Source organism: Eulemur rufifrons, chromosome 10 (assembly GCF_041146395.1).
Source record: "Eulemur rufifrons isolate Redbay chromosome 10, OSU_ERuf_1, whole genome shotgun sequence".
NCBI classification, from domain to species: domain Eukaryota; kingdom Metazoa; phylum Chordata; class Mammalia; order Primates; family Lemuridae; genus Eulemur; species Eulemur rufifrons.
The window spans coordinates 6323150-6392511 of NC_090992.1; the positions used below are offsets into that span (position 1 = coordinate 6323150).

At 57.9% G+C, this 69362-nt stretch overlaps 1 protein-coding gene across 5 annotated transcripts; it reads left to right on the plus strand.

Moving 5' to 3' along the window:
• The first annotated feature begins 384 nt into the window (after positions 1-384).
• On the plus strand, positions 385-33635 carry CXXC5 (CXXC finger protein 5). Of its 5 annotated transcripts, XM_069483729.1 has the most exons (4): positions 997-1056; positions 17198-17430; positions 30103-31177; positions 32605-33635. In XM_069483729.1, the coding sequence occupies exons 3-4, from the start codon at positions 30263-30265 to the stop codon at positions 32647-32649; spliced, it is 960 nt and encodes a 319-aa protein (XP_069339830.1). In that variant the 5' UTR covers positions 997-1056; positions 17198-17430; positions 30103-30262; the 3' UTR covers positions 32650-33635. The 5 variants fall into 5 exon arrangements, with proteins under 5 accessions (XP_069339828.1, XP_069339829.1, XP_069339830.1 ...); XM_069483727.1 differs by lacking the exons at positions 997-1056; positions 17198-17430 and adding an exon at positions 385-892; XM_069483728.1 differs by lacking the exon at positions 17198-17430 and having other exon boundaries at positions 994-1056.
• Positions 33636-69362: the final 35727 nt, after the last annotated feature.

A 69362-nucleotide genomic window follows, 5' to 3' on the forward strand; every position in this document is an offset into this window, starting at 1 on the left:
CCCTCCCTGGAAGCTGCTTGCCCCGGTGAAAAGGGGCAGATTTCCCCCGGAAGGTGCGTCTTCAAGCCCAGTCAGCCCTCAAAGGGGGGAGGTCCTCCTCTTTTTGTAAAGTTGTGGAAAAAAGGTAAAGACTGGGCGCGCGAGGGAGCTGAGCCTGGGCGGATCTCGTCAGGGCGCGGGGAGCTGGAGGCGCAGCGGCTGCGGCTCCGGCCTCAGAGCCTGCGGCGTCCAAGTGGCCAGAGCTGCGCTGGGAGGGAGGCGGCGGGAGGAGGGAGGGGAGCCGAGGTGAAGGTGGGGGGGGAGGAGGGAGCGGCGAGTCCGGTCCGGGTTTTGCCGGCAGCCCCCGGGCAGCGTTCATAGCTCCTGCCCGGGCGGGCGCGCGGTGGCGGCGGCAGAGGCGGCGGAGCCTGAGCGGGGATGTAGAGGCGGCGGCTTTGGCGGCAGCAGAGGCGGCGGTGGCGGCAAGAGCAGGCGGCCGAGCCGAGCGAGCAGAGCGGCTGAGCCTCATCCGCCGAAGCCGGGCCCTGCGTCCCAACCCTGCCCAGCCCGCGCCCAGCCATGCGCGCCGCCCGCTGAGTCCGGGCGCCGCACGCGGAGCCCTCCGCCCGCCGCGCCGCACTCCGCTCGGGGGTGATTAGTTGCTTTTTGTTGTTTTTTAATTTGGGCTGCGGGGAGGGGGAGGAGGGGCAGGTGCTGCAGGCTCCCCCCCCCCTCCCCGCCTCGGGCCAGCCGCGGCGGCGCGACTCCGGCTCCGGACCGGGCACGGCTGGCGGCTGGAGCGGAGCGCACCGCGGCGGCGGTGCCCAGAGCGGAGCGCAGCTCCCCGCCCCGCCCCTCCCCCTCGGCCTCGCGGCGACGGCGGCGGTGGCGGCTTGGACGACTTGGAGAGCCGGTAGGTGTCGGGCCACGGCCCTCCCTCGACCCCCCCCGGAGGCCGGCCCCCTCCCCTTCCCCGCCTACCTCCCTCTCCTCCCCCGGGGTTCGGTGCGCGGCCAGGGCCGGAGTTCGGTGCGAGTCGGCTGAAAGTTTGGCGGCGCGGGTTCCCCCGAAGTTCAGGTGCGGAGAGCCAGGGACTGGGTAGGAGGGGTCCGTGTTTGGGAGGGGCAGGGGGCGCCCGCAGCCTCAGCTGCGGAGCCCCGGAGCCCGGGAGACCTAGCGCCAGTGATCGCTCGGTGGCCGCTGCTATACCCAAGCCTCCCCAAGCCGCAGTATGCTCGGTCGCAGATCACTGAGTTCAGACAAAAAGAGGGGTTTTAGGGTCGGGTTAGGCGCCGCGGCGTGGGGCTGAGGCTCTCCCTGCGGGGTACCGCCCCCCGTTACTGGAGCTCGCGGGCGCTGGGGCGGCGGACTCCTGGGGTCCTCACCTCTCGGCGCTGGGCGGGCGCTCCGCCTGCGGGGGCGGCTGCTTGGAGATCTCTGGCGCGCACTGCCCCCCCCCCCCCCGTCAGACCCCGCTCGCAGCCCTGTGTTCGGGGCGACGGTAACTGCTCAGAGCCTCCCCCACCTCTTGGAACAGGCGGCGGCCACTTCTGCATTTCCCCTCCGGCTCCTCGCCCCCGCTGCCCGCGGGGTGCCTGGCGGGCAGATCAAGTTTGACCTTTTTTTTTTTCCGTCAAAGTATCACCCCCACCACCACCGTGCCCCGCGGCCTCTCTCCTTCCCTCCCCAGCCTCTGGGAGTCTTTGGGGCTGTCTCTCGAGCCCCGCGTGGGCCAAGCGGCGTGCGAAGCCAGGGAGGGAGAATGGGGGTGTTGCTCTAGCTGCGGAACTGTGGGAGGCGGGCGTCCCAGGCGCCTGCCACGCTGCTCCGGCCCCAAATTTAACCCTGAAGTTCTGCCCGACCCCCTCGCCCCCAGCCCTGCACTTCCCGGGAGCAATGTGAGGGCCCGAGCCGCTGCGAGAGGAATGTGTTAATTTTCTGACTAGGGGAAGTTGTCCTCGCCCGGAATGGGCTGCTTTCCGGCGGGGAGAGCGGGGTGCGCCTGGCTTTGTTTATTTGTAGGATCGACAGAAGTGAGTGACCCCAGGTTTTAAATGGGGGGCCACCTCCAGGACCTCCAGAAGAGTTGAAGCAGCCACTGAGGGAGCAAGATCTCTTTTTGTTCTTTTTTTTTCCCCCGGGAACATGAAGGGGCGCGCGGAGTTGGGCTCGTGCCACGGGCTACAACGAGGCACCAGTAAATTTGGGGGGTTCTGTAGTGACTTATTCGGTAAGACCCGCTACCTCAAGTCAACTGTGACAGGGGTCTGAAGGTTTGGCGGGCGCACCCCACTTTGCCCCCAGAACCTGGGTGGTCTGAGAGTCGCGTCTTCGGATGGGGGTGCTGAAGGGGTGGCGGGCGGACCAGCCTCCTGATCCCCGCCTCTCCCTGCGCCCGCGGGCGCTGTTTGGAGCCCTTGGATTTGTGGTGGGCTCCCACCCCCCCCGCGTTTGCTCAGGAAGCGCTGGGGAGGGGGGCGTGTGTGATCGCTCGGCCCTCGCCCCCGCCGGAGCCGCCCCAGGGCCGCCGGCAAACAGAGTCCCTTTCAAGTTTTCCGCTGGGGCCGCCTGGCGGGGGCTGCGAGCGCGGTTGCTGCGGACTTGTTTGGAGCGCGATTTGAACGCCCGGCGCCACCTCAGCTGCCCCAGCCCGCGGGGGTGGGGGGTGTCCGTCCCTTGCAATTGGGAGCATTTAAATTAGATGTTTTTGGGGGCCTACTGGCCTAAGCTTGACCTGATTCCTCTCCCGAAAAACGCCCGTACCCTGCGTTCTAACCGCCACTGGAAACTCAGGAACTGGGGCCCGAAGCCCCCTCCAAACCCCGTTTTGAGAGCCGTGCAGAGAGACTCAGGCTGGCGCTACCTACCCATAACTGCGTAGTGTTGATTTAGCAGTTTCCCTAGATGAGAGTCAAGCTGGAGCTTGGGGGGTGGGGGTGGGGAGTGGCCCGCTCTGCAGCTGTCACCCCCCTCCCAGAACGGAAATTGTCCTCTCTCCTTGGGGAGGAGGGAGAGGGGGTGACGGTTTGATTTTTGCCCTGGGAAGAGGTGGGAACAGCTGAGGGAGGTTGGCCTCTGAGTTCTCAGTCAACCTGGGGAGCCTGGTAGAACCCCCAGCACCACCAATCCTGGCAGGAGCTGAGTCTCTCCCAGGGAAGCCGTAGCCAGCCTTGGCCTCCCTCTCCATGCCACTTCCCTTTCCAAGGTGAACCTCTGCAGAAGACAGACCCTTGGCTGGCTGGCTGTCGGTTGGTGCCTTATTTATGTGTGTATTTGGGCCGGCTGTTTTCCCGGCTCAGCAGGTGACCCTGGCCCGGGCCTCCTATCTCTCCCGCGACTGAGCCTGTTGACTTACCCGAGGGCCAGTGGCCTCGTCTTTATCACGTGAGGCCTGGAATGTCCACCCGGCTGGGCTGGGCTGGGCTGGACTGGGTGGGGGAAGGGGAGGGTAGGATTCTGCATTCAAGGCTCAGGCCAGCACAGGCCTATGTTCCATGGGCTCCCACCGTGACCCGCAACTCCTGCTACCTCTTTCCAGCTCTTTGCCTGCCTGCCTTCTCATTTGGCAAGCTTGAAACGGGCCTATAGGAGCGTGGGGGCGGGGTTGCATCTGGATAAAGAACCAAGTCTGGGAATTAAATATCCTACTTTCATTAGGATCCCACCTAGTTATTTTATGGGAGGGTGGAATGGAGATGGGGGTCTCCTTAGGAGAGAGAGAGGGGTGTGGGCTGGGTTGAGGTCATCTGCCTTTCCAGGGTGTAGGGTGGGGTGGAGGAATGGGATACAGGTGAGCCAGACCCAGGCCTGCTTTCCGAAAGCCCCCTGTCGGGTAGGTTGATCATTTAGTGGGAATTAACTCCCCACACATGGTGCTCTGGAGCATGCCGTAATTGATCAAGATGGGGGGGCTCGCTTATTGTTATTAGTTTTTGTTATTGCCCACTCTTTATATGTAATACATTTATTCATTGAGCACCTGCTGTGTATCAAACCCCACCCTTCTGGGGGTGCAGAAATGAATCACTCTGCCTGGCCTCTAAAGACAGGCCCCGGTGGAAGCCCCGCCCCCTTTCCCGCCCCCCTGGGGCCCTGTTTGGGGCTTTCCCTTTTTTTTTTTTTTCTGGGGCGCGCTCTCTCTTTCCCCACACCACCTGGTCCCACCCTGGCCCTGTGTGTGTGGTTGTGTATGTGTGTGTGAAGTGTCCTTGATTAAGTGTATTAATAGTTAAACTCTCACTCATAGCTGGAACTCACCAGACCACAAAAAGCCTCCCCTGTTACTCACGCGCTACTGCCCAACAAGAATATCCCACTAAAGTTTTTTTCTGCTTTCTCTTCCTTCCCCCCGCTGCCCCCCCCCATGCTGAGACCACCCTCCCAGGCTTCGGGCAATGAGAAAGGACTGCCCCCTCAAAGACCCAGGAATCTCCAACAGTCCACCTGCCCCCCAAAGCCAGAGGCAGTGTCAGCTGACAGAGATGAGGCTGTGTGGGCACTAGTCTGTTGGTCTAGGATGTGGGAATCTGGGTGATGTGTGTGCTTATGACTCAGGACATGTGTGTCTGTAAGTTGTGTATCTATATCTGTGAATCTCTGTTAAATGTCTGTCTGTCTCAGGGTGTAGGAGTCTGAGCATACATGGGTTTATGAATCAGGGTATGCATCTGTGGATCTAGAAGTGTATGGATCTGCATTGTATGTGTACATGTGTGGTTGTGTGTCTGAAAGTTGGATAGGTCCCTGTGAATCTGGGAATGTATATATTCGATGAGTTATGTGTGCTTAGAATTTTGGAGTTTGTGTTTGTGATTTTTGTGTATCTGTGTGTTTTGTATATGCCTATAAATCTGGGAGTGTCTGGCTCCCTAGTGGTGTGTATCTGAATTGTGAATGTGTGTGTGAATGTGGGAGTGTGCCTGTCTGAGCTGTGTGGGCAGTGGTCTCTGTCTTTGCTGTCTGGTGGCTATGCGTTCCATTTTCTTTCTGGATCCCTGTCTGCCAGTCTGTCTGTCTGAGTCTCTTCTCTGGTTGTTTGAGCCCCGGAGTGTGTGTAGCATGTTTGTGTAGAATTGAACCTTTCCCACCCGATCCTCCCCCACCAAGCAGTAACTGGGCAGCCTCCCCGTCTGCCTGCCTGCTGGGAGTTTTGGAAGCCGCAGAGGGAGACAGGCTGGGGCCAGGGTGACAGCGCGTATCCACGGCGATGGCAGCCTGTGATTACAGGAATAAAAGGATTTTAAGGTCATGAGTGGTTTTGGGGGGGGTCGTGTCCCCCCCACCCTTTGGTGGAGCTGGTGACAGCAAAGGGCCAGAGCTGTGTGTCTGCAATTTGGGAAGTCTGCCCAAGTGCAGGTGAACATGGATATACAGGGCTTACCTGGGAGTGTGAACACATGCATGTACATGCATGAGCAGAGCCTGTGAGAGCATGTGTCACTGTCTGCTTAGTCCCCATATGACAGTCCATAGGGCTGTTCCCTGGGGGAGAATTCCCAGGAAAACTTCTTGCTTCTGGGTCTCATGTGGAGCTGGAACCCTGCAGTCGTCTGTATGTCTCAGCCGTTGCCTCTACCCATCTTCCCCACCCCATCCCAAGTCAGGTGTCTCTGGCCAGAGACTGGCTGGGCCCAGTCACCTGGGCCAGGCCACATCTCGGGGTGTCAGTGCCCCTGGCCCAGCTCCAGCCCCTGTAATTGCATTCTGCTGCCTAATCCCCTGCCAGCTCAATTAGATCGCAAATTCTTCTTCATTTCCTGCCTCTGATGCTGGCCTCCCTCTGGGCTCACAGGGCCTGGGAGGGAGGGAAGGGATCCTGCCCCCCTTCCACAGCACCGGGGGCTCTGTAGGGGTGACTAGTTCCTGGCACACTGGCCCTGGAGCACAGGTTTGAACCCTGGGGACCAATAAGACAGGGCTCCACTGGCCCTTTTGGGACCAGCCTCAGTATCCTTGTGCTGGGGGAGGGGGCTTGTGTTACCTGGTACAGGGGCTCTGGGTAGACCAGGCAGATCACTCTTGCTAGGCTGCCATAGGCTCTGCCCACCTCCTGCTCCCAGAGCAGTTGCTGGCCACCCCCCAGCACAGCAGTTATGACCTTGTTTTTGACCTTTTCATGGTATCCATCCTAGCAGCCAGTTGAGCCACCTAGCTCCATGCCTACTGGGTCCTCCTAACCCCCTCCCTTGACCTCACCCAGACAAGTATGTATGAGCAGTGGCTCTGGAGGCCATCAGACCTGGCTCCAAATCCTGGCCATGTCACCGCCTAGCTGAATGTATGACATTTTATCGAGTTGTGTTATCTCTACAAACCTCAGTTTCCTTATCTCTGAAATGGGACAATAAGAATGCCTGCCTTATAAGACCATTTTCAGATGGACACAGGAATGGTTGCACAGTGTCCAGCATAGGGCCTAACCCATGGTCAGCATTCGATAAAAGTTGGCTTTTATGATGACAATGACTCCATATCCCCCAGTGAAGAAACGAACACATGACTCACACTTAGCATTTCTGACTCCATTCTGCTAATGACCAGGTATGTGACCCTGGGCACATCACTTTGCCTCCCTGAATTTCTCTTCCCCATCTGCAAAATGGGCCTGATACTAGGACTGACCTCATAGGGCACATGAGGGGATGATCTGGGATAATGTATGCAGATGCTTGGCCCCAGCAGGTTTGCAGCGTGTTATTTGCTGGGGTGGGGTGGGGCTGGTGAAGACACAGGCTCAGGGACAAGGGGCCTGGCCACGGTCATGAGGCTGATAATGGGGCCTGGGTGGGGTGGGAGGGCCAAGGGATGACCTGCTGGCTCAGCTGCGTTGTGAGGCCAGCCTTCCCTCCTGCGGGTCTCTGTGGAAAGTGGCTGATTTTTTCCTGGGAAGGGGAAGCTGGACGTCTCCCCCTCCTTGCCCAGGAGGTGTCGTAGCATCAGCTGTGCTGACAGGCCTCCTGGCTTTCTTGCTGGGGTGGCTGGCAGCTCTGGAAGGCCGGCTGTGCCCAGATCAGCCCGAGGGAAGTGGGAGCCGCATAGGTCTCCCTGCCATGCTAATCCCCGCGGCCCCTCCCACCCTCAGCCTGTCCTCGGTTGCTGGAAAGACAGAAAGGAGCCAGGAGGAGGGGAGCTGGGGAGACGGGCCAGAGGTGGGGCGGCCCTCGCCTCAGGGCTCCCCATCGCTCCCTGGCTAGTCTCCTGCTTCTTGTGACCTCTGTCACTCACTGGCCGAGCTCTTTAATATTTCATGGCCCTTCAAGCTGCCCCCCTGCCCCAGCCCACAAGCCCCCTTTGTCTGCCTGCCACCCCCCCTGGGGCATCCTTGTCACAGAATTACTGACCCAGAGGCTGCCTCTGCTGACTCCCAACCGTGCCTGTCCCGACACTTTCCCTGTCCCTCCTGACCTGCCTCCCCCACACCTCCACTTGTGACACCCTTAGTCTCTTATAGGGATCTTCTCCCCCCTCTGACATCTCTGACCATCTCCCTGCCCTTTTCCTCCATTTTCCTCTTTTGTTGGCTGCCTCCTTCCCAGTGGAACAGAAAAGCCGCAACTGGTCCGCCTGCCTGTCTGCCCCCTCCCCCGGGTCCAACCCTTCCTGCCCCCTCCCCCAGCCAAGTCGGCGTGAGAGCTGGTTTTATTTATTTTTCTGTTTGTTTGGGAAGAGGGCAGTGGCGGCTCAGGGCCCTGGCTGCGCACTGCTCTGAGCAGCGGGCAGGCGGGCTTTGCTGGCCTCCCAGGAATGTGGCCGGGACGCCCCGCGCTATATTTACTCCCCTCCAGCTGCTGGCCCCAGCAGGGCAGAGCCAGGCCTGCCTGGTGGCCCCGGGGGAGCCCTGTACCCGCCCTCCCCTGTCTGGCAGACCCCACGTGGCCCTTGGGCCCACCGCTCTCCCTTGCCTGTGACCTCCTCTGACCTCCTCAGACTTGTCCAGCCTGCCAGCGGGAACGCATGGGTGCTGTGCCGGTACGGGCATAAGGGGTGGGCATGGGGGGCCTGGCTGGTGTGGGCAACACCTAGCAGTCCTCACACTCCTACCCAGGGGCCCAGCGTAGGCCTGTAATCTGGTGGCCGTGACTATGCAAAACATCTTTCCAGGCTTCTCTCCACGGGTGTGGCCCCCACTCTTGCCACAGTCCCCTCAGCTCTGCTGTGATCACTGGCAGGGTGGGGTTGGGGCAGTGGGGGCGTGGGGGGCTGCTGAACGGCTTGAGCAGCTGTGCTCCCTGCATCACAGGACACCCCCAGGTCCCTCACTTAGGCACGCATGTGTACACACCTAAGTGCTGGCCCACGTGTGCGGAAAGACTTCCTTACCCACGAAGCACACTGGATTGCACCTTCCTTGGAGGCAGGGCCGTGCCTCCTGTCATTGGTTCCCTCATTCATTAGACGCTTGTAGGGGCTTTTTGAGTCTGCTCCTCGCCAGCTTTGCAAGGGGATGTGGCAGTGATTCTTCCTGCACCCCCAGTGCCTGGCACCAAGTAAGTGTTTGAAGAGCTTTAGCTGCTGCTGTGATCATTGCTGCCCCCAATTATTATTACTAACAGTGGCAATAATAACCGGTAGCCCATCCTAAGCCCTGACTAGGGCAGGCACTGTATCAACAGCTTTCTAGCTTTTGCCTCCTTTAATCCCCACAGTAGCCCATTGAGTTGGGTCTTAGCATCCTCATACACAGATGAGGAAACTGAGGCCGGGGGAGTTTGTGACTCGCCACTGACAAGTGGGATTGGGTCCTGGCAGAGCCCTTGACAGGCTGTGAACACTATGAGGACAGCCAGGGTTGGTCTGTATATGGCGTTTCCTGCACCTTCCACTCTGCCTGGCCCACAGACGGGACTCCCTCCACGCCTGCTGAACACAGGCCTTGCTCTTCCCTCCTTGAGGCCCCGGGAACCCTGGCTCTGGGCCCGACACGCGGTGGGGGATGGGCTGATAGGCTCATTGGGTGGACAGAAGAGTGAACGAATGAATGACTGGATGACTGGCTGTGGGAATGAGCACTCTTCAGGGATGTGCTGGTGGACAGACCAGTATGTGGAGACCCACTGGCCCTACAGAGGATTCTGGGAAGTGAGGAGGGTGGGCAGGGCTGAGAAGTGTGGCCAGAGACCAGTAAGTTACTGGGCTGAGCCAGCAGGGCAAGTCATATCTTCCTTCTAGACCTGTGGTCCCCGACCCCCCCCCCCCCCCCCCCCCGTACCCTGCCACACACATCACTGGCTACGCCTCCCCTCCAGTCCATCCGTGGAAAAATTGTCTTCCATGAAACTGGTCCCTGGTGCCAAAAAGGTTGGGGACCACTGCTCTAGACCACAGTTTTTCCATCTATCAAATGGGTTGGGGAGCCTTTGCCCTGGCTGGCTGTCAGCTGGCCTGGGCTGGGGCTGGCCTGGGAGGTGAGGGGACTGCGGTGGGAAGGAGGAAGCAGTGGGTGGTAAAGACAGGAAGATGAAGCGTGGAGCTTGGCTTGGAACCTGAGAAGCAGGGAGACCAGCCCTGACCTGACTCGTGCCCGCCCTCTGAGCCGCAGGGTGGGGGTGCAGGCACACAAACCCCCAGCCACCCAGTCTTGTTGTGGTGCGGGTTGACTTCCTGACATCTGCAGTGTTAGTGGCTGTGTGTGCCAGGAAGAGGTGGCCTGTCCCCTGGGACTAGACCAGCTCTTCCCCAGGCCCGTGGGTCCCCCCCCAGTTTCTTGTCAGTTTCTGTTGACCCTGGTGGGAGAGGCCCAGCCCTCTCCTGCGGCCTGCCTCCCCCAGAGCTACATGGGAAATTGCAGCAGGCAGGGGTGCGTATGACCCTTTCTGCCGGGGGTGTCAGATCTTGGTGGCCTAGAATTTTTAGTCACAGGAGTCTACAATCATAGAATGGTTAGAACAGAGAAATTCTCAAGTCAGGGTTCTTGTGTTGGGATTTTAGAGTCATCATAGAACCACAGGTTTTACTGCTAGAAGGAAGCACAAATGGTCATGTTTCAGTCTCCTTGTTTGATGCTAGGGGACATTGGCATTCTAGGGGAGGGTCTTCCGTGAGGTCACGCGCCTGGTGCTCTCAGGTGACATGAGTCCATACGTGGGACAGAAACGCCACTTCTGCCTCTAGTCTGCTCCTCTCTGGCGATCTGGCCAGTGTGGAGAGTGGGCTGTGGGCCCAGTCAGGCAGCAAGGGGATGCGGCTGGCCTGCAGGCACAGGAGGGGTCCTCGCGGCGGTGCCCGCCCGCCCGCTGCCCACGCTTCCCGAGGCACCAGCGTGAGGAGGAAATGCAGGCTGTTGCTTCCAGCGACAGCCGGCAGGGCCGGGCGGCTTCCCAGCTCCCCCTCTGACTCATGGCCGCCTGCAGCTCCCCCTCCCCTGGAGGCCTCAGCAGCCCCATCTGTGCAATGGGGAGAGGAGGCTTACCACAGTCTAGCGCAGAGACGGTACAGTCGGGATTCTTTTCGAGACCACTGTTAGGCTGGGGGAGAGCGGGGAGAGTAGTCCAGAGCAGGCAGCTGGGCATTTGAACCCACAGCACTGGGAGGTTCTGTTTGGAGTCACCCTCGTGCCTCCACAAGCCTGGGAGGGCTGGATTGGTTCTTGACGCAGAACAAGGGATGGAAGCACGGGACGGGAGGCCTAGCTTTTTTCTGACCTCAGTATACCCATCTGCAAAATGAGGGCGTTAGCTATCCCGTGAGGTCATTCATTCGCTGTCTGTGCTGTGCCTGGATACATGCTGGATGCTGGGGCTGGTGGCAGATCAGCCAGGGAGGGGAAGAATCCTTGGCTGCAGACATGGGGTGGGGGTGTGATTTGGTCGAAGGGCTGACTCTGGGAGAAGGAATGAGGTGGGGAGAGGTAAGGAGCTGGCCAGCAAGGCACACTGGCCAGCGGAAAATCCCAGCTGTTTTCAGGAAGTGTTTCCTGCACCGATCTCCTGGGAGGGAGACAAGGCAAGCAGGAAGAAGGGCAGTGCGGGGAGCAAATAAGGCCCCCAGACAATCCAAGTGGAGACATCCCAGGCCTGGCAGCTGGGCGGGTGTGCCCTTCACATGGTGGGAGGGCTGGAGTGCACCCCCCATACTCCGAGGCTGGGTTCATGGTGGGGGACTGGGGCTGCCAGGAGGAGCTGGGCCATCATCCAGATTTCAGAGCTTTCCCCAGGGGCCTCGTGGTGCCCTCCACCCTGTCCTGAGCTGCTGCCACCCTGTCCTGAGCTGCTGCCGCGGGGGTGGCAGATGCTGTTTCATCGCTGAGGCAAGTGGGAGGCCTCCGGAAGGTCCTCCTGGGAGGTTCCGGGGGGCAGCGGGGGTGTCAGCAGCTGCCGCCCCGCTGGCTCGCAGTGGCCTCCTGGGTCCTAGGGGCTGGGGGTGGTGCTTCTGAATTGAGGCTGGTCCCTCCTGTCCTTGCTTTCCCCCTACTGCCCACTGAGCTGCTTGGCTCTGCCCCCCTCCCATTCCTGGCTGTGTCTGCAGAGCCCCCGGGGAAGGCAGGGAGGAGGCGCAGCGGGCTCAGAACAGCGGGTGCCCGTGCAGCCAAGTATTTGCGCGAGCTGTCAGAGACAGACAGGCATGTGGGGAATTTGGTGTGTGTGGGGCTGGGGGAAGCAGCCGGGTGGGCAGGCAGGAGGGAGGAGGGAAGCTGGGGCTGCCTCCCAGCCTGTTGAACCCCGCAGAGACCACCTTTCTCCAGTCCTAGAGGCTGGCTGCACCCAGGCACCTTCTTCTGGCTGTACCAGCGCAGTGAGGGGAGTGGGGCTGACCCTGGCTGGGTCTGGCAGTATTGCTGACACAGGAAGGGGGCGTCCTGTCGAGCGCTCCGGGAGAGGCTCCGGTGGATTGTGGAACCAGGCAGGAATCCGGGTTGTGCCCGACTGTGGCCTCCAGGAAATAGCAGCTGTCATGCTCCCGCCCCCCCCCCCCAAGCCTGGCACAACTTGTTTCCTGGCCAGGGTCCGGCCGGGGCAGATTGGAGGAGCCTGGTATTGCCCGGCCTGAGCAAGGGGCAGGGCAGGATGGAGGGGGCCATGTTTATAAGCCCAAAGGCACTTGGGGTACTGTGGGGAGGGGACCTCTGCCCTTATCTCCTTATGCAAAGACCCAACCTATCACCTTTGTGGCCTGCTCTCCAGGAGCACCTGTTAGGTAGGGTAGGGTCCAGAGCCCAGTAATACTTGATTTTTCATAGCTGAGAGCCCAGAGAGGGGGATACGGTGGCCCAAGGTTACACAGTGGGCTCCCTGGCCTTCCCTCTACCCCCCATGTGGGTGGGGCCACTAGGAATTAGTGAACATGCAGGGTTTGCTGGGGAGGGGGCTATATTTAGTCAGTCTTGCAGACCCAAGGGGCCCCTGGGAGCAGCTGTTGGGGGGGTACACAGACGGGGCCTGGACCTGCATTTAGTCTGGACAGAAATATCCTCCCCCCACCCATCCACCCACTGGCTGGGCCGCCAGGCTGCGGGCTTGTCCCCTGAGGGGCAGCTTGCCTGGGCCTGGCGGCCGGCGGGACAGGCAAGATGACCCGATAGGCTTTTCCCAGCTCAGGTTTCGATGAAACAGGAACCGGAGCTGCAGCCTGGGCCGAGGGGGCCAGGGCAGCCAGAGCCTGGGGGGCCGGGGCTGCCTCCCCCGCCACCCTCTCTCCTCCCCACGATGCAGCTTCCCCTTCTCGAGGCCTGGGGAAGCAGCAGGTTATTTATCAAGCCAGCCTCCCCGCCGCGCCTGCCCGCGCCTCCCCCCCACTGCCTCCTGCGCTGGCGGCCATGAGCCCAGCAGAGCAGGGTGAGCTGGGCGGGCGGGCGGCGGGATTAGCTCAAGAGACGTGAGTCACCCCATCCCCAGCAGCCCCACGAGGCCCTGCGGCCTGGCAGGCAGAGCACACGCTCACGCACCCCACATGCGGCACACCCAGGGGCACACACAGGACAGACACAGTCACTCACGGCACACAGAGTTCCACACGACTCAGCACACCCAACTGACACGCGTGGTGCAGACTTGGTCACATGCACTGTGCACACACAGCCCCCACGTGGGCACTCCAGAAGCACATTCGCCGTTGCATTCACAGCCCCAGCCTCTGGTGCGCACACGCTGGCACGTACCGAGGCGGATGGATGGACATACAGGTGTGCCCCTTGGGAGGAGGCCACACGCACCCTATGGGCCCTGGTAAGGCAGTTTGTGTGTCTGCTTCATCGTGTCACAGGCCCAGGCAGTGAACCCCAGGCCGTAGGTTACACCCAGACGATGCTACAGAGGGAGGCCAGGAGCACCAACACGGCAGCACCTGCCGCACACCACACGCACGCAGGCTCACCTGATGTGTGCAGGGCTCTGCTCCCCCAAACGCCCCCCATTCAGGCTTGCACGAAGAAGCCTGACCCCTAGCCACGTTGGTTAGTTGAGTTCTGTGAGGTAGGGGTGGGGAAGTGGAGATCATTTTCTCCCATCACCGGGTGGGCTTGGCTCTCCCTGGGGGAAGAGGCCCCCAAATTGGCATGGGAGTGTTAAGCCCACCTGCCCTCCAGCACGGAGACTCTGGCCCAGGCAGAGTAGGTGGGGGTAGATGGGGAGGGATGCAGAGGAGCTAGCAAGAGGAAAGGCTGTAGAATGCTGTGGAAAATTGATGTCTCCAGGAAACCCAGCTGGCTGGTCCCCAACTCAGGGATGCAGAGGCCTGGGGAGGTGGGGGTGCTAGAGATTGGGGGAAGAATGAGACCACTGACAAGTGGGCTGTGCCCAGGAGTCTGTTTGCCTGCCCCTCCTGCTCATCTGGCACCTGCTTCTCTCTGTCCCCTTAGTTCCTGAGGCCCTCATTATCCAGTGCCCCCCCACTTAGAATTTGGCCATAACTCTGGTTCTTAGTCTACAGCCCTGCAAATGGGCATGGAGCTGGCTTGAGTATAAGGGAGGCCTGGGCCACTGAGTGGGGGCGCGTGTTCTCGGGGAGCTTCTAAGCCTCTGCCCCCCACTGGGGTTGGGGCCTGCCTTCTCTGGACTGGGCAGAACTAGGGGTAAATCCATTTCCCATATGCTGAAAAAGGTACTATTTTTCAGATGAGAAAACTGAGTCTGTTGGGGATGGCTTTGTGGTCATGAAGGGCTTTGGATGGTCACCTAACACCCGGACTACAGATCATTCCGGGCTCACAGGATGGAGACATCCTAGCAATGGTCAAAGGGCAGGTAGCTATAAGGACGCAGGCCCAGGCAGGCTCCCACCTCCTGGCCATACAGGTCTCCTCCATAAAGGTCTGGACGGTGGTCAGGGAGGAGAGAGCGGCCCAGATATCCCGAGGGAAAGCAAGCAGCAGTGGCCAGTCAAGAAGACCAGATGTCCCCTGAGCCTTGGACTCGGGAGTTGGACAGGCCTGGACTCCAAACCTGGTTTTGAAGTACTTTGCTGTGTAATCATGGGCCAGTCTGCCCACCTCTGTGATCTCACTTTTGTCACCTATAAAATGGGTATAATCCTCATATCTGTCTCAAAGCTCAGGGCCTGAAGCAGATGGTGAGGTATGATCTCGCCAGTTCTTACTGTGTCACACCTGTGTCTCCAGGTGAGTCCAGCCCACTGCACTGCACTGTCTGCTCCTCCAAAGCTGGCATTTTTCTGGGGGTGGTACCCTACATCAATGGCTCCTTAAATAGAATGTCTTGGATTTAGTCTTCTCTAGGGCTGTTCTCAGATGGGAAGGATGAGGTCAAGGAGTGAAGAGGCTGAGCTGGAAGCCAGGGTTGGGGGAGGGGAGGGATGGGAACGGGTTGGGCCCAGGGCAGAAGAACCTGGGATCCTTGGGTGGAAATTCTTAGAGGCTTCACAATATGGGAGGAAATAGAAAGAACCAAATATAGTTTCAAGGGTTTCTCTGTTCCCCACCCCAACATTCACACAAGATCACAACAAGTTAGACTTGAAAAGGGACTTCCAGGTGGCAAGTGGGGCCCTTGCAGGGTGGTGAGGGGCTTGGCACATGCCTGTGTGGCAGGGCTGTTGGGACTGCGGGAGATCTAAGAAGCGCTAACATGAGCAGGCAGGGCTGGGGGTAGGAGGAAAGGCTGGAAGTAAGTATAGGTGGGCTCTTCCTGTGGCCAGAGGGGGAGTTGCGAGCCTGGTCAGCTGGGTGCTTACCCTCCTTGTAACCTTCAGATTCCTACCATGTGCTCATCTCCCCGTGGCCCTGCAGGTCAGAAGGCAGGGGGATGTTTAGTATTTGAGGCTGGGGAAACTGAGGCATAAAGAATTGGCTCAGAGCTCAAAAGCAAACAGTGGTAGAACTGGGGCCATCACCTAGGTCATACCCAACACCCCTGGCCCAAGCTGTCCTTGATGTTCACTCTTATGCTGGCAGACAATGACAGTAAAAATAACAACATAATAAGCTATCATTTGTTGAGCACCTACTGTGTGCAGGCCCTGCACTGAGAGCTTCACATATGTCCTCTCCAGGTCCCTGACGGGGGTGGGGCTGGTCATCATCTGCATTTCACAGGCAGGGCCTGGGCTGAGCAAAGTTGAGCAACTTGTCTGAGGTCACCTAGGCTGGAGACTGCAGAGCTGGGAGTGGAACCCTGTCTCCAAAGCCCACTTGAACCCAGACATGGCCTGAGCCTGTGCCTCTCGGGACGGGCTCCCCCACCCCCCATAGTCACACATGATGAGTAATGTTCCTGGTGGGGCCAGCCCCCATGCCCAGCCCCATACCTGTCCTGGGCCCTCTGCTATCTCAAGGTACTTTCAGGTTTGAACCCAAGGGCCTTGGGGACTGTTAACCTCTTAGGCCTGGGGAGGGTGAGCTCCTGTTTGCCTTGGCTTCTGCAGGGGAAGTGATTCACTGGGGGCTTGGGGGGCAGGGGTTCCCCTGGGGGGCAGATTGATGCCCCTTGGGGTTTCTGGGATTCCCCTGCAGGCAAGTTCTGGGAAACTCCATTGCTGGGCTCCTGAGAGTCACCTAGGGGCCATCACACACCTCCCCCAACCCCTTCCTTCCTGGGGGCTCCTTTCCCCTCTGGGGAGCCCTGCAGGGACTAGTTAAAAAAGTAAGTGACCTTGAGCTGGCATTTCCTCTTAAGCACACAGGGACAGCCACAGTGACCTCCCATCCCCTGGTCAGTGTGCCACTTCGCCAGAGAGCGCTGGGCTCTGTGTGGCCCTGGGTCAGGACTTACTAAACGTCACTAAGTCAGGTTGACTTTGCTGGAGGTTGATCCCAGCCTCAGATCACTTCCCCTTTCTGGTCTCAGTTTCTTCATTTGTGAAATGACTGTGAGAGTCTGCCCTGGTCCTCTGAGGCAGGGCGAGTTTGTCCCCCGCAGACAGACACACTCGTGAGCCCCACGGCCAGTGTTTCCAGGTCCCCAGGCCCGGGGCTCCCACAGGCCTCACAGCAGCACGGGGATCCAGGGGAAGCAGACTGGGCTCTAAATTTGGGCCAACCTCGATTTCAGGCTCACGTCCACTGTCCACAGCGTGGGTGACCTTGACCAGTCACTTTCCACTCAGCCTCGGTATCCTCATCTGTGAAATGGGGGAACCATGGGGCCTACCTCCTAGGGCTGCCGCGAGGATAAAAACAAGATGGCACGGACAGAGCACCTAGCCCACACTTGATAGATGGCGGTGACAGTGGGGCCCCCTCCCCCCCGGCTGTCCTCCTGGTCACTGTCCCCTCAGCCTTTGTCTTGAGGATTCTGGGAAGGAGACAGTGCCAGTCTGCTGGCTCAGCCAGCTTGGCCGCTGACCTTCAGAGCACCCAGGCTGTCAAGGCCGCCTGACTGCCTGCTGGGCGGGCAGGCGGGCAGGGGGGAGCGCCAGCCAGCTCCTCGCCTGACGCTGCCCGCCCCTGCTCCCACTCTCCTCTCCCTCTCTGCGCCTGTGTGTGAGCTAATTAATCTCAGCCCCTTTGGGAAATTAGAACGCTGCAGCCGCGGCCTCCTCAGCCTCGCGGTGCCTGTGCTGCTGCTGGGCCATGCCAAGACCCGCTGTGGTTTAGGGACACCGGGGTGGGGGATGGGGGCCGCAGGATGAGCTGGGCAGGCCATGGTCTCCCTGAGCCTCCCACCTCCTGGCTGGGGGGCTCTGGTCTCAGCCCCCTCTGTTCTCAGGTAGCATCCATAAGGACTCCAGGTAACACCCTGCTATGGTGAAACTTAACCCCCAGTGGCCGCTCTGACCTGGCCCCAGACTGGTATGGTCATCCCTCACCCCACATCCCATCTCATTGCAGGGTCCTCTTGTCTGCCCAGCTTGGGCTGAGGGAGACAGATGTAATTATGGAATTTTGCTTGGGAAATTAATTTGAAAAAGTTAATTAATTGGCAGTTCCGGAGGTGGCGCGCTCCACGCCTGGCCGGTCTTGCTGACGTCAGTGCTGACCCGCTGAAGACGGGCAGCTTCCTAGGCAGGCTGAGCAGAGGGACCCTAGTGCCCCAGTGACCTGGCTGAGTATCCCCGAGACAGGTAGTTGGACAGTGAGGAGCAAGGGCAGACCAGTGTCCTGGCTCGGAGTGGGCACCTGGGAAGGGTTTGTTGACTAGACCTGCTGAGAATGGATTCGGTGTCCTCAGAACACAGCCACTTTGTATGTTCACCAAGCCATTGTCAAGCTTCTGTGGTACACTGACCCCAGTGTCTCAAGTGCCCCAGCCAACATAGACTACTGAATGTTTTTTCCAGTTCTTCCAAACCCTTCCTCTCAAGGAAAACCTCTAAACCTATTCTCAAAGGCTTTTCCAAAGGACTCAAGGGACATTATTGGGCCCATCGTGCAGATGAAGCAGCTGAGTCTCAGAGAGGGTGTGACTTGCCCAGGTTGTTCAGCTGTATCCTCCAACAGGGTGGAGCAGGAGGCATAAAACTGAATATTCTTCCCAAAGGAGGAATGCCACAGCTGTTAGGATCCAACAGGCAGCCTCCCCCCAAGCGTGAGTGATAGGGGCCTTACAGTTGACTCTGTTCCCCAAGGAGGAGGCTGGAGAACATCGCCAACCCCTCCATCCTTTCACTCCTGGCCTCATTTTCCTCCTTATTCACCCACCCTCGACATTTGTGGTGCCCTGCATGTATGTATAGGGGTTCCCCCACCACGCCATCCAATCCTCAGGACGACCCAGCCCCATGCCCCAGGGGTCCCAGGGTACATAGAGACCCCCCCCCCCACTATATCCTGGACCCGCTGCAGGGCTGCTGACCACAAGTCTCAGCCAGACCAAGTCCTAGTTGGAGGAGGAGTGCTGGCTTTCAAGCGATCTTTGTCCAGACAGGGGAAGGGTCAGGGCTGGGGCAGGAGGTGGCCAGGCCCAGGACATGTCAGGTACACTAACCCACAGGAGGCCGACGAGGTGAGGAGCATGGGCTCTCCTGAGCTGTGTGGCCTTGGGCAGGTCCCTTAGCTTCTCTGAGCCTCATTTTCCTCATCTGCGAAATGGGGGTGATCACCTGTGCCATTCGGAGGGCTGTGATGACCTGCAGGGATGCGTAATAGCTAGCAGCCCAGATCTCTGGGGCCTGCTTTGAGGGGGTCGGTCCATCCAGCATCCTCCCTGGGATTTGTTTAGTGCATTCCCTCACCTCCAGGATTTCCAGGGGCCAAGTGGGCCCTGCAGTTACCTTTATAGGCCTCACCTCCCATAGTTATTCCGAATAAAAGTGACCGGCATGGACAGGCTGGGCTGGGCACTCTGCATCCCCATCGCTCTGATATGGTTGGTAGTTCTGGGTTTCTTCAAGATCTGACCCCAGGCTTGCGTTTAAGTGGGCCACACTCACTGCCTGAGCATCCTGGTGGGCTGGGCATGGGGTCATAGAGGAGATACTTCCTCTGCCAACTTAGCTTCCTCCTGAAAGCCCTCCCTGGTCCTGCTCCTGATAATTTAGTCCTTTGGTTGAGTGCTCAGGGTTCTCTGTTAGACCCTTCTGTGTGTGTGTCCCTAGGTCGGGAGCTCCCTGCCAGAGGGGTCCATGGCATCTCCTGTCTGTATTCTAGTGTCCAGCACAGGGCTAACACTTTCTGAGGGGTCATAGGGCTCCTGTGTTCCCATTTTACAGATAGGTCACTTAAGGCCCTGTGAGGCCCTTGCTCAGCCAAGGTTACACAGCCTGTTGAGGGGCAAATCTCGGTGGGGGCGTTCTGGGGCCTTCCTTCAGGCCTCGGGACCATTCCTAGGCTTCCCTGGGCCCTGCAGTTCCTGACCACTGGCAGGCAGTGTTCTTGGTGTCCAGCCTTTAGCCTTGTGCTCCTGAGAGCTTGGGGGGTTCTGGCATCAGACAGGGTCAGACAGCAGGCTTTAATCTCTTTGAGCCTCGGTTTCTTCATGTGTAAAACAGGGATCCCAGTGCTTCACCTTGTAGTGCTTGGGGTGGGGGGGGGCGGTTAAAAGATATGCATGTGGTGTTCTTAGCTTCAGTGCCTGGAGTTCACCATCGTTATTATTACTATGGACACTGTTATTTTGTTACCATTGCATTATTATTCATGCTCCCAAAGCCAGGCAGCTACGGTGCGTTGGTGCTCCGGTGCGTTGGTGCTCTGGTGGCTCCTGGGCTCCTGGGCTCCAGGGCTCGGGTCCCGGCGCAGAGCTCTGGTCTGCAGAAAGAAGTTGCTGTTCCTAATTAGTCAGTGCTCCAAGGAGAGGGCCTGGATTTTAATTTTTGCTGCAGTGTCCCACCTGCCCAAGGCTTCCCAGCCCCTCTCATCCACTGGGCCGGGGCTGCGGCCCCCTCCCCAGCTTCAGGTAGGAGGCCTGGCCCCAGGCGAAAGCCTCCCCAAATTTCCCCTCCACTCCCTCTGCCTCCCAGACCTCCGGGGCCATGAATCATTTATGAGGCAAAAATGAAACCAATTAAGGACAAACTTTGAAAGCCTCTAATTGCTGCGCCTGGTGGCACCGAGGAATGAGGGGAGACAGGCCTTCTCGGTGCGGCATCTCCTTGGCCCAGGCCGCCTGGCCCGCCGCGGCCCAGGGCGCCTCCCGGCTCCCGCCGCCTCCCCGCCGGACGCGGACGTGCCTGCACGGCTCTGGCGGCCGCGTCTGCCACCCCGGCGCCCGCCCGGGTCCCAGGCCGACTAATTAGGCCCGGCTCCCTCCCCGCGCCGCCCACTGCCCGCTCCAGGCCGGCTGCCCGCTCCAGGCCCGAGGTGATGGCGGCTGTTCCTGCCGTTCTGGGGCCTGTGCCCCACAGCTGGCCGCGTTTCTCGGGCGGGAGCCAGCTCTGCCCGCCCGGCTTAACCCAGGCGAGCCCGGGACGCCCTGTCCCTGAACTGGGAGGCTGGGGCGCCAAACCCCCCACCGCGGTGCCGGGTAGGATCTGGGGTGTGCTGGGTACATGGCAGGGACAGTCTTATTCAGTCTCAGGGAGGGAGAGGCTGGGACAGGGGAAAGTGACCTATTGAGCTCCTGAGGTGTGACACTGGTGCACTGGGATCCATCTCATCCCGTCTTAGCTTTGCCACAACAAAGTGACCTACTGCAGATTCCTTAGCCTCGGTTTCCCCATTTGTAAACTGTTAGCACCAGCCAGTTTTCTCCTAGATTTGGGATTTGGGGAGCTGGGCCTTATATGCCTCCCCTACTCTCCTCCCTTGGGGGCGGCTGAGTGGGTGGAGATCAGAGTCTGGACCCAGCAGAGCCTGCCTCACTGCCATGAGCCCTGGGTGCCAGTGACCAGCCTGCGCACTGTGCTGAGGGCCAGGCAGGCCCTGGGCACTCAGGCACGTTGTTTGCTGAAACCAAATTTCCGTGCTTGTGTTTTTCCATAATTATATTAGCAGGTGGGATTTTTCCTCGGGGAAGCAGTGGGAGGGGGAGCGCCATGGCAGTGTCCCCGCCCGCTCTGAGCGTGAGCTCACACTCAGCTCTGCCCGCCTGCCGTAATGATTTTTTAATTATGCAGCCAGTGCTCGGAATTGCTAATCCACCTCCAGCCCAGCACCCCTCCTGCGGCTCACACCCCAGCCCCTGGCTGATGTCCCCAGAGTGGTGGTGCCCAGCCCTGCGCCCATCACTGAGTGCCACGGTGGGAGAGAGGGTAGGCCATGAAGGACCATAGGGGCACCTCTCCTCCATCTGCAAGTGACAGGACTTGTGGCTCTCTTTGCCCCCCACCCCACTCCTAGCCCCAGCATGGCTTGCACCAGCCAGGACATCTGTGGCTCTTGAAGGGGCTGGGGGAGTAATCAGTGCCCACCCCTGAGTGATGTGGCCACACCCATTTGGGGGACATTAGCCTGTCTGCCCAGCCTTGTGTGACCCCAAGGACACACACACAAGTACAATCTTTGTCTTTGTCACACCCACACTCACACTTTGCTTCCCTTCTCCACACATACTCAGCTTCACAGCTAAGCTACACAAGCACAATGGAATGCTCTGTGTGCTTCTCTTACACACAGCCATACCTGAGGGTTGGGGCACCCTCAGGAGACCCCATTGCTGCCTCCCATGCCCTGCATTGGCCCTGCCCCCACTCCCTTGCCTCCAGGTTTCCCCCCCCCACCCCACTGGGATGTGCTCTGAGATCTCCTGGCTCCTGCCTGGTGGGGTGGCTGCCTGTGGCTGGGGCTAGCCTGAGCCTCTATCGACCCTGGCCTGGGGGAGGTGCTGGGGGGGGTTTCTGCAGCACTGTGGCGGCGGGCTCCTCTCCAGGCGCCCAGCTGTGGCATCTGTCAAGGTCAGATAGCGACTCCGGAACCAGCCAGCTCGTCCCTATGGCCCCTCTCGCCTCATTATTTTTGTGTTCCGGGGCTTCGCGACACCTCCCTCCCTCCCCCTCAGCCTCCCTCCTCTTGCTTGCCTCCCCCACGCCTCTGCAGGGAGGGCCTGCGGTCTGGGGGCTTTTGTTTTCCAGTTTTTTCCACGCTCAGGCCAGACAGTCGGGTAGACGCTGGCCAGAGCTGTTGGACTTTTAATGGCAGACAAGACAGGTGTCTCCTTCATGGCTGGGACAGATTCTCCACTAGTGGGATCGTGGGTTGGTTTTACAGGGGGACAAACTGAATTTGGGTGGAGCCCAGCCCCCACCACAGCCCAGGCGCACCTGTGGGCAGCTTCCTGTTTCCATAGGGGCCCTAGCACGTGGCACCAGTTCCTGTCTGCACCATCCTCATTCCAGCAGGGCCCCAGACACACAGACCTCCCAGGGCTTTTGACACAACTCACAGTGCACACACGCACACACGCCGGTGTTCACGCAGCAGATATGTTGGCACACGCAGGCCAGGAGAACCCACAAACATCCACCCACCACATAAACCACTCGACTTGGACACACACACGCTTGGGTGTTTGCATGCATTCGCAGGTGTGGGTTGCACACCCCTCCAGTGTACACACAGGGGAGTCACACAAAGACCTCCCCATGCGCTGGTACGTAAGCCCCTTGCACACAGTGCTATATCCACCGGACACGCCCCCCCAGCGTGCAGGTGTCTGATACACCTCCTGGGTAGACACACAGAAATATGAATTGTACGGGGTGCTCTCCTCACGTACACACTCCACCCCCAAGCTCACTCCCAGGTGCCTGGCGATCCCTGAGCAGTTACACCTCTCAAGGGACTCTTGTCCCCTGCAGTGCTGGGAAGTGAGCTTTGGGCCTCCGCTTGATGAGCGCAGTGTGTCCAGAGAGCCCCAGAGCGTGGGAAATGGCAGTTTAGCAGCTGGACTGCCCTACCCACCTGGGCAGCACCAGGATGGGCTGGGGACTCCCAGGTGTGTCATGATGGGCTTGGTGGCTGCTGGCTGAGGGGTGGGGTGCCGGTGGTGGGGGCAACCACTCAGTGTCTGTCTCTGGGTGCTTCTTGCCACCTCCAGCCCCTGATCAGGGTGTGTGAACGTTGGGGGAATGGGATGTAGGCGAACTCCACGTCCCCTGGGGTCTCTGGAGCAGCCCTAGCCATCCGCTCACTTCCTCCTCCAGCTGTGGACTGCTGTGACTACCCTCGAGAGGGGGAGGTAGCTGGAGGCTTAGCAGTGGCTGGGTCCCCACCCCCCAGGAAACTCAAAACCCTGGGCCAGCCGCGGGTGGCGGGTTAGGGCAGGCACAAAGAGGGCCTCTGTGTGGCCCGGCTGGGCTGCCCACAGGATTCTGGGGGAGGAGGCAGGAGCCAGTTTCCGTCCCGTTCTGCTTCCTGCGGAGGCCGCCGGAATGCCCGGAGCTCTGGCCCAGCCTGGCCCGTCCAGCCCACCCGCAGCCCCTTCCCTTGGCTTTTCCTGGGCTTTGGGGTACAGCTGCAGACTTCTCTGCAACAGTGCCCTGATGTGATTTGCCCAGAGCCTGAGAGCCACCCCCAGGACCTATGGGAAACCTAGAGGTTCCCCCAGGCTGAGCACTGAACTGGACCTCATCCTTCAGCTGAAGCCCTTCTTCCATGTGCCTGGGAGCCCTTGGCCAGTGTCAGAGAGTCACAGTCCTGGCTTTGACACCTACTGACCTTGTGACCTTGAGCAGGTGACTACCTCCCTGGACCTCAGTTGCATCATCTGTAAAATGGAATGATAATAAAGGTTAGAAGAATCCAGTGAGAAAATGCACGTAAACTGCTCGGCGTAGCGCCTGGCAGAGAATGAGTGCTTCTTATTAGGACCTGCTGTTGTCATGTCCTCTGGGGAAGTAAGAGTGGGAGGGACTGGGTGCTCCTTCCCTGCATAGACCTGACATTACCTGGGGCTCGGTCTCAACCCTGTGACCTGCTCAAAACCCTTCTCTCCAAATCTGCTTCCCCGCCTGCAAATCACATCAACAGATTCGGGCTTCTGGGGCCCTCCTGAGATTTGGAGCGGGGAGGGGATCACTATCTGGAATCTCTTTTTCTGTGTCTCTCTACCTCCTTCCCCATGGGACACTCTGGGATCATGACTCATGCAGTCTAGGCTGAGGAGCAAGAAGCACTCTCCATTTCACAGATGGGAAACGGAGGCTTAGTTGGGGGAAAGGGCTAGGTCAGAGTCAACGGTCAGGGAGGGACAGGGTGGAGCCACAAAGCTAGACCTTAGGACTCCAGTTCCCTAGCCAGGCCTGTTGACACGTGTTGCCCCTTCACGCCCAGGCACACGAACATACCCCACACAGGGGCCCCAGGAGACAGCGCCCCTCTCTGATTTCTTGGCTCAGGTGTCTCTGAGCCAGCCTTGCCTGGGCTGCTCCACGGTGAGGCCCAGCAGGAGGGAGGGCCTGAGTGGGTGTCTGGCCTCTGATCCCAGACTGGTGTCAGCTCAGACAGCAGCACTTGGAAAACGTTCAGTCCAAGATCCAGGGGATCCCAAGTGGGCAGGGCAACATTTTCTCTACATCATACTATGTATCAAATTTCCTGCTCTAAATGGGGCCACAGTGGTACTTCCTTCAGAGGGTGGGTGTGAGGATTACATGAGATGAAGCATGGGTTTCATACATGTTAGCTGATCCTCATGGTCACATGTGACAAAGGGGGAAACTGGCTCAGAGGCCATATGCCAAGGTCACAAAATGAAGAAGGGTGTTCCCCTTATCTTTTGACTGCCAGGGCAGGAACCTGGCCGGAGCGGGTCGTAATGCGACGGCCCTGTCTTCATCAGAGGTACCCTAGAGCCCCAGGTCAGAGCAGACCCTCCTGCCTGGGGCCTTGGAGTTGGACGTCCCTGGCTGGACATCCCTAGTACGTCCTCCAGCCCACGTACTAGGGGGTTTGCACCTGTGTGTCAGCAGCATGTTTTAGTTCTTAGGCCAGGGAGTGGTACCTGCCCTGGGAGGAAGGGTGGAAGAGGGTCAGGCGATGTGGAGCTGGGGAGGAAATATGATTGGGTGTCAGTCTTGGGGTGACCCTAGTGGTGTTGAGGGCATGTCTCATGCCAGGCCACCCGCTGGGTGCCAGCAGTCAGTGCTCAGTGTGTCAGGGTATGTGTGTTCATTGCAGCTGGGGGTGTGTGCCATGCTGTCCGTCTGGGGCTGCATTTCTCCTGCCTCCCAGGCCAGTGTCCCTGTGTGCGTCTCCTTGGGCCTGAGCGGGGCTTCTTTTTCCCCTGGAAACTCCCCAGGCTGAATCATGGAAATCAGAGACGGAACATCCCCCTGCTCCCCCTCCTTGCCCGGTTCAGCTCAGCCACCGCAGCCTGTGGTCTGCTCTCCTGCCACCACCGGCCAGCCTGCTGTCAGCCTGTCTGTCCACCCCACTCCCTCCGAGGCCAAGGGGACCAGTCCACCCAGGCGGGGGAAGGGGCGTGAGGGGGTGTCAGGAGCTGCATGGAAGCGTGGGGTAGGGTGCATTGAGTCAGGGTGTGTGGGTCTGCAAAGCCGCCCACCCAGATGATGGCGTCTTCTGCTGGGCCAGTGCCTTGGGGTCCTGACATGCAGCCTCCCCCGGGAGCCTCCCTGGGTCCAGCCAGCAAGGAGGAGAGGAAGGACGGGACCCTGCTCAAACCCTGCCCTTGGTAGTAGTGATGTTTGCACAACTCTGTAAATTTACTAAAAATCATTGAATTATATATACTTCAAAGTGAATGGATTTCATATATGTAAACTGTACCTCAATAAAACTGTTTCAAATAGTCCTGCCCAGTTGGGACTCTGCCAACCTCATAGCCATATCTTGCACCCACTTTCCCCATTTCTTAGGAACTCTTTCAGCCTGTGTCCCCTCTGGCAACCTCTCCCTATCCTGAACTCTCAGCCTAGCAGTCCCTTCCTCCAGGAAGGCCCCAGATGCCCCACTAGGTCCCCTTCCAGCTCTTGTTTCACACTGGTTCTTGTGACCGTGGGCCCAGCTCCTGTGTACTCCTGGAAGGCAGTGCCAGGTCTGGGTCTGTGTCCTCCACTGTCTCCCCAGTACCGCAGGGCACAGGGCCGCTAGTGAGGTAGGCGCACGGGGGATGTGTGCAACTGAACCTCCAGAACGTCTGCTGGGGGCCACCTGTGTACATGTCGACGTGCAGACAGTACCACCTCACACCAGGGTGTGCCCTCCTCCCCCATGCTGTCTGGCCTGAGGGTTCAGGACAGAGCCCTGCTTGGGGTGAAGTGAGGCTCTTCTGGGGCTGAGGGTGGAGTAAGGGCACTGCCACCACCTCCGGTGACCTCATTGCCAGCTGTCATTATGATGTCACTGGCCCAGCGTTCCAGGTTCCTGCCTGGGCATCTCCAAGCCTTCCAGGTGGGGGCACTCCCCTGGGGTCTGTGACAGCTTGTCCCCAACCACGGAGAGGTGACAGGCACGGTAATAATCCTGGGGGATGGGAGCAGCCTCAGGGGTAGCTGGGTCACCCTGCCTGGGGCCGCTGTGTCAGTTGCCCCGTGGAGCAAAGGTAGTCACTGAGCGGGCTAACACTTGGGCTCTGGGTTCACGTTCTACCCCTACCAGGCACCAGCTGTTCGACCGCGGCCTGACAACTTGAACCTCTGTGAGCCTAAGTGTCCTCCTCCCTGAAGTGGTTAATGGTTGCTGTCTCCTGGGTTCTGGGGCAGCGTCCAGGAGGTGACTCGTAAAGCATGAGAGCACAGGGCCTGGGACACAGTAGGTGCTCCGTAAATGCTAGTTAATAGGATTAGTTAGTGAAGGGTACCTGAGTGTCAACTTTGGTGGTGGGGGCCAGCTAGAGGGGCAGGGTCTGTGCCTTCTGGGGCTGGCCAGGGCCTTAGGGTGGAGGCACGGAGTGGCCCCCGCTGCCAGGAGGGTGGTCCCGGCTTTGACTCTCCCTCTCCAGCTCTGCCCGTGAGCTTGGGCTGCAGGAGGCACTGGAGCCACAGCCATGCCCTGAGGCCAAGAACCCCTCGCCCGCCTGCCCTCTGCCCCCTTCCTGTCCCCAGGCCGTGGGCAGAGCCGGTGGGTCTGATCTGGCCTCTCCTCCCTGCCCTCCCTCTCTCGTGGGCTTGTCCAGCTGCCTTCCCTTGGTCCCCACGCTCTGTGTCGGAGGCCTCCCTCTTCAGGGCTGTTTCCACTCTCTCAGACCCACAAGTCCCCAAGCCTGGCCCAGTCGCCTCAGACCCTGCTCGCCATGATACTCTGTCCTCTAACCTTGACCCCCTTGCCCCTCCTCTCCAGGTCTTTTCTCTGACCCACCCCTCGAGTTCCCTGCCTCATGATTCTTTATCCCCACCACCTGTCTCCACTCTTCTGCCCCCATGTGCCCCTCTGCCCCCCAGCTCTCCGTGGCTGGCCGCCCCCTGGCCCCCTGGGCTCTGTCCCCGCCCGTCAGCCCCTGGTCCCAGCTCCCGGCTGGCCGGCTCCTGCATGGACAAAGGGGTCCTTTGTGGGCTGACCGCGGCTGGCGGGGCGGCGGGGCGCTGGCTCCGCATTGCTGATGAAACGGAGCCCTTTGTTGTCCCTCCTCAGGCGCAGTATTTCTTTTTGGGGGCTGGATGCGTTCCTGGCAGGGCCGATGATGGATGCGCCCGCCGCCGCCCGCCTGCCCGCCAGCTCTCCCTCCCGCTCATTCCCGCTCCGCTTCAACGCAGCCCCGGCTCCTCCCCTGCTGCCTGGGCACTGCCAGGCCCTTCCTGGCCTGGAAGGGGGTTGCTGTGTGCCCCGCAGTGGAAGGTTGGGGGGAGAACGTTCCCTCTGTGTCCTCCCCTTCCATGAGTAGGACACATGGGGCTGGTGGTCAGGCATCCACTAGGACCAGGGCATCAGTTTTTCCTAAGGTCTAAAGGAGAAGATGACCAGGTACAGGACAAATTTGGAACAAGCTTGAGGACTAGATGTTATGTCTGCCCACTCTGGATTTGAAGACAGAGGTAACCCTGTGGGCCAGTGGCTGACAAGCCATAGTGTTCTGCCTATAGCACCTGTTCAGTGACATATCACGTCCTCTGGTCTCAATCCTCAGCATGTCCCAGGACCTGGGAGGCTGGAGGCAGGTGGTTCCTGGGGAAGAACAGAAAAGTGGAAGATCAGAGAAATGCCAAGAGAGCCAGAGATGGACAGAACATGAGGTTTGGTCCCCACCAAGAGAGACTCAGGATGGAGACAAAAGCAGAGAGACTGGGCAGAGCGCCGCCCTGAACGCAGGCCGGCTGTGTTGGAGGGAGCTGACTTCTAATTGACCTGCCGCCCCGCACGCAGAGCCAGATCCTGGAGCTGGGAGGAGGGAGGAGTGAGCAGAGCAAGAGCAGCGTTAATGCAGCTATCGATTTCTGCCACCAGCCAGCGGGCTGCAGAGGCGGGGGACATACACAGGGGCTGGGGCACAGACTACTCCCCTCCCCACCTCCCCAGCCCACAGACACTTGCCTTCTCCTGTCTTCTCTCCCCTCACCCTGTATCTGGGGCTGCCAGGGTTGTCGTCCAGGGCTGGGTAGTTGAGCTCAGATGGGCAGGAGCTGGATGAGCTGACTTAATGGTTTCTGGCCCTGGTCCCCGATGCCTGGAGGGGTCACCATTCCATGAGGACGGGGGCTGAAAAGCCAGCCTGTGCTTGGCCTTGGAGGTGAGAGAGAGCACAGCTATCCTTGGGAACACATCGTCTCCTTCCTCTTAAACTATGCCTCTGACCTCTGACACCCCCCATCCCAGCCTGGACACCCTGCCAGGCCCTCCTGGGTCTGTCCTGGTGGGCTGTGTCAGCTTACCCAGCTCCTCCTCACCACCCGTTTACCTGCGCTAGGCAGGAGGGTGGCAGAGGTAAAGGTGGGCAGGTGCCCACAGGTGAGGGCCAGGGAGTGTGGCTGTTGACACCTGCTAGTTGCCTCAACCTGGAGACAGAGTTTTCCCTTTCTCACACGTGTTCCTCTTTGCAGCCACTTCCTAGCAGTCCTGGGGCAGGAATCCGTTCCTTCTCAGTGCCTCAGTTTCCCCTTTTGTAAATGTAGAGGCTTGGACTAGATGATCTCCCAGGATGGGCTGAGTCCTGTGACTGGGAGGTGGTGGGGTTGCCTGGGGACAAAGATCCAGTGTGTGCTGTCTGCAAGCCCAGGGCGGGATGGGGCCACCAGATGTGCACCTCCCCCTTGAGCCGCCAGCTGCTCAGGGGCTGGGCCCTGTCCTCCCACCCCTCCCCTGAGGGGGCTAGGTCGCAGCAGGCAGACAGGGAAGGGACACTGGAGAGCCAGAACTAATGAGGAAACTGCCACCCCACTCCATCTAGACCAGTTCCTTCCAGCCAAGGAGGCTGGCTGCTCGAATGCCTTAGCCTTGACGCCGGAGTGGGCAAGCCCCATCCTGTGGAGGGCACCTCAGAAATGGGGAAATGGCCAGAGGACAGGCTCCACTTGGCTGTGTTCCCTCCAGGGTCCCCCCTGCTCTCTCAGTGCCAGTCCGCCTCAGCCAGAGGCCCCCCCATCTACAGCCTACCCCAGCTCTCCGGGTTCTCACCGGGACCTCCACCCAGGCCCCACTCTGCAGGCCTTGTGGGGCCTCTGCCCCTCACCAGTCTGGGAGCCAGGCCAGAGCACAGCAGCGAGGCCCACGCAGAGAGAAGAGTGGGTCTGAGATGATCACTGTGGTTTGGGAGCGGAGGAGGAAGTCTGTGCACAGCATGACCTCCCACGCCAGCAGGGGAAGGCTTGTCCTGCGGCCCAGTGCTGCTTGTGCTCTACTGGCAAACTCTGGGTTAAACAAAGGGCAGACAGGTTTCTTCGGAGCCTTCCTGCAGGACCTGTCAGAGGCTTGAGATAACTGATGTATGTTAGAAATCTCCAAAGGAAGGTCCAGGGGCAGCTAACCAGACTTTTTGGTCTCCACCGTCAAGCGTTCCTCTCCTCAGATGGGTCAGGGAAAGGAAGGTTAGCAAGTGGAGGTGACTCTATATTCCCTCCATGGTCAGGAAGCATCTCCAGCTCTCCCCGCCCCGGCACAGGAAGGACTGCCTGCTCCTGTCTGATCTCCCCAGACCCGGGCAGGGCAGGGCAGGGCAGAGCGGGGCTGAGCTTCCGCCATGCCACTCGATGCCTGTGTGTCCATGGCCAGTCGTTCTCCTAAACCTTGTTTTCATCATCTATCAAATAAAATAGAGAACTACCAGCCACTACTTCACAGGGTTCTTGTGAGTCTTAGCTGAAATACTGTAAGTATAAAACGCCCAACCAGGCTGGGTCTGGCACTTAATAAAAGCCTGGTCAACCTTGTGGTTGTTATGGCAACAATATGGTTGACAGTGGTGGCATTGACGTTGAAGGAGGAGGTGTTCACTGCCGCCCTAACCTTGTATCCTCCTGTCCCAACAGAGTGAAGACACTTCGACGTGGACACCTGACCATGTGCCTGCCCTGAGCAGCGAGGCTCCCCAGGCATCTCTGTCGTGGGCAGCAGAGCCAGGTGCTCGTCTGTGGCCCCCCGGCAGTTGGCAGGCTCCCCCAGCAGCGGGATCCGGGCCTCGGCCCCACCATGTCGAGCCTCGGCGGTGGCTCCCAGGACACCAGTGGCAGCAGCAGCAGCAGCAACACCAATGGCAGTGGTGGCAGTGGCCCAAAGGTGGGAGCGGCAGACAAGAGTGCAGCAGTGGCTGCTGCTGCGCCAGCCTCAGTGGCAGATGACGCACCACCCCCCGAGCGTCGGAACAAGAGCGGCATCATCAGTGAACCCCTCAACAAGAGCCTGCGCCGTTCCCGCCCGCTCTCCCACTACTCTTCCTTTGGTGGCAGCGGCGGCAGCGGTGGCGGCAGCATGATGGGCGGGGAGTCTGCTGATAAGGCTGCGGCGGCCACAGCCGCCTCCCTGTTGGCCAATGGGCATGACCTGGCAGCAGCCATGGCGGTGGACAAGAGCAACCCTACCTCAAAGCACAAAAGTGGTGCTGTGGCCAGCCTGCTGAGCAAGGCAGAGCGGGCCACGGAGCTGGCAGCCGAGGGACATCTGACGCTGCAGCAGTTTGCGCAGTCCACAGAGATGCTGAAGCGCGTGGTACAGGAGCACCTGCCGCTGATGAGCGAGGCAGGCGCTGGCCTGCCTGACATGGAGGCCGTGGCTGGAGCCGAAGCCCTCAACGGCCAGTCCGACTTCCCCTACCTGGGCGCTTTCCCCATCAACCCAGGCCTCTTCATCATGACCCCGGCAGGTGTGTTCCTGGCCGAGAGTGCGCTGCACATGGCCGGCCTGGCCGAGTACCCCATGCAGGGAGAGCTGGCCTCCGCCATCAGCTCGGGCAAGAAGAAGCGGAAACGCTGCGGCATGTGCGCGCCCTGCCGGCGGCGCATCAACTGCGAGCAGTGCAGCAGTTGTAGGAACCGAAAGACTGGCCATCAGATTTGCAAATTCAGAAAATGTGAGGAACTCAAAAAGAAGCCTTCTGCTGCTCTGGAGGTAACGGCGCCATAGAGGGAGGTGTGTGGGCTCTTGCATCTGTCTGGAAGTCCAGACCCACCCCCAACCCCAAACCCACCTTTCCTACCTGGGCAGATGTCTGAGGGATGCCCAGCCACTCCGTGGGGTCTGGGATCTGGCTGCGAGACACCACTTCACTGCCCCAAAAGTCAGAGCCTCCTCCTGAGAGCCCATGAGGCTGTCATTTGCAAGGCAAGCATACAATTCCAGGCAGGACCCAGCATTCCCAGCCAGGCCCTAGGATTCTGATCCCTCCTGGGGTTCTGGGTCACGAATTGAGATTCCCATACAGGTCCCAAGCTTCTGATGTTCTGACATGTCCAAAGCATCCAGTCCATGACCTAAGATTCTGGGACTCTCTGCCCCATTTGAGGGGTTCTGTCCCATGGACCCAGTGGCCTAGAGGGTAGGCCCTTCTACTGCCCCTCCAGGGCCCAGTCTTTCCCCCAAGGCCACCCAAGGAGAGAACTGCTCCAATGCTGGTTGCCCTGCTCTGGCACCTGGAAGAATCCTTGGTGTGGGTACCTAGCTGACAGATTCTTTTAGGCTGGGGTTGGGGGACGGCCATGACTCTGGAGTATAGGCAAGGGGCTGTCCACCATGGGACTGGCTTAGAGAAGGCAGAGGGGTTCCCACACTGCTTTCTCTCCACCCTTGTGGCAGGGCCTGTCCCTGTGCCCCCAGATGCAGCAACCTAGCTGGAATGCCAGGCCTGGGTACAAAAGCATCTTTTCAGCCTGCTGTCTCTAACCCTGTCCCCGCCCCTCTACAAGTGGGCTTGATGCAAATGTCCAGAATGGTTGGAAAACAACAATGGTATCCCAGCCATGACCTCCCGGCTGCCCTCCCCCCACCCCAGCCCCAGACCTCCTAGTTCTGCTTTCCTGTGTGCGCACACAGGCACCCTCTTTGGTCCAGTGTAGACACACACACATACCTGCCCAGTACACACACTCTTACAGACACAGCCACTTGATAAACGCACCAAATATCCCCGCTCCCACACGGCTCCATGCACGCTCCGTAGTCTAGCGGGGCGCGAGGCACCGCCCATACGTCCAGCGTGCAGGCTCATGCGCTCCCTTGACAAGCATGTACGCGGCCCCCAGGTGCACCGCAGCGCCCTGGCTCTTGTTGCATTTGGGCCACGGAAGGGGTCTTCCTATCTGGAAGGAGGGTCCCTGAGCACAGTGGCTCAGGAGGCCTCAGGGTACTCTGGGCTCTGCAGCGGCCCAGCGGGTCAGGCTCCCTCTCTGGCCTGGCTGGGACAGCAGGAGTGCCTCGGAGTGGCTGCTTTGCTCGTGCCTGTCCCTCCGCCACGAGGCCATCCGCGGGACGTCTTTTCGCCAGGCCCATCCGGACCCTGACTGAACTCTCTCCTTGTTTTTGTCTCCCGCCCCCGCCAGAAGGTGATGCTTCCGACGGGAGCCGCCTTCCGGTGGTTTCAGTGACGGCGGCGGAATCCAAAGCTGCCCTCTCCGTGCAATGTCACTGCTCGTGTGGTCTCCAGCAAGGGATTCGGGCGAAGACAAACGGATGCACCCGTCTTTAGAACCAAAAATATTCTCTCACAGATTTCATTCCTGTTTTTATATATATATTTTTTGTTGTCGTTTTAACATCTCCACGTCCCTAGTATAAAAAGAAAAGAAAAAAATTTTAACTGCTTTTTCGGAAGAACAACAACAAAAAAGAGGTAAAGACGAATCTATAAAGTACCAAGACTTCCCGGGCAAAGAATGGACAATCAGTTTCCTTCCTGTGTTGATGTCGATGTTGTCTGTGCAGGAGATGCAGTTTTTGTGTAGAGAATGTAAATTTTCTGTAACCTTTTGAATCTAGTTACTAATAAGCACTACTGTAATTTAGCACAGTTTAACTCCACCCTCATTTAAACTTCCTTTGATTCTTTCCGACCATGAAATAGTGCATAGTTTGCCTGGAGAATCCACTCACGTTATAAGGAGGATGTTGATGGCGCCGTGTAGAAGCCCCTCTGTGTCCATCCACACGTGCAGAGCTGCCAGCGAGGAGCTCGCAGAGGGGGAGGGAGCACCCACCCCCGGGCCCAGGCCAGCCATGCTGCACCCACAGCCCCCAGGCTGGGATTCCCCCACCCCAACAGTGATGATTTTGGAAAAATGAAAGTTCTGTTTGTTTATCCACTGAGATCTGGGGAGCCTCTCTGTCGATATTTCCAATCCTGGCTACTTCCCTTAGAAAAAATAAGTCCCTTTTTTCTGGCCTTGCTGATGGGGACAGAAGAAAGGGCTTCTCGGCGTGGTCCCCTGCCGGTGGGGGTGGGTGCCCAGGGGGCCCCCTGCGGCCTGGGCCGCCCTGCCCATGGCCAGCTTCCTGCTGATGAACATGCTGTTTGTATTGTTTTAGGAAACCAGGCTGTTTTGTGAATAAAACGAATGCATGTTTGTGTCACGAAGCACCACTGGCTTCTTGCTCTCTGGTTTTGGGTAGCTGGCTTGGGGGGCTGTTGCTGGGCAGGGGTTGTCTGGGACCACTTTAATGGGGAAGAAGAATAACCCAGGGACATTTAGAGTGCGGATTCCTTGGGAAGAGAGGCCTTCTGGATCCAGAATGGGGGCGAGCAGGAGCAACCAGCCTGGCAGGCAGGATGGAGAAATACTCTGAGTCTGGAAGTGGCTGGCATCGGCGCACCTAACCTGCCTGGCTGGATCCCATGCCTAGAACCTGGGCCTCCAGGGATCTTCACTCAACTAGGGCCACCTGCTCTGTTCTCCTAAGTTCATCAGGGCCTGATCAGTGCAAGGCAGCCAGCAGTAGGGAACGGTGGGGGTGGGGGGTTCAGCTGCCCGTTCAGGGTCCTATTTCTTCCTGCATGGCAGGGATCTAGTGCCCCCCACCACTGATAGGGTTCCCCAGGGAGCAGTTCTAGCTTGGGTTCGTGGGGGCCTGGCTGTGCCCAGCGTGCACACAGAGACACCCCCACACACATACACACATATTCCTCTTTAGGCCTGAGGGCTGCTAGACTGAGTTCTGGGGACTTTGTCCCCACCCCAGAAGGTTTTTGGTACAAGATTGTCTGGGACCTCATGGGCCAGATGTCTGGGGAAGTCACCACACAGCCACATGGTCTGGGCCGTGGCGGTCTAAACAGGAAGGGGTGGCAGCTGCATGTCCTCCCCATACAGCACAGAGGCAGCCTGAAGGAAGAGGCCTGTCCATCCCGTGGGGGAGCTTTCTTCTCACCCAGCTGCTCTGAGCCTGGCTGCGCTGGAGGCTAGACTTGAGGAAGGACTTCCTGATAATGTTGGGGCCTGGCTTCAGGTAGGTGAGCCAAGGAGCAACTTCTGAAGCCAAGCGGGCTATGAGGTGAGGCAGATGGGCTATCTCTGCCATTGTTCCTGGGAGGAGAATGCAGCCATGTTGGGGGGCTCTGCCCCCCCAATCCCTTCCCGGGTGTCGCAAGCTCCTCTCCAGCACCAGGGCCTCAGCAGCCCGGCCTGGCCCAGCGGGGGCTGGTGGGGGTGGTGGGAGGCAGCTTTCAACTTCATCTCTGCCTGGGAAAAATTCCCTTTCATGTGGCTGCCTGTGATCTCTCCAGGCGGCTCTGCCGAAGGGGGGCGTCCAGCAGGGAGTAGGGGGAGCGGCTGCAGCTCAGGGGCACCCTCGCCCCCAGCACAGGGCAAACTGCAGCACCTCCGCCACCTCGAGGGGGAGGGTCCTCTCGGGGGAGTTGGGGGGAGCCTGGCCAGCAGGGGGCACCCGGGCAGGAGGCCCCTGCCTGCCCCGCCCGCTGCTGGCAGAGCGCAGGCTGCAGATGGCCTCAGCCGGCCCTCACTGGCACACCCACAGGTGTGGGGTGGACGGCTCTGGGGCCAGCCCCGAGGGGGGGTGCCGTGACTCAGCCGCCTGTACCTTTTGGTGTGCCAACCCGCAGCCCAGCCGTGTCTCCTGGGCCCACCCCCAAACACACCCAGAGCTCAAAGCCTTCGCCTCTTCCAGCTTCGCGCTGTGCTTCGTGGAAACGGTAGGCCAGCCCCTCTGTGTCTGGAGGAGGCCGGGTGGGGATAGCTTTGAGGCTGAAAACACGCTGAGGACTCAGTTACCTCATCTGGGAAACGGGACAGTAATTGTGTCCCCCATAAAGTTGCCCGAGGATGAAATGAGACCACACTAGGGAAGAGCCCGACTGGTAGTAAGCTCTCAATTAATGGCAGCTGGTGTTGCTATTTTAAAACCATTATTCACCTAAATCTCACCAAGGTGTCCCTCACCTTCTGCCCGGCTGTGTATCCTGAAGCCCTAGCCACCCCGACTCCCCGCTCCATAGAGTGGCCCAGCCTCCAGCCCTTCCCCTGCCTGGCCCCTGCACCGGCCTGTCTGTCTCTGCGGTTCTCTTTGCTCACTGTCTCTGCATCTCTGTCTTGATGGCCTCTGTTGGTCCCTGACTCTTCTGTGTCTGTCTCTTCATCTTTCTGGATCTCTGAGCCTCCGTGTGTGTCTCTGGGTCTCTGTCTCTCCTGTCTCTCCATCTCTCCGTGTTCCCTGCACTTTGCACCTCTGTGTCTGTTGCAAGCTCACCCCTGCTGCCCTCCCGTCTAGCAGAGAAGAGTCAGAGGTGGGCTCCCCGCTGGGGTCGTGTGCCCAGTTCCCCCCTCTGCTGTAGTTGGGAGCCTGGCATGGTGACCTGGGAGCCAGCCCAGGCACCCTGTCCCCCGACCTGGGTGATCTGGCATTCAGGGCCAGCTCTGGGGGTGGGAGGGTGGGAGTTCACAGAGGCTAGGTGCACACATGGGCTTTAAGACATGTCCAGCGTCCACGTAGCCCCTGCATGGACCCTCGCGTGTGCGTGTCTGTGTGTGTGAGAGAGAGAGAGGGAGAGGGAGAGAGGTGAGAGAGATGCTTCAAGGCCCTGACAACCACATGAGGCCTTGTGCATCAATGTGGCTATGTGTGACATCAGGTGTGACATTATGAAAATGGGTTTGTGACAGTGTGTGGGAGACTGTGATGTGAAACCTCATGTGGCCGTGGATTAGTGTGTGATGTCAGTGGCCACACTTTGGGATGTTCTGTGACATTTTTTGTGTGATCATGTGACATTGTATAGTCCTATAACAGACCCAATGTGATACTGGGTTGTACAACTGAACGTGTGACATTGGGTGTACCACACTGATGTTGTATGGCATTGTGTGACCTGTGGCAACACTTAGTGATTCCATGAGTGTATGACCTTGTATCTGTGTGACCCTCACGGAGATGGCCCTGGAACTGACATCAGGGATTGTGGATGAGTGTGTGATGTGTCTGTGTGACCATGGCGTGACCCTGTGATGCTACCTGGATAACCCTGGGTGTGTGGTCGTGACACTGTCAGCGTGCACCTGGGCGCCTCTCACTGATGCTGACGCCGTTGCCATGTGTGCCTTTGCCTACAGCATTTCCTGGGTCCCTGCCCTGACAGCCGTGCGACTCTGGGGAGAGAATGGGGGCTCTGGCAGCCCCTCGTGCCCCCAGGCTGTGCCCTGGCCTGGCCCTGAGGCCCAGTCTGGATGAGCGAGCTAGCGTGGGGGCAGCAGGCGCAGTTCCCACGGCCACCGTGGCCCCTCTCCCAGCCCCATCACCGCTGGCTTCAGCTCCACGGAATATCCTGGCAACCCCAGCCTCTTTGTTCTCCGAGGCCGCCAAAGGCCTCCCCCCATCCCAGCCTGCCCAGCGCCTGCCAGGCGCCCCCTCCCCCCCACAGCAGCCAGGCTTGGCCTGACCTAGTCTCTAGCTGCCCTTATCCCCCAACCCAGACCGGGGCCCCTGTCACATGCCCTGGACCTGACTCAGGACTCAAGATGCTCTGCTGTGAGCTTGCGGTGGTCATGTTGTGCAGGAAGAAGGAAGCAGGATACTCCAGTGGCTGTACTGGGCGATCGTGGGCCAGGAGCTGGACTCTGTATGAGGACTTCCCCTTGGCCCAAGGCTAGTGGGACGCTCAGTCTTCAGTCTAGGACAGTTTCAGTTTGTCCAGTAAGTTTACATTTTTGGCTCCAGGAAGTCATCAGGACAGGGATTATTATCTACACTGACGGCTAGAGAGAATATGTGACTTGCCCAAGAGCAAGATGGTGGCAGGTCCCTGATTAGAACCAGGCTCCTGGCTGCCTTGGGAGAAGGACCAGCTGCCTCCAAAAGAATGGAGAGGAGGCCTGGGAGTCTCGACACATGGGACCCTGCTCATTTTTTGGTCACCATGTGTCAAAGCCACGTGTGTGTGTGTGTGTGTGTGTGTGTGTGTGTGTTCTTGCTGGATGACCTTGGCCAAGAGCCCTTGCCTCTCTGTGTTCTAAGAAAGAAGCCAGGGATTGTGGGGTGGGGCGCTTGACAGGGTGCTTTGCAGTGCAACAAGGTCACCTCACAGTGCCAAGGCCCACAGCGTCTCCAGCAGGGACATGGGGCCAACGGGGCAGCCTGTGGCTTGGGGCCCCAGCCTCCGTTCCCAGGCTGGCCGGTCTCTGTGCTGCCACAAAGAAGGTAGTGGTGATGCGCACACAGCCTGGCTGTGCTCGGGTCTGACCTGATTGCAGCACCAGCCCCCACCCCTGCCCAGGCGCCAGGGCTGGCTGGAGGTCACTGTACAGCCTGCCTGGCCCCCACTGCCCACCCACAGCCCTGGGCCCACAGGCCACTGCTGATGACAGCCAGGGCTGGGGGAGGGACAGGCAGCCAACAGCACAGTAATAACACAGACCTTGGCCCAAATACCTTGCAGGTATGGCACAGAGAGGCCCAGCTGTCCCCTAGGGTCACACAGTCCTGCAGGGAGTCCTGTCCCCAGAGGCCCACGTTCCCTTGAGGGCTCTTCCTGCCACAGAGAGTGGGGAATGGCCGGGGAGGCTGGTCGGGGTCCAGGAGGGTCCCCTGAGGCTGCCGGCCAGGCTGCCAGTGCGGACACTTTCATCTCTCTCCGCCTGTCGACCTGCCATCTCTCAGCGGCATTAAATTCCCCTCCTGCTGCAGAACAAGGGCTGCCTCAGATTCCAGGCAGCAGGGCGTGAAGATGGGGCGGCCCAGGGAGGTGAGCCGGGGCCTCCAGGGCTCCGGCCTAGGTGCAAAGCAGCTGGGTGGTGGGGCCTGGTCTGGGGGCCAAGGTGGCCGGTGACACCAGCCTCCCAAGGCCCCATCACGTGCAGGTCTCCTTCCTGTTGCCATCTCTCTTCCAACAGATACCTTCCTCTCCCTTCAAATAGTGTCCCCTCAGGAGCCTTCTTGTCCCCTGCAGGCCGGGCCACGTGTCCCTGTGCCCCCGTCACAGCACTGATCACTCTTGGTGACATGGCCTGGCTTCAGGGCTGTGTCTGCAGCTCAGTAAGGGCGGCACTGGCACCTGGCACACGGAAGAGGCAGAAAACATCTGTGGGCTGAATAAATACATTATCTCCTCTTTCTGGGAATTTTTTTCCTCTCATACATTTCCAACCCTAATTAGAGTGCTGCCGTCCCCAGCCCCTGGAACCCCCACACCGCCTGGGAAGAGGCAGAGAGCCGTGGCCGCGTGCAGGCGTCGGGCCGGTGCATCGCCCTGACACGCTCACGGCAACCCTGGGAGGGCGGCACTGGTCCCCACGTGATAGATGAGAAAGATGAGGCTCAGAGAGGCAGAGAGACACACGCAAGGTCACACAGCCAGGCTCCTCTGCTTTCAGAAGCCAGCCCTGAACCCCCTGGCTGTGCTTCAGGCTCTGGCTGCAAGGAGCCGCCTGCCCCCTGCCACATGCCACCTGTGATCCCGCCCAGATGTTGGGTTAGGGTCAAGTATTACCTACTTCCTTAAGCCTGTCTGCACTTTCTTTTTGTCTTCTTACTTTTTTTTTTCAGTGAACATATTATATTATGTATTGCTATTCAAATCAGAATACCCAGTAAAGTTATTTAACCAAACATTTTCAAGCCCAGAAAGGTCTGAAAACAAAGAGCACTGTGGGGAGCGAGGATAGGGGATAAGCGGGTAGCCTAGGACCACTGTCCCCTCCCCTGGAATAACAGGGTGTGGGTATTTTGGGGGCGCAGAGTGAGTCTTCCCACTGTGCCCTCAGCCCCTGGCCCAGCTCCGAGGCCGGCCCGGGAGGCGCAGCGCCTGTGGCTGAGCCCTGGCTCTGCGGCAGCGGGGTCTGCGGGCAGTGGCTGCGAGGCGAGGGCCAAGGCAGTGCCCGCTGCCTGGACAAGGCGATGGAGCCCTCAGGAGCTGGGACGCGGGGAAGCCATGGAAACATGGCCGAGGGTGAGGCTGGCTCAGGCACTCCCCCCAGGTGGCCGCCTCCCAGGCCTGGCCGGGGCCCAGCAAGACAGGTCTAGTTGCTGGCGGCCTCACTCCATGCCCTCCCGGGGGCCAGGTCTGGGCTGGCAGCTGGGCAGGCTTGGTGACACCCCAGCCCACTTCTCCAGGGCCAGGCTGGGGTCAACCCTTGGGTCTGAGTACAGAGGGCTGAGGACAGAGGCAGGATGATCTGAGTCCTCAGGCCCCAAAGCCCCCTCACCCCGTTGAGTCCCTCCCCTTCTGCCACCCCCTCCTTTCCTATAAATATGTGTGCATTATTTACCTTAAGCATTCTGATAAATCATAATAGCAGAGACATCTGCTGTCAAAACTGCAAACTGCATTTGGGGCTCGGCCGGGGAACAACCAGGGTAGAGGCCAGGGGTGCGAGGGCGCTGCCGGTCTGATGAGGATGATGGGGACACCCCCACCTCTCACCCAGTGCTGGGCCCTTGAAGGGGACCCAGGCCCCATCCTTCGGGACCCCTCTTCACCAGCTGCTGGTCATAAAACCCTCCCAAGTAGGCTACCCACCATTCCCCAACTGCGTTCCCTCCTTCCTGCCTCTCCCTGACTCAGAATTAATGCAGCAGCGACAGTGGCTGAGAAGTCCCCCAGAGCGGAGATTAACTCCCAGGGCAGCGCGGGCAGGGTTGGCCATGGGAGGCTGGGGGTGGGGGCTGATGCCGGCCTTGCAAGATTAATCGCCCTGCAGCCGGCCTCGTCACGAGGGTGCCTGGCGCTCCGACCCCCCCACCCCAGGAGGGGCCTTGGGCCTCGTGTCAGGAGCCTGCCCCGCCTCCCACAGCCCCCACAGCCCCCAGTCCAACCAAGGGAGGATTTGGGGAGCTGAGACTGAGTTCCTTTCTCATTTTCTCTTCCCTTCCTAGTGGCCCTCAGGGACGCTGAGGACCAAGCAGCATCCTGTGGTCTCTTTCCTCCCCCGGTTGGTTCCTGGCCTGGCTCAGCAGTCCTGGGAGGGGGAGGCTGTGACCGATGCCTGCCTACCTACCTCTTGCTGGCCCGCCGGCCTGCCAGTTCACCAACGCTGAGCTGGGCAGGGGGGCAGTGGGGTGCTGTAGGAAGTCCCTGGACATGCAGAATTTATATGGGGGCTCAGAGAGGAGTGTGACGGCTCTGGGCCTGCTGTCCAGCCAGGCCCCTGTAACCATCCCGGGGGTCGGGTAGAGATGGTGGAGAGAGGAGGTCCTAGACAGAGAGTGAGGTCGCTGCTTCGTAAGGTCTTGGGGTCAGGGACCTGGGTACTGGCCTTTCTCGGCCAGTTAACCATTTAGAAAGTCTTTGAGGGCACGCAGCAAGTAGAATTGAGGTTAGACATGGGAATAACGTTCCCCAGGCAGACAGGACCTACGGGAGGCTGAGCTGTGGTCAGTCTGGGCTGCAGGACCAGGGGCCCCTGCTGGCATCACACTGGGTGAACTCACCTGCTCACTGGCTGGTCCTCCCCGCTGGGAGAGCTCCGGGAGGGAGGGCTCGTCTGCCCTGCACGTGTCAGGTGCTCAACAAGGTTGAACAAGTGGACGAGCGGGAGGAGGACGTGGGTCGGACTGTTGTGCACAAGGGGCTGGGGACAGAACTCTTAGGGCTGAGCTTGAGGGTCCCAACTGCAGGGCCACAGGCTGGTGACTGCAAAGAGAAAATGGGGCTTGGAGCCAGGCACCAAGTTGACACAGTCCTTACGACCTACAAGAGGCTTTCCTCTCTGGGCCTCGTTTACTCGTCAGCTAGTAACATCCTTTCTCAGGTTCACTATGAGAGTGGGATGAGAAATCCGTGTGAAAGGCCTTTGAGAACTCTAGCCTCGCACTTCTAGTGAGCGAGAGATCTGAGCGGATGGGAAGTGCCAAGGAGTCTTCCTGGAGGAGGCGTGAACGAAACTGAGCCTCGAAGGACCATGCTGCTCACCTAGCAGGCCTGGAGACTAGTACTTCCCGGGCAGTGAGGAGACCACACCGGAGAGAGCTCAGGGGACTGTGGGGGTCAATCTCAAGATCCAGGATGAGCAGGTACATTTTGTTTTTTTTTTTTTTTTTTTTTTTTTTTTTTTGTTGAGACAGAGTCTCACTTTGTTGCCCAGGCTAGAGTGAGTGCCGTGGCGTCAGCTTAGCTCACAGCAACCTCAGACTCCTCGGCTTAAGCGATCCTACTGCCTCAGCCTCCCGAGTAGCTGGGACTACAGGCATGCGCCACTATGCCCGGCTAATTTTTTCTATATAGATTTTTAGTTGTCCATATAATGTCTTTCCATTTTTAGTAGAGACGGGGTCTCGCTCAGGCTGGTCTCGAACTCCTGACCTTGAGCAATCCACCCGCCTCGGCCTCCCAGAGTGCTAGGATTACAGGCGTGAGCCACCGCGCCCGGCCGAGCAGGTACATTTTGTCTTGGGGAAAGTGGGAGCCAATGATGGTTCTGGAACCTGGGCAGCCTTTGGAGGGGCTAAAATCTGGAGTGAAACTTTTAGTCAACCTGGGTATGTGAGGCAAATTCCCAACCCCATTGTAGGCCCCTGGGGCTGGGGTAGTCAGCCAGAGTCTGATCCCTGATACTAATATATCTCCTTCCAAGGGAACCAAAACATTTGGGGGGCTAGGCTTGACAGGCAGTAACCTGTCAGTTTGGGTGTCTTGAACACTCATAAGGGGACATCTGGGTCCACCCCTTATCCTCCAAGACCCTAACCTAGGAGCAGCAGAGTCCTAGGCTGGGAGGCAGCGGCATAGGATTTCTACCTAAGCCCTACCCCTAGCTGGCTTCATGGTCACATGACCAAAGGCCTAGCCCTTCCTGAGTCTAGCTTTCCCAATCAGTGCAAGGGAGTACCCTCCAGCATCAGTGAGCCACGGTTCCAGGCCTTTCCTTGGGGTTTAAGGCTCAGCAGTGAGCTACAATTTTGGGGTCCTAGCCCCTCCCCCGCTCCTGTGCTGGGCCCCTTCCCTTCTCCTGCTCCTCCACCCATACCCCCCTCACCCCTGACCCTGTGGCCAGCAGCCTCTGCTGCTGTCATCTGTTGTCATGGGAACCTTCCAGCTCTGACCCGGTGCAGGCGAGAGCTTGCCCGGAGCTCCTAGCAGGGAAAGCTGTGGGAAGCAGGGGGCAGATGGGGGCACCTGTCCCTGCCAACTTGGAGGAGGGCATTGGAAGGATGACCTGGATGGGGGTAAGCTGGGGTGCAAGGGGTCAGGGCCTGACTGCCCCCAGTCCCTGGGGTCCCTGCTCCTTCCTAGGCCCACCCCCACCTAACCCTGTTCCAGGCTGCTGGTGGTAGGGAGGGGTGGTGGGGACCTTCCTATTTCCCTCCCTGCTGATAGGAGCTCAGAGCCCTGAGCTCAGCTCATTCTTGAAGCTAAAAATATCAGGGAGGCGGCAGCAGCAGCTCCCCCAACACCCTGTCCACTCCCCCCCTACTCCTGGCAACAGACATACACACACACACACACACACATACACACACGGCCTGGGACCAGATACCAAGGTGCGGCTCAACTGCACAGTGCCATGGTCTACGGAGGTTCCCAAAGTCTCAGCCCGCTCTGAGACCCAGATCTGAGTTCCACTTCCACCTCAACCCCAACGTGCCATGTGATGTTAGGGTAGTCCTTTGGCTTCCCTGGGCCTTGGTTTCCCTTTTTTTCATAGTAAGGAAGCTACATGGAAGCTACGTGGAAGAGGCTCAGGAATAGAGTAGAAGGTCAAGGCCCTGGCCGCCCATCTCATGTAATTACTGCAGCAGTGCGGACCACGCCCGAAAGTGTGCGCTGGGTCATCATCTCCCTGCTCCAGATGAGCACAGAGAGGCTGGGGCGGGTGGCTCAAGGGATGCTAATCCAGGCCTTTGGGTTCCAGGGTGGCCCTCTCTTGCCTGCTAGTGGCCAATTTAGCTTCTGGGACCTCCAGGCATCTGTTGAAAAATAGATGAGTGTCTACGCCGTCCACTTGGCCAAGGCCTGGCTGAGACATGGCGTGAATGTCCGTATTGCTCACCCACCTGGGCCTGGCCAGGGCTGGAGTGGGTGCCCACGCTGCCTGTCTGCCCAGTCCTGGCTGAGGGTGTGTGAGCGCTTACACTGCTCGGCTGGAGCTGAGGTCAAGGTGAGTATCCACACTGTCCACTTGCCTTGGGCCTATGTCTTCTTCCCACCAGCCCTGGGCTCAGGATTTCAACTTGGGTTCATATTCTCTCTTCCCTCCTGGAAACCAGAATCATCTTTGCTCATCATCTCTGCTTTAGAGGAGGCCTAGTTTCATCAGGAGGCCAATGGGAGAAAGACGAGAGGCCCCTGCTATTTTGGGGACCCTTCTGGGCACCCCAAGGAAAATTCACCATGAAAGTTACAGCCACTGGGCACTGGGAAGCCCAGAAAACCAGACCCCAGCCTTAGGGATGCTGGAGGGGTCCACTGCTGTGGGACCTGAGTCACTGAGTTCCCACACTTCTCCCCACTAGGCCTGTCACTCAATGCCACTGACATGTTGAGAACCACGAGGCACATTTCCCCACAGACCCAAGGTCTCAACGTTTGGAGCCGTTACCTGCAGGACCAGGTCTGGATTTTCTGAGGGGCCATCCGCTCCTGCAGCACAGAAAGTGGGCTTTGAGTCACGTGAGCATACAGTGTCAGCTTTTCCCTTCAGCTGTCATGTGACCTTGGGCAAGACACTTCATTTTCCTGGGTCTCAGTTTTTCCATCTGTAAAACAGATAGTTTTATAAGGGTTAGTTAATAGTTTATAAGGGTTAGGACAAGGATTAAATGAGATAGTCCCGAAAAATATCTGGCAGAGTAATACTTATTTCTGGAGGCTGGCAGAAAAGTGACGTGCACTGAAAGAATTCTAGGCTGTTTGTTCATTAATTAGCCCAGTGCAGGAACTGTGGTGGTTGCCGGGTCTCTGCGTCTGACTAGGGACCTCCAAAAAAGAAGCAATGCCCATTAGTTTTGTAAACGTGTTTTTAGCCCATGAATGGATGCTCTTAGGTAAAACATTAATAAACTGCATCACGTTGTTGGGGAAAATTAAATGTAAATTAGATAATTAAAAATGAAGCTGATGCCTGCTGCTTGGTGCTATTACCTCTTATTAAAAGTTATGAGAGGTGGCCCTGGGTGGAGGCTCGTTGCGGGTTCCAATGCGAGCAGGGGCTGCAGAGGACTGCCCACTGGAGCCCGGTTTGGTATTTTTTGGTTTTTCAAAATTTTTTGAGAGACAGGGTCTCGCTCTGTAACCCAGGCTGGAGTGCAGTGGTGTGATCGTAGCTCACTGCAGCCTCCAACTGCTGGGCTCAAGCGATCTTCCCACCTCGGTCTCCCAAGTAGGTAGGACTACCGCCACCACCACAATGCCTGGCAACCAGTTTGGTCTTTGGAAGAGGCAGATCTAGGGGATGCGTCTGTATGGGTTCTGGAGAGCTCTGGGTCCGCTGGGACCAGAGCTCTGGGTGTGGGCCTAGGTTCTACCTCCTGTGGACGCCTGGGTCAGCGCCTTCTCCTAGACAGGCCTCAATGTTGCCTTATCTATAAAAGAGAGATAACAACAGAACCTACCTCTGAGGACTGAGGCAGAGATTAGATGAAATAATGTCTAGAAAGTACCCAGCCTGGGGCCTGGCACATAGTAGGGGCTCATTAAATAGCCATGATTACCAAGTAATGTCATCACCACCGTCATCAGGACTGAGTCCCTCACAGTGGCAGGTCCCAAGCTGAAGGCGTTCCAAACACCAGCTTCCGCACAGGCTGTCCCTGTTAGCACGTGGGCTGGATACTGCTATCCCAGCCTAGAAAAATGAAGAAAGCAAGGTTCAGACCAAGGGACTAAGGGTCCAAGGTTACACACTCTGTGCTGGTGAGTGGCATTGTTTTATCATTCCAAGCTCACGGAGAAGGAACCCTAGGAACAGCACTCCCCACACAATGCTCTGCTTCCCCAACTTTTTTCTGCACCTGCCCTGTGCTCTGGGGTGTGGGCATCTAGAGGTGAATCATTCTGGAGAGAGGGAGACAGCCCCCAGGAACTAAGTCCCAAAGGAGAGTTCTAACCAGAGGGAGTCCAGAGAGTAGAGCGGCCTCATGGGTGTGGTGTCTGAGCCTCCCGGGAGGTGCGATCTGGTTCCGTGTTGCGAGAGGAGAGAGAATGGGGGATGGGCAAGGCAGGTAGCAGGACCGGCAGGAGCAAAGGTGGGAGGCTGGAAAGCCCAGGCCAGGCCCGCGGTGGGCTGTGGAGGGCCCACGATGAGGGGGTGGGAACACGGAGCGGGTGAGTCACCGTTTCTGGGCCAGGCAGGCGGCGGCTGCAGAGCGGGGGGCGCATTCCTGGCTGGCAGGGCGGCCAGCACTAATGTCTTTCCCACATGGCCCCGAATTCCCCGCTCGGCACGATCACACGGGCAAGACGCTCCCGCGGCCACCCCCGCCCCAGCTGCCTCCTTCCCACAGAGAAGAGAAGGGGGAGGGCGGTGGAGGGTGGTGGAGGCAGGCGAAACTGGCCCCTCCTGGGGCGGGGCGGGGCAGGGGTCTTTGGTATGGCCTCCCTGGGGCCTGCCACCACGGTGCTCGCTAGGCACATGGTGAGAATCTAACAGGGCAGTTGTACTCAAAATAAGGGGGACGGAGGAGACCCAGAACGGCCACGGGTCCTTGGCCACATCTCTGCTTCCCTGGCCCCATTCATCCGCCCCCGCCCTGTGTAAGGCCTGCGCAGGAGCAGGGGTGGTCGGAGAGCCACGGGATCACTAGCAACTTGGGCTGCCTCAGATCCTACGCTGTCCGCCCCCTCCCCTCCTTCCCGACCTCTGGGCCCGGGTTGGGGTTGGGGACTCTCTGAGGCTGTGGTGCATCCGGTGGAGGCCCGGGGAGGGTGGTTCCTGGAAGAGGCCACACCCAGTCCTTCATTCCATGGGGTGGACAGCCCTTAGCTAAGGGACAATGAGCACTGCTCTCCCATGAAGCCTCTGTCCCTAGGCCAGGCCCCTGGGGGGAAACTGAGGTGCGAGGGCGGCCCACCCAGAGCTCCCTGTGGGCTGGGGGAGGTTGGCCATTGTCCCTCCCAGCTTGGCTCAGAGGCGCTAATGAGAGTTAAATGTAGGACATGAGTCACCTCAGGGAGGGGGCTGGGACCACCCCCAGCTGTGGATCCCGGGTGGAATGGTGGTTTGTCCAGACTGCTCAGCCTTCCCCTGCTCCCTTGACTTCACTCCTCAGCCCGTGGCAGGGTGGGGCATGAATTCCTGACCTAGCCAACCAGGCCCTGTCCCCTGGGCCAGCCTCATTCCAATGGCTAGCTGCCTCAGGAGTGAGGGCTGTGGGACTAGGATGGGGCCCAGAGTTCCCTGAGGACTTGGGGGATAGACTGACACCTGGGATCACTAGTGGCTGTGGCCCTGGGGTATGGTCATGTGTCTTGGGATGGGGAGTGGGCAAAAGGCCCAGGCCACCCTGAAGATCCCCCCACCCCCTACCACCTGTCTGGCCTTGCTCAGGCCACCAGGCTCTGACCACACAGGGTGCCTGTTGTCCAGTCTTCCCTGCTCCCCGCCACCAACTCCCACACTCTCTGACCTCCAGCCAGCACAGGGACATCAGCCTGCAGTCCTCATAGGAGGACAGGCAGTGAGAGTGTGTGTGCATGTGTGTGTGTACACACGCATGTGCCCTGTGACTGGGTCTATTTGTGCCACTGTATGTATTTATGACTGAATGTGCAATTGTGTATATTTATGTGTGACTGGCTGTCTCTGAGTAGGTCTCAGTGTTGCAGGGGGCTTGAGAGGGAATGTGTGTTTCTGTATGTCTATATCTGTTTGTCCCTTCTCTAAGTGTGGGTCTTTCTGTGTGATCGTGTCTGTGTCAGCCTGGCCCCATCTGCAGGGACCCTGCCTCCTCCTTGAGCACTCCACCAGCTCCAGGAACCACAGGAGCCTGGGAGGGGGCTGTGGGGGGATGGAGCGCCCACCCGCTGTTACCCAAATGGAATGGCCCAGCTGGGTGGGCAGCCCAGGGTGTGGGCGTGGGCAGCCACGGGAGAGAGGAAAGGGGGGCCGGGGAGGAGCCTTGCTCAGCAGTCCCCTCCCTGCTCCCTCCGCTCCCAGCCCAGCGCCTCCTGGCAAGAGCTTATTTGCATGGTATTTACATTTCATTTGCATCGTGTTCAATTAAAAACCTGACCAGCTCCCGCCTGCCTGGCGCTGCCCGCCCAGCCTGGTGAAAATGTTGGTTGGGCACTGTCGCCTTCCCACCCCCCCCACCCCCCCATGGACTGACCGATGTGGGAGGGGTCCTCCCCTCAGTGAGATCATCCAAGTCACCCACTCTGGGAGTGAGAGGGCTGGAAGTACAAACGGAGAAACTGAGGTCCAGAAAGGGCTGCCCTGAGCTCCAGGCTGAGGGCCAGTCTTGAACAGAGCTAGAATATTAGTAGTAACAGCTGCCGCTTTATGGAAGAGTCTCTGTGCCAGGAGCGGTGCCAGCACCTGGGGTGCAATATCTCATCAGAGCTTCACTATCCCTTGAGGTCAGGCCTTCCTTGCATTACTGCCATTTTACTGCCCAGGAAACCAAAGCTGAACAGGGCAAGCCCAAGGTCACTCAGCTGACCCAGAATTCAAATCTCTGTCAGTATGACTTCCAAGCCCATGCTCCAAACCCTAGAGCAGGACTGCTGAAAGTCCAGCCCTCCCCCTTCCTCCAGGTGAGCCCCGCTCTCCGGGATGGGCTGCCGCAGCTCTCGCCCTAACCTGGGCACTGCTGGGGTTGTTGACTGGCCTCTTCTTCATAAGACTGACAGCTGTATCCATTCCTGGCTATATGGTGGCACAGTCTCCCTGTGGCAGTCCTTCCCGGCACCTGGCCGTCGTCTTTCCTGTTGCAAGACTGCCTTTCTTGGGCTCTAGTCAGAGCTGATGACTTTGTAAAAGGCAAGTAAAGACCCCAATAATGAAACAAACTCTAGGGGAAACTCGCAGCTGAGCTAAGGGTGAAGGATGGGCAGAGAGAAGATCGCGCAGACCCGTGGAGACAGGCAAGGCACTAGAGCAAGCAAGGCAAAGAAATACTCCAGACCCCTCCTGTTCTAGATCAGGAGCCTTTCTGGAGGCCTCTCTCACCTAGTGAGAGCTGGGCTGGCAGATGTCGTCTACACAGCAGAGAGCTATTAGAATCAGGAGAGAGTGGGGTCTTCAGGCTGCTCAGGAAGGGTCATCCAGGGCCCAGAATCCAGCCCTGGGACTAGAGCACCCTGGTGTTGACAGGCCCCCGGTACTGCCCTGCCTCTGGAGGGACTACCTTTCCCCTCCTCCAGCAGCCTTAGGGCTTTAGGAGGACTCACCTATGCCGGTGCTGAGGGACCTGGCCAATCAGCAGACACCTCCTTGCTGACCACAGTGATTGGTTCAGAGATGGATATGTGACTTGGGCCTGACCAATCCAATCAGGCTGAATTCCAAGCTTTGGTTGGAATTATTGGGAAGGGTCGGGGGCATGATCTGGTCTGGTAGGGGTGGGAATTTGGGGCCACCACCTTTTGAGGAGAGCTACCCATGAATGAAGCCAGCGAAGAGAAACTGATACCTTTGTACTTGAAGCCAGACACTCTTCTGTTTGAGCCTCAGAATGAGCTAGTAGATTCCAATTTTGCTTAAGCCAGTGCGTGTTGGATTATTGGGACTTGCAGCCTGAAGGTCTGATCAGACGACCAGACGTGTATGCCCTGCCCACTTCTGCCTTCAACCTCTGTCCATTCTCCTCTGCCTGGAATTGAAATGGCTTCCTCTTGCTCTCTCCTGACCCATCATACCTGCGTTTAGAAGCCCGGCTCACCTCCTCTCCTCCAGAACACTCTCTACCATTCTCTACCCACCTCTCTTGCCTCCATCCTCCTGGAGAGGCACCTGGAACTTCTGATGCCCAGCCTGGTCCTCAGCGTCTTTGCCTGCAACTGGGGTGTTAACTTCCCTTTCCTGGGGCTTGTGTCTCATGGCCCTAAAGTGGACTGTAAATTCCTAAACGCCACGAGCTGAGGAGCCTCTGCCTAAAAAGAGGAGTGACAGTGGTCAGAAGCTCAGCTTCTGCATCAGGCAGCCTCAGTTCAAATGCCAGCCCATCTGTGTGACATCTGAACCAGTCCCTCCTCGTCTGAGTTTTCTGTTCTTTAAAATGGGGATGTTGTAAGGATGGATGAACCTGCACAAAAATTACTTACCACAGTCAGTGCACAAATATTTACTGGGCACCCGCCCTGTGCCTGGAACTAAGGGCTCGGCTGTGAAGCACCATAAGCATGGTCCCTGCCCTCAGAGGAGCTGAGGGTGGAAGCCGAAGTGGCCCCAGCTGGGAGCAGCCAATCAGGAGAGTGGAGGTGGCCTTCCCCAGCCTGCCAGCCCCCCTCTCCGAGGCAAGGGCCCCCTCCAGTCCCCCTTCCTTCTAAGGCACTGGGGGCCCTTGGCGGGGCGGTCTGGTCATCCCCTCCCCCTTCCTCCCTTTGCTGTCGTCCCTTCGTCCCTTCGTCCCTTCAAGCCAAGCCGGCACTGCTCTGAGTTAATCTCCTCGCCCGTCAGGGGGTGACAGGAGGTGTCCGTCATTCGGAGCTCAGGCCGTCAGCCTCTCCAGCTAATTGGGACGCGGGCGCCAGGAGCACGGGAAATGGCCGGAGGGAAGGAGTGGGAATGAGGGAAGGGAAGCCGCCCTCACCTCCTTCCCGACAGCTTGGGGCTGATCCACACCGCTCCTTAGGGGAGGGGGAAAGAGAGGAAGTGGCTGTGGGATGGGACTTTGTGACCTTGTGCAAATTGCTATTCCTCTCTGGGCTTCGTATTATTATTCATAATGGTAACAGCAAGACTTTAATGAGCAATTACTGTGTAAATCAAGTACACCTGTTGAAAAACTCTGATGATTTTTCTATGGCCCTTGGAATTCAAGCTAAACTCCTCCCAAGGTCCTTGAAGACCCCCAGTACCCATGCCTCTATCTTCCCTGCTCCCCCTGCTCCAGCCGCTCCAGCATCCCCACAGAGCAAGCTCTTCCTGCCGCAGGGCCTTTGCACTTGCTATTTCTGCTCCTTGGAACACCTTCTACCTCCTAGCATGGTTGGCTCCTCCTCATTCTTCAGGTCTCATCGCAAATGACAGTTCAAAGATAAAGTCCCTGACCACCTTACCCAAAATCACTCTCCCACCTCCAGTTACCTTGTTACATTATCCTATTTATACTTTCACAGCATTTGTCATAATGTGGAACTATTTCATTTACATATGTTTGTGGTTCATATGCATGCTCCCCTCTAGAATGGAAACCCCAGGGGACGACCTTGTCTGTGTGATTTACTTCTGAAAACCCAGTGCCTAAAACAACGCCATACACATGGAAGGCACTCAATAAATAGAGACTGATTAAATAAATGAGATTCGGGCATTCTATTAAGTACTTCATCCAATTTAATTCTCACAAGAATCTTAGAAACTTGGTATTATGTTTATTTTGAGGTGGGTGAGGAAACTGAGGCAAGGCGGTTATGTGACTATAAGTTAGGGAAACTGGAGTGAACCCCAGGACTGTGTGACCCCAGGGGTGTGAGGGCCGTGGGGATGACTGCCAGCATGGCGGCTCAGCTGAGCACAGGCTGCTGATGAGTGCACGCAAGGAGAAGAGGCCAGGGCCCAGGAGAGCCCACCCCGGGGTGGAAGATTTCTCTGGGAGCTCAGCCGAGGGCAGCCTAGGGAGCATCTCCTGGGTCTTGGGGCAGAACCCAACAGGCTGTGTAGGGAGATGGGTGGATGGCGCGAACGGTGTGCTGGGGACCTCCTGCAGGCCTGGCACTCTGCCTGCCAGGGTGGGGGTAAGGGCGTGGGTGTGGGGTAGGTGGGGGGGACCTCAAAGCCTCTTCCTCCAGTCTGCATCTACCTTTCCTGCCACCCCCCTGTCAAAGTGCTGCCTCCTGGTCCTGGCATTCAAGGCCTGGCATAATCCAGCCCTTGCTGCATTTTCCTTCTCCTCTCCCCTTGCAGTCCCCAAAGCCCTAGAGAAGTCCCTGCTCACTGTGCCTGGAGGCACATGTCTTGTCACTTTCTCTATCCATCCTTTGAAGTCCAGTGCCTTGTGCTGGCTCCGCCAGGAAGGGGTCCCAGGTTAGCGTTTGTGCTATGGCTGTCTGCAGGTCTAAGGATACCCGCCAGGCTGTCAGCACCCTGTGTCACCCTTAGCGCCCCATCACGTGGCTGGTACAAAGCCACTCAGTAAGTATCCTGCTGCCTCCCATTCCTCTATGGACCCCTGCTGAACCCAGCATTCTGAGTTCCTGGGTCTCTGGTTCTTACTCAAGCACCTACTGCGGGCCTCCAAGCCTGAAATCTCAACCTGGAGTAGGGAAAGGGGATGTGTGGGCTGCAAGATGCCACTGCCAACCACTGTCCTCAACTGTAGATACCTCATGGCCAATGGGGCCCAAGACACTCATGGCTCGGGTACACTGATGGCTGGCTCTAATCAGGACAGGTTATTGGCCTCTGTTAACTCAATGGGTCACACCTCATCAGCCGATCACAGGAGCTCTCTTCTCCGTTTCCATATCAGGGTCTCTTAGGAGGCCCTGACCTGGTTAAAGGTCCAGGCTGAGGCCAGGCTGTGCCTAGACTCTCCTGCTCTTCCTCCAGGATCACAGAGCCACAGACTCTTTCTTTCTAGTTCTTGCTACCATCCCATTACTGTCACCTCCATTTCTTCCTGTCCTTCCTTCCTCCTTCCCTCCAGCCCCAGCAGTCCTATTAGAAGGGCCTGCAGGTCTGAGCTCCAGGGGAGGCAGACTGGCCCCATAGGAGGAGGTCGGGGTGTGAGGATCCTGTTAGGGGCAGCATGGCTATCCCTACTCAGAAGCAGTAACGCAGCCATGCCTCTGCTCCCTTTCCCATCTCCTCAACCTTCGTTGTGGGGTGGTGGGCACTCGGACCCCAGATATTTCCTGGGGTACTGCTGTGTGTGTGCACACTGGCATCTGCTGCCTAGCTCTCCTGCCCTGATCCACCACACTTTTCCCAGAAAGGGATGGAAGGGAGGGAGGACAGGGATGACAGCAGGCAGGAATCTTCCCATCTCCCTCCCCACAATACTGGAAGTAGACAAGCTTAGGCAGAGCCTACATGGGTACTAAGAACCCCTACCCACCCGTGCTCTGGGTCAGCAGGTGGGCGGGGAGGACAAGAGGAGGAATAGGGTGCCAGGGCCAGGCCTCTGGTGCATTTCGATGTTATGTGAACAGCATGCAAAGCAGATGCAAATATTATGCAAAGTAGAACTTTCTTTTTCTAGTCAACAGCTCTGAGGTGCTCTGAAAATGGGCTGTAGGGGGGCCCAGAACCCAAGGGGAGGTGAAGGCAGACATCATCACTGCTGTCGAGAGGATGATGCCACATTCAAGCAGTACCTGTGTACCTAGCATCTGAGGATTCAGATGAAGCCTCTGTCCTCAAAGATTCAGGCACACAGGAAAGTCAAGGGCAGAAGGGGCAGATCCACCTGCACAGGACTTTGGTTGAGGGCCTGTGAGAGGCATCTGTCCATTTAATGGCATAGAAGACCAGATAGCAGAATGGCTAAATTCTCTTGTCCTGGCTTCAGCCAGACCTGGGTTTGATTTCCAGCTCTACCACTTAATTGCTGTGTGATCTTGGGCAAGGGATATCACTTTTGGAGGCTTCTGTTTATTTACTTATAAATTAAGGACAGTTGTACCAATCCATGGGGTGGTTGCAAGGACTTGATGGCATGTATGTGCGACACCGATGGGCCAGAGCAAAGTGCCTGGCACTGAGTAAAGGCTCCTAAATGGGAATTGTAACTGTAGCCCCCCACCCCCAACTCCCATCCTCTCCTGCCTCGCTGGAGCTCCTGGAGCACAAAATGCCACAACCAACTGCAATTGAGTAGCCCAGGCATCTGCCCAAGGGCAGGGCTTGGGCTGGAGGGCCACTGAGCCACTGAATGAGAACTGAATGCTCTCCACTCTTCTGGCAGGCTGGGAGGGAAGGCTCTCATTGAGACCACTCCTAGGGTAGCCAAGGGGTAGGGAGTTGGGGTCCTGAGAAGATGGTACAGTGAGGGGAGACTAGAGGGTTTCTTCACTAAGACCCCCCACACCTTTAAACTGCCCTCCAAACAAAGGTGTGGGGGGGTGGTCGATGGGAGGAGCAGGAACTTCTCTGGCCTCACAAATGAAAACAAGGTCAGAGGTGGGGTGGAAAGGATGGCTTTCCCACGTGGCAGGTGTGGGGGGCGGGCGAGTAGCAACAACATCCACAGTAAGAGCCAACACCTCTGGGGCACATACTCTCCACCAGGCTCTATGCCCAACAGTTTTCGTGTGTTACATCATATTCAGACCTTACAATGACAATCTCGATTATCAACCCTTCCTTGTCTTTTTAAATGCTTGAGGACATTCATCTAGATGCTTGCTCCAGGTCACTCAGCTAGTGCATATCTGTACCAGTATTTGAATCCTGGTGTTCTTGCTCCAGAGCTTCACCCTTAACCCCTGAACAGCTCCTCCACGGTCCCAAAGGCCAACCCAGGTCCAAATCCTGCCTTTCACCAAGCTTCTGTTTCTCTAACTCACCCCCACATCCAATTCATCTGCCAAAGTGTATCACTAAGCCTCTCCCTCCTTTCCCCCTCCCTCTACCCTGGTCTTCCTGCTTGAACCTTTGCCTTCCTCTGGTCTATACAGTAGCCAGAGCCCACCAAAGGATCCCACTGCCATTTTCATAAACCCTGACCCCTCAACCAGGCCTAAAAACCCCTGCCCTATCTGCACTCCCTGGGGGCCTACGGGCATGCTCACAGACCTTCAACAAGGCAAGTTCTTTCCAGCCTTGGAGCCTTTGCTTTGAGCGGCCCGCACGCTCTACCCCTCTTCTTTGCTGGGCTGGCTCTTCCAGGCCTCAGCGCAGATGTCTCCTCCTCAGAGAGGCCTTCCCTGACTACAATAGCTAATACGGTCCCCTCCCTAAAGTCAGTCTCACATGACCTATTTTCACGTCTTCATGGCTCCCCAGACGCTCTGAAGGGATCTTGTTCAACCGTTTACTTAATTACGGTCTGTTTCCCTGAACTAGAATGTAAGTTCTGTGTGGTCGAGAACAAGATTATTTCTTCTCCGGTGTCTCCATAGTCTAAATAGTACCTGGCACTTAGTAGGCACTCAGTAAACGCCTGAAACAATGCGTGGTTGGTGTGACCTGGATCACGAAGTCCCAGCCTCAGTTTCCTTTTCCAATTAGCCGTTGCCTCCTCCCAGCCTCCCAGGGAGGTTCTGGATGAGATCAGAGATGGCAAAACCCTCCCTCCGGGAGAGGGAGGGCACGATGCCCGCCTGGGGATGAGGTCAGTGCAGCAGGAGCGTCTCCTCAATGCAGGAGGCAAGCAGAGCCCCAAAGATCATCTTGGCCAGACCCCTGCCCGGGCACGGGATCCCAGACTGGCAGGGGAGGGCGTGCAACCCCTTCCTCGGGTGGGAAGCGCCTCCCGGCGGGGCCTCCTCTTTCCCCCTCCCCGGGGAGGCAGGTGGAGCTGCGTCCTCATCTTTGTTCCCATCTGGAGCGCGTTTGGCGCGGCGTGGCGGGGGCGGGGCTGCGCCCCCGCGGTGCCCGGAGAGACGGGCCCGCCCGCTTATCTGATCTGCGGCTAATTGAAACTCCCTGCTCGCGAAGGTCAGCTCGGTCCCCTGACAGCTGCCGAGCCGAGCCGGGCCGGATGGAAAACCCGGGCTGTGCAGGGCCCGGCGGGGTGCGGGGGGAGGGGTTGTGGGGGGCTGCCTCTGCCGCAAAGTAGACAAAGGCGGCCCCTCCCTCCCTGTGCGAGCTGCTGGGGGTCGCCAGAGGTAGCGGCCTTCGCCCTCACCCTGCAGGGCGCTCCAGCCCGGGTCACATGGCCTAAGGCTGCATAGGAGGGGAGCGCCCTTAATCCCTACGCGCCCGCCCACCCTGCTCCCACGCCGGGGCCCAGTCTAGGGTCTCTGGGAGAGTCACCCCCAACTTCCTGCCCCCACCCCGCCTCCACGCCCCGGCTCTGAGACTTCCTGCCTCCCCGGCTCCGGGCAGCTCAGGCTGTGGGAAGCTAGTGGAGCGGGGGCGGCCCAGTCCCCTCCCCCTGTGCACTCAACCAGGCGCTGGGGGTCCGGGAGGAAGTGTGCGCGGTGGGGGGCACAGCTCGGCCCTGGGGCCGCCATCCGGTGGGTCAGGTGCGGCCTCAGTCCCGGGAGGGAGGGCAGGCTGGCCTGTTGCTAATGGTGCTGGGACGAGGGGGGAGGGGGAGCCGCGGGGGGCCCCGTTTCCAGGGATCCGGGTGCGGATGTGGCGTACTCCGGAGACTCCAGCCCTGCCTGCCGCGCCCCAGGCGGGCCTAGGCCGTGAGCAGCTCGCATGCGTCCCTCTCCAGGCGCATGTGCGCCCAAGCCGAGGTGCTGGGGAGCTCCCGAGCCGTAACTCCCAGCCTTTTGGCTGAGCGCGCGCCCTTAATCAGCCCTTAATCAGAGTCTTTAGGGCCTCCGCTTTCCCAGCTGGGAAAAAAATAACTCCAACCACAGATTTTCAGAGCCACGTGCCAAACTCCATGGTAAGCGTTAAATGTACTTTGTATCAATTAAGCCTCACAACAATTCCATTTTGCTGATGAGCAAGCTGAGGCGCACAGAGTTTGTGACTCGGCTGAAGTCACACAGCTGGTAGGTTATCGAGGCGGGGCTCGGCTGGAACTCCGGAGCCAGCGTTCTTAGCCTCGGGTGGTCACGTCTTGGCAGGAGATCCGCAGTCGTGCGCCAATATAGGTCGATTATCCGGGGCATCCGCAAGTACAGAGAGCCACTCGGCGGCGTCTTGCCGCACGTGTTCCCGTCTCGGGGTTGGGCACGTGTTTCGTGGCGCAGTCCCTCGTGTCAGAGCCCGGGGACAGAGGTATAGCCTAGCGCACTGGTGCCCAGGTGCGCCATTCCCGGTAGGGACCTGGCAGAGTCATATGGCGGAGGCCTGAGCCGCGGGCAGGGTGGAGCGGGGGCGGAGAACTCGGAGCTGAGTCCACGCGGGCCGCGGCGCCTGGGAGGCCGCAATCCGGGCGCCTGCAGCCGGCGAGGCGCGGGGTGACGCGCGGGGGCCCAGCTACCGTGACCTCCTCCGCGGTTGCCATGGAGACCGTGCACTATAAATAAAAAAAAAAAAAAAAGAGGAGGAATTTCAAACCCGTTTTCTACGGCGCTTGGCGGGAGGGGGAGGAAAGCTCTCTTTGAATCGAGTTTCCCATTTCACCTTCCCAGGCGGCGGGAGCGCTTCCCCCGCAGCCCAGCCGGGAAATTGCCGCCCCTCACGCCGCGTGGCGCCCCCCGAGGAAGCTAATTAGCGCAGCCCCGGGAGCTGGAGACTGGGGGACCTGGCCCCGGGGGGCCAGGACCCGCCTCTTATGTGGGGGGAAGCGCCTACAAATTGCCCCCCTCCCAAATCTCTCCAGGCGCGCGCGCAGCCCGGCGCGGGCCGGGGCACGGGGCGCAGGCGGGAGGTCGCATCTGCAGCTTTGGCGCAATGAATCAGGCGCGGCCGCCGTCGCCGCCGCCGCCGCCGCCGCCGAGCGCGTCTGGCATCCGGAGTCTCCCGGGATCGAAAATAATTTGGGCAAAGCGGTGGGAGGTGTATGCGCGCGCGCTCCGAGGGGAGGGCGGGGGAGCAGGCCGGGCGGGGTGCGCGGGGCGGGGGGAGGTGCCATCCGACAGCCCCGCTGTGGTGAGAACAGAGTTGACACTTCTTTCCTTTCCACTTACTGCGGCAAGTACTGCGAGGAAGCTTAACCCTCTCGCTGCTTGGAGGCTTGGAGGCGCCGAGAGCGCCCTCACGAGGGCGCTCCAGAGAGGGGCGGGGGGGGGGCCAGGTGTGCAGACTCCTTTGGGATGGGTTACTGGGGCCTCCTGGATTCAGCCCTGTGGCCCCTCAGACAGACGCTCCCACCCGGACATTGCTCAAGTCATCCTCCCGGAGGCTTCTCTCCGTCCCTCCTTTTGCCTTCCCAGATATGGCTATCGTCAGCACCGTGGCCTCAGTTTCCCCACCTATACAAGACAGTGGCAGGGGAGGTGGTTCTTCTGTAGCAGCTTCTCTGTCTGGTGACCCTGGTTTTGTGACCCTCCGGCTTGGGGCCTGGGCAGGGGTGGGAGGTTAGGGCATCGGGTGCAGGAGTCAGAACCCGGCCCTCCTTGTCTCCCACCAGGTCTCTGGGCGCCCTTCATCAAAATGGCCGGGTTCCTGTTTTTGCCTCTGAAGGCAGAAATGTCACTGCCGCTGCATTAAGCACGCTCGGCGGGAACTCTGTTTGGAGCGAGGAGCTGGCGCTCAGCCCTGCCAAGCTGCCTGCCGCAGGGGGGTGGGGATGGGCTGGCTGGCCAGCCGGCCTGGCTGGGGTCAGCCTTTGTCTGCGAGGGGCTCCCACCTTTCTGCTGCTCCAGCCTACCGCTGCCCACCCCACACCCCCAAGCTGTACCGGTTGCTGCTATCTACCCCACTCAAGTTTGGCGGCAGGGTGTGGAGTGGGGTGGGGGTCTGTTCAGAACCTGTGCCTCTCTGGCTCAAGGATGGCAGAGGGAAATGATGGGGGGAGGGGGTGGAACTCAATTCTTCTTCCTCCCTACCCCTATAATTGGAAACACCCCTGGAATTCATGGATCTTCTCCCTGTTAATATTGCCCATTTGGTGAGGAAGGAGTGGTAGCCAGGCCTCAGAGCATCCCTAGCCTTATGTCCTGAAGTTTCCCCCAGGAGGGCTCGGGGGAGGCAGTGCTTCCCGCCTTCCCCTAGTTTCCTTCTAGCCAAGGGATCCCACCACCTCAGTAATTCCCAGACCTTGGTGCACTGCAGACCACTTGGCCTTGTGGTCATGCAGCTGCGGGGAGGAGGGGGCACCCCAGCAGTGTGTGGAAAGTCTGATTCAGTGAGTCTGGAGTGTTCCTGTCGCCTGCATCATGCCTCACAAGACCCCAGTGGGGGGCCCTGGCGCGTACTCTAAGAGGCATGCTGGAAGTCCCACAGAAATCACAGGGTCTAGCAAGTCATTGAACAGAATGGGAGATTGAGGGAGGGACAGAGGCTGTGTAGGATCACTCATAAGGTGGTTAAGAGTGTGGGCTCTGGGCTTGGGAGGACCAAGCTTAAGGAGGGCAGATGACCTAGATTGTGCCTTGGTTTCCTCAATTGTAAAATGGGGTAAAACTGATGGTCCCTAACCACTCTGAAACAATGTGTGGCTTCAGTGGGACAGTGATGGAAAATGCAGAGCATAGGTCCAGCTACTTAGTAACTGCATGATAATGTGAACCTTGTTTAAAAATCATTGTTATCACTATTAGAACCAGAACTGGGACTCAGGTTTATAGTTCAGACGCTAGTTTTGGGGGTGGAGAACAGTCTAGCCCAACTGTCTCTGGTTCCCTAAGTCTGGTCCTTTAGGAGCCCACTGTGTCCTGGGCAGGGGATAGTGGGTGTGGGTTAGGAGTGCCCTGGGGGTGGTCTTATCTGTGGGTCTCCGCTCCCGACCTCTACCCTAGTCCTTCATGCCTTGATCTCTTTCACCTTGGATTAAGTATTGCCTCCTCACAGCTCCAACCTGGAGTTACAGGTGCCCTGTGGGCACTGGCTCGATTAGTACTTGAAGGCTTTGCTCTCCTAGATCCATGTCTAGCTTTACATCTTTGTTAAGCATCAGGTTCTGGGATGGTGGGAAAAAGGCCCAGGTAAATTAGCCCCCTGGTCCCCAGGTAGTGGGGGAACAGGGAGTGTTGATATTGGGCATTTGGGATGCAGGAATAGGACACCCAAGTTGGATTGCCTTTGGGAATGTGGGATCCCATCTCCCTCCTTTGGAGAGGCAGATTGGGAGCTGGGTGAGGACCTAAGACCAATGTGTGCCTGGAGTGTAGGGCTAGTGTCTGATTCATTTAGGATCTTTGGGACTGCTGGTTTCTGAAGTGTCACCCAGGGATTATGGTCAGAATGCAGGAAGGACTTCCTGAAAACCTGGGCCATGCACTGGGGGCTTCCTGGGGCAGATGCCTCGGTACAGGAGAATTCACCTTTGGGGAAGAGATGTCTGCTTGAGGCTGACAGATAGATAGCTGAGATGACCTCTCAGAGCTCCTTGGGCTGTAGGCAGCAGAAGGTATTGACTTTGGACCCTACTCTTCTCACATACACTTGCCCATACATCTATCCACACTCAGCCACACTTACGCAGGTTCATACTGGCCCATATGTTCTCATCCCCCCAACGTACATTCATGTACACACTAATATACATGTGCACACGTGTACACTTACGCATGCATATATACACACTTGTCCACGCAGACTCACAAACACATGGGCACCCTGATGCTCCAATGCACACATTAACACCATGCACACACACACAGTAACACATGTGGTGCACACGTGGGCAAAACCGCAGGCATTTGCTCTTCTATCAGCTAATTTGTGTGTATGTGGACTATCTGTCTCCCATGAGGATAGGGCTATTTTTGTTCATTGCCAAGTCTCCTAAGAGAAGAGAGGCTTGTTTAACCTCAGAGCCCACATGCCTGGTGCTCTGGAGGTGTATTAATGTGATACGGTATTGTCTGGAGTATATGAGTAAATGTATGTACACAGGAATGAGTAGCCATTGGTGAATAATAATGTTACTAGTAAATACAGCCACTATTTACGGAGTACACACTGTGCCTAACCCTGTGCTACAGGTACCATCTCATCTCAGCCTTCCATCACCCTGTGAGGGAAGTACTCTTACAGCTTCTGTTCAGGCCTGTGGGAATGGAGGCTGTGAGAAACAGTCACTACCTGTATGAGTTTGCTAGGGCCACCATAACAAAGTACCATAGGCTGGGTGGCTTAAACAACAGAAATTTATTGTCTCATGGTTCTGGAGACTAGAAGTCCAAAGTCAAGGCATTGGTAGCATCCTTCTGAGGGCTGTGGGGGAAGGATCTGTTTTAGGCCTTTCTCTTTGGCTTATAGGTGGCTGTCTTCTCCCTGTGTCTCCTCACACTATCTTCCCTCCATGCATATCTGTGTCCAAATTTCCCCTACTTATAAGGACAGCAGTCGTATTGGATTAGACCCACCCGATGACCTCATTGTAACCTGATTATCTGTGTAAAGACCCTATCTCCAAGTAAGGTCACATTCTGAGATACTGGGGGTTAAGGACTTCAATGCATGAATTTGCAGAGGATGCAGTTCAACCCATGTTACTACCCAAGGTCACACAGCTAGGAAGTAGGGGAAACAGGATTTGATCCCAAGTGTGGAATGCCAGAGCCCACAATATCACCCTACTAAGTGGTGAGGAGTTGTGTGTGTGTCCTGGTGGTGGTTCTCTGAGGCTTCCCATTTCTTTTTTTTTTTTTCTTCTTTTTTTTGAGACAGAATCTTGTTCTGTTGCCCAGGCTAGAGTGCAGTGGCATCATCATAGCTCACTGCAACCTCAAACTCCTGGGCTCAAGCAATCCTCCTCCCTCAGGACGTGGGCATCTAGCACCTGCTTGCACGAGGGAGTTGGCCCCTTTTGGCCTTGGCTCACTGGTGTGCTGGAAGTTTGAATGCTCCTTCTGCCATGGCATGGGCACCCAAAGCCATCCCCCAGGACCCTGGTGGCCCACGTTGCCTGACCAGCCAAAGACAAGAATGTCGGGAGACGTGCACAGGGGGCCAGGGAGCTGCTGACGCCCCCACCATGCTGCAGGCTCATTGCAGAGGCTCAGCCTACTCAGGTGGGAAGCTGGAGCCAGTGTGGGGGCAGGGAGGGGCAGTCACAAGGCCTCCCTGTGTCAACTGGGGCAGCTAAGACCAGGCAGGCCTGTGCTAACCTTTGTCTACAGCCTGAACCTCTCTTTGTCTACACCTGCCACATAGGAGACAGGGAGGCTGGACCTCACCCTTTTTGTTCCTCTGAGTTTGGCTGGTTCACTAGAAATGAACACTGACCTCCGGGCTGAGAAGGGACAAAACCCCCAGTCCAATGGGGGAGGCACCGCCTCAGTCCTAAGAGGAGCCCAGGCTTGGGAGGGATGGCCTCTGCCTGCAGGGAGTTTTCAGCCTGAAAAGTCCCAGCCTCTCTGAGCCTCACTTTGCCCACCCAGGAAGTGGAGATGACAGTCTAGTCGGCTGTGAGGGTTCCGGGAGTTACCGTGGTGTGGAAGGACCAGGATTAATATGGGCATCTTAACCCCATGCACAGCTCCCCCCATTCAGGGGGATGGTGATGATGATGATGATGGGTAATACTTACTGAGTCTCAAGCCAAATGTTAATTCTTTACCCAATTATCTCATTTAATCCTTCTAAGAAGTCTGGTAAGCAGCTATAGTTATCATATTAATATCTTTTTTTTTTTTTAGAGATAGTCTCACGTTGCTGTCCCGGCTAGAGTGCAGTGGCGTGATCATAGCTCGCTACAGCCTTGAACTCCTGGCCTCAAGCTATCTTCCTTCCTCAACCTCCAGAAGTGCTGAGACTACCGGGCGCCTACTGCACCTGGCCTCATTGTGGTGAGTTTTGTTTTGAGTCTTGCTCTGTTGCCTAGGCTGGAGTGCTGTGGCATCAGCCTAGCTCACTGCAACGTCAAACTCCTGAGCTCAAGCGATCCTCTCCCCTCGGCCTCCCAGAGTGCTAGGGTTATAGGCATGAGCCACCACACCTGGCCTCATTGTCATTTTATAAATGAAGGAATAGATTCACTGAGGTCACACAGCTAGAGAGTGAGACACTGGAGGTTTGACCCTGCTGTGAGGGTTTCACAACAGGCCCTGAACTTGTATGAAGACAGGGGTCGCAGGGTGGGGGCCTAGAAGCGAGGACTCCACTGGGCTGGTAATGGCCCTGGTCCTGGGGTCCCCACCCTTTTGAGTCCATACCAGGCCTTAGTGGTGGGGCTGAGGAGTGTTCTTTGTCAAGGTGAACCAAGCATCTGCCTCCAGACTTTTGAATTTCGTGCTCACAGCAGTCCCGTGAGGTCAGCAGGGTGACAGTTATTCCTGTGTCATAGATGAGCATGCTGAGACCCAGAGAGCTGGAGTCAGTCCCCTGAGTGAGTCGGCAGGGTCTCCTGACTCCATGTTCCTACTCTTTCTGCTAGAGGCAGGTGTCTTCAAGTGTAATAATTCCAGAACAGAAGCCCTTTCTGGTTCCCTTCCCTACCCCTGGGTGGCCAGAAATGTGCCTAAGGGCGGGGTAAAGGGAGGGTGTAGATCCCAATAGCGACACCAATATTAACAGCTGGTGCGTAGTGAGCACTCACTTGGTGCCAGGCATGGTGCTTATGTGTGTTTGTGCAGCCTCAGAATCCTTCTCAACACAGTGCTTGAGACAGCCACTGTCACCCAACACGAATAGGCGCAGGCACGCTGTTCCCAGGAGCCGGTGTTAGTGAGCAGCACCACGAGCCGGGCTCTGGGGTAGGCCGGCGTCTGGGAGGCAGGTATGAGACGACTGTGCCAATGTAGGGGAGTGCGTAGACTGTGGGGACGCAGACAATGGGGCCCCTGATGTCAAGCTGAGGAGGTGGGGAAGGTTTCCTGAGGAAGTGATATTTCAGCTGAGGACTGAAGGTTCGATAGGATTTAGCCAGGCAAAGAAGATAGGGTGGGGAAGAGTTCTGGGCTGGGAGAAGAGCACCCAGAGGCCCGAAGCGGGGAGGAGGGCACCTACCTGTGGAACTTAAGGACGATAAGTGTGGCAGAGAGTGGAGTATGAGGGGGCAGGGCAGGGCAAGGCAAGGCATTCACTCAGGACACCGTAGGCCAGGATAAGAGGCCCGACCCTGCCACACAGGGGTCCACTGACCCAGCCTCCTGCCCCCTTCTTCCGCATGCTACTTTCCTATCTCTAAGATCCTCTCACATCAGCCAGTTTTGCCCAGTACCTTTGGGCGGTAGGTGGCACAGGGATCACCATGCCCATTTTACAGATGAAGAAACTGAGTCTCAGAGGTTGCAGTGCTGGTCCATCTCACCTGGCTGGTAAGAAGGGCAGTGGGCCTGGTACTGAGCCGAGGGCCTGGACTGTTTGCAGAACAGTCCACGTGGGCTCCTACATGATGGTACGGGGTAGGACAGGGCACAGTCTGGTGTGAGGAACCCCTCAGTGCAGAGGGAGCGCGAGGATCCCCCCAAAGCTCCAAGCCGGAGCGGACCGCAGTCTCCCCCCTCTTGCAGTCCATCCGTGGTGGCTGGCTGGGGTGAGTCAGCCTGGATGAAGTCACCCACTTCCGCGCAGCCTGCGCTCCCTGACCTGGGAGGCGCCTGCCAGGGGCACCAGCCGAGCCTGAGGACAGGCTGGGCAGCTCTCCAGGTTGCTCCGTTGCAGCTGATTTAGGGGGGCTGGAGGTATCCAGGGCCATCAGAAGCAGCCGGGCGTCTAGGGCCTTGAGGCCCATAAGTCATGCTGCCTGCCGCCATTCCCTGCTGCTCCCAGAGAGGTCTGTGACGACTCACTGGGGCCTGGGCTCATCAAAATCAGTTTATGCCAAAGGAAATTAATTTCTGCCCCTCCAAGATGGGGTGTGGGGAGGGGAGGGCGGCTCCAGGGACAGGCCTGTGACGGCACTGCGGGAAGGGGTGTGAGCCTAGAGTGTGCCCACGGTGGCCCTGGTCGGGAGCCTGGGGGCTAAGGCCCCGCCCACTCTACAGAGGGCTGACTGAGGCTTCAAAGGAGCCTCCTAGTCTTGGGGGCAAGAACCCAGATTTTGTTCTTTTTTAATTCTTTCTCCCGTCCCTCACTTCTTCCCTATTTCTGTAAGGATTTATTGGGCACCTGCTATGTGCCAGGCACTGTCCCGTGTGGTAAGGACACGATGCGCAAGACCAGACACAGTCCTGCTCTCATGGAGCATGCAGTCTGGTAGGTAAGACAGACTGCTAATAGAGAGTTAAGAAAATACCGGGCAGGGAAGAGTGCTAGGCGGGCACTGAAATAGAGTGACATGGCCAGTTTACCCAGCGAGGTCAGGGACGACCTCTCTGCAGAGGGGACAGGTAAGCTGACATTTGAGTTTCGAGAAGAAGATAACCCTTTAGTAATGAAACATGTTCTGAAAATGCAGCCCTAGCGTGGCTGGCGCGGGTGTGGTGGCTGGGGTGGGAAGAGAGTGCGTTTCGGGGAGAGAAACCAGCCCGTGTGCAGGCGGGGAACGCCCAGCCCAGGGCTCCCCTCATGAGGCCAGCACCTGAGTGCCTCGGCTTGGGGCCTGGCCTTGTGCGTGACTGGGCAGGCTGGGGTCGATGGCTCTGCCTCCTGGAACATCTGTCGTACTGGGCGCAGACTTCAGTAACATAATACATTAGTTTTAAAAACTGTGGATTGCTTATAGGGAAATTCACAAGACTCTTTAAAGGTCAAACAGGAGATGTCAAAGAAACTTCGGGTGAGGCAGCTGGCCTGGGTGAGACCCAGGGCTCCTTTGTGGTCAGGAGCGAGCAGCTAGGTCAGTCCTTTCCCAGTTCAACTTTCTTTTTTTTTGAGACAGAGTCTTACTCTGTCACCTGGGCTAGAGTGCAGTGGCATCATTGTAGCTCACTGCAGCCTCAAACTCCTAGGCTCAAGCGATCCTCCTGCCTCAGCCTCATGAGTAGCAGAGACTGCAGGTGCACACCCCCATGCCCAGCTAATTTTGAAATTTTTTGTAGAGGCAGGGTCTCAGTACGTTGCTCAGGTTGGTCTCAAACTCCTGGGCTCAAGTGGTCCTCTTGCCTGCCAAAGTGCTAGGATTACAGCCTGTTCTTGTTTTTTTGAAACAGGGTCTCACTACACTGTCCAGGCTGTACTCAAACTCCTGGGCTCAAGGGATCCTTCCACCTCAGCCTCCCAAGTAGCTAGTACTATAAGCATCTGCCACTGCTCCCAGCTCAGTAATTAATTTTTTGATGGACAGCTGGCATCTTCTTCATTTTATGTAAAGCTCTTTTGGAAAAGTTTGCTGTATTTATTGATCTGTAACCTATTACTTAAGTACAAACAGTGGCGGTACACAGCGTCAAGCAAGGCTTCCAGCTCCCTTCCAAACAGATCGCTGCCTGAAGTCCTTCCTGAGTAGGAATCTGGGAGCCGCCTCTGCCTGCCACACACACACACACACACACACACACGTGCATACACAAGTGCATACACACCTCCTTTCATGGACGTGTTGTCTTCAGTCACCTTCACAGACGAGAGCAGGTCTGAGTAGCATTAGCAGAAAGATGGGCTGACCCTGGGGCAGGCTGGGAAATACACTCTGAGGCGGGAGAAGGGGGTAGGGGCTACTCCCTAAAAATCTATAACCTTTCTCGCCCATTCTTTTTTTTTTATTTTTTAGAGATGAGGTCTCTGTGATGTTGCCCAGGCTGGTCTCAAACTCCTGGGCTCAAGGGATCCTTGGCCTCCCAAGTAGCTGGGACCACAGTTGCATGCCCACTCTTTAGGGTACTTTCTCAGTACAGTTTCAGGCCTGGGAAAGCTGGACGGAAGTGCTAGTGGCCCCATCCTGGGGCTGTTCTTTCCACGGCGTGGGATTGATTCTTCTTTGGAAGTGCAGAGACAGCCAGTGGGAGGCTGGGGCATGGTTGTGTCTCCTTTTGGGGCCACAGCCAAGGGTAACGAACTTCTAGATGAGGGGGCCCTGTCCAGGGGACAACCCTTAGGTGTAAGGGCCCTGCAGTTTGGCTGGTCCGCTGGGTGCACGTGTCCTCTCCATCCAAATCTCTCCATTGGCTGGGGCCTGAGCAGCAGTTTGGAAACCTTGGATGGAAGCTAGAGAAACTAATCAGTTGGCTGGAAAATTGGGTTTCGGAAGAGAGAAATGGCGCAGCAGATCCAGAAAAAGACCCTGTCATTTTGGTTCATGATGCCTCAGAATTTCAAGAGACCCTTTGCCTGGAGGGACGTGGAGGCCTGGGAGCAGCTGGGCCTTAAGGTGTTTCTGCTTCTGTAGTCCCTTGTACCCACGGACAGCAGAGGCCTTGCAGCAAGTGGGGAGCAGGTGGCGTGCAGTGTAGGGAGGGGAGAGAACTTAGGCCTTTCTGGGCAGCTCCTGCCTCCTTCCCCCTTGCTTGCTGGGAGTCCAGCCATCCTTGTTTATTCCTTGGTTATTCAGTCAACAATATTTCTTGAGAGCCCCTTGGGCTAGGTGTTGTGCTAGAGGCTGGGCTCCTGGGACACAGAAAAAATATGTCCCCATGGGAATCCTCAAGGGACTCCCCATCAGGAGTGGGGAGCCAAACCAGTGGGCACCGACAGATTAGGGTTGGGGATGTTCACAGCAGAGGCGCCTAATCTTCTCTGAGAGGCTGGGACGGCTGCCTGGAGGAAGCGACTTGCTGGGTTCGAGTTATAGCTCTGCCACTTACTAGCTGTGTGACCTTGGACCAGTTACTTAACCTCACTGTGCTATGCTTTCCCCATCTTTAAAATGGGAGTAATAAGAATAGTACCTCGTTCAAAGGGTTGTTGTGAGGGTTCAATGAGCTCATACCTGTAAATCCCTTAGAATGGTGCAGGCTGGCGGGAAATGCTCCGTGAGTGTTAAGTGAGAGGTGAAGACGGCTGCACTGGCATGGGCCGGACTTGGCAAGCAGAGGGATGGGAAAGAGTGTCCTAGGCTCAGGGAACGGAGGCTTGGATGTGAGAAAGCAGGCTCCTCCGGGGAACCCCCTGCACCCTGTGTGTCACCTGATGGCGGTGACTGGCCTGGTCTGAGACTTGGGCTGGTAACTCTGCCCCCTCCCTTCACTGCCTCAGTGTGGTCTTGGGGCTGGTCAGGCCTTGGACTGAGATGTGACTGGGTCCAGGACTGAGGATCCTGGGAACCCACCCCAGGCTGGGCGGCGCTGGCGCAGGGGATTCTCCGGTGGGCGTCTGGGGCTCCCTGTATGCCGGGAAGCACAGAGGAGCGACGGGCTCAGCCCCGGGTCAGGAGGGCTTCTCTGGGAGGTGCTCTCTGAACAGTGTCTAAAGGAAAACAAAAATTCTCCAGACAAGAAGAGGGGAGGGAGTTCTAGGCAGAGGGAACAAGCTGTGCAAATGTTGGGAGGGAGAGAGACCCTGACTCAGAGGAGAAACAAAAAGACATCGGGTGGAGTGTAGGCGCTGGCTCGCGGAGCCCTCCCTGGGCAGGTTCCATCGGGTTTGTGTTGTCCCCCTTGCCTGCCCTCTGGCCCAAGCACTGGTAGTGGCCTAAGAGGTTAAAGTCCAGACTTGCTCCAGGGACAGCCCAGAAGCTGGGGGTAGGGGCGCCGGTTACCCAGGTCCCTCCCTCCCACTCCAGAGCTGGGAGTGTTTGGCAAAGCAACAACGCGGCCTTTGTGTCCCTCTGTGGGTCTAGGCACGTCTGGCCCAGCCTAGGCGGCTGCCGGTTTCACTGCCCCGTGATCCCGGCCAGGCTGTGCGGGGCGGTGCAGGCAGGGCGCGCTTCCTCAGGGTCCTCAGCGTGGCTGCCTGGCGTCCTCTGTCCCCATGTGATCTCCCCAGGTGGGGATGCCTGTGCCACGGAGGACATGGGTACGTGTGGGGCCGGCAGTGTGGGCTCAGAGCAGGGAGTGGGGGGCGGAGTTTGCACGGGGGTGGGGGGTGGCACATCCCAAGGCTCCTGTGTGCCACAGCCAGTGCCCGAGGGGTGTCCCAGGGTGAGCTGTGAGTGTGCCTCTGGGGAGGACGTGATTCAGGGTGTGAGGGGTCTGTGCCTGAGCACATGAGCAGCCCCCAGCCTGCCCAGAACAGAGTGCTGCTGTGTCGGCTGTGCCAACAACGAGGCCTCTCTCTCAGTGCATAATGTCCCCTCTGTATTGTCTGCTGCACCGCTGTGGTGACGATAATTTTAAGGCCCAAATGCTTTTGTGGGTGGGGGTGGGGGTGGGGCAGGATGGAGGCTTTCTGGGAAGGGCGGGGAGCTCCCCGGCTGGGTTTCCACCCTATGTGTGGAAAGGTCTGTTGTGTGTTTAGGGCCACCCCCTGCACACTCACAGCCCCTACGGGGGCAGCAGAGGGAAGTCAGGGACTCCCAGAAGCCTCTGCCAGAGCCCCCCACCCTGAGGTCATGTGGTCCCCGCCCTGCTCCAAGCCCTCTTCCCTCACCCAGACTTCAAAGGAACTCTCTCTGGTAGCCCCTGTGGGTCACTGCCTGCGCCCGCAGATCCGGACTTTCTTCATGTCTACCCCTGGTCTTTCCTGCTGGGGAACCACTAGACCAGTGGTTGTCAATCTTTTTGTTCTCAGGATTCCTTTACAACCTTAATAATTATTGAGGAACACAAAGAGCTTTTGTTTACATGGGTTATATCCATCAAGATTTACCATATTAGAAATTAAAACTGAGAAAAGTTAAAAACATGTATTTATTCATTCATTTAAAAATAATGGCACTATCCTGCAGCCATACCACCCTGAATGTGCCCAATCTTGTCTGCTCTCAGAAGCTAAGGAGAGTCAGTCTGGTTAGTACTTGGGTGGGAGGCAGCCAGGGAATACTGGGTGCTGCAGGCTTAAAATTTTTTTTTAAAAGTCCATAATTCTGTTACATGTTATATATAATATGTGTTATGAAAAATATTTTCTAGAACAAAACAAAATTAGCAAGAAGAGTGGCATTGTTTTTACATTTTTGCAAATCTCGGTAATACCTGGCTTAATAGAGCAAACGGGCCCCTTGGGGCTGGGCTGCATTCTCATACCTGCTTTTGATTTCAAGCTGTTGTGCTATGTGTATACAATTTGTTGTTGTTGTTGAAGTATTTGAAGAAAGCCTGGCCTCACACAGATTTATAGTTGGAGAGTAAGGAGTATTTTAATAGTCTTTGCAGATAATTTAA

Bases quoted from the DNA above. Each gene is read 5' to 3' on its own strand.
- CXXC5 (XM_069483727.1), top strand. From the start codon at position 30,263: ATGTCGAGCCTCGGCGGTGGCTCCCAGGACACCAGTGGCAGCAGCAGC. The intron at 31,178-32,604 runs GTAACGGCGCCA...CGCCCCCGCCAG, and splicing joins AGCCTTCTGCTGCTCTGGAG to AAGGTGATGCTTCCGACGGG.